This window comes from Macadamia integrifolia, unplaced genomic scaffold (assembly GCF_013358625.1).
Source record: "Macadamia integrifolia cultivar HAES 741 unplaced genomic scaffold, SCU_Mint_v3 scaffold1081, whole genome shotgun sequence".
NCBI classification, from domain to species: domain Eukaryota; kingdom Viridiplantae; phylum Streptophyta; class Magnoliopsida; order Proteales; family Proteaceae; genus Macadamia; species Macadamia integrifolia.
Window position 1 is genome coordinate 236,953 of NW_024868079.1, and position 72,089 is coordinate 309,041.

The following is a 72,089-nucleotide window of genomic DNA, read 5'->3' on the forward strand; positions in this document are numbered from 1 at the left end:
CTAGTATAGGAGGATTAAACTTAGCCTAAAGTTTAATTAAATTAATCATGAAATCTAATTGCACTAATTATGTTTACCTTAAGCTAACCTAAGATGAGTTAAACATTTTTCAACACCCTAGTTAAGCTAATGAGAAGAGAATCTTTTAACTAAATAAATGCAATGCTAATTATCTTCTAAATTAAATATGTCTAATGATTATTTCATGCTATACCTATATTATGTTAGAGTCTAAAAGTTATATTAATTGAACCCATTAAATAATTAAAACAACTAATTACGATAAAGAAAAACACTAGTAAAAATTTATATATGAGCTTAAGTAATTAAACTAATCAAAGAAGCTAAATGGAATGATTAAAGAAAGCTAAACAAGCTAAAAGAAGGGAAAGTTAGATGAATTGGAATACAAGTATACTAATTGCACTATTTTAAACAAGATCTAATTTTTTTATTGCATTTAAAGAAAGAGGGTGAAAAGCCCTAAAAAATAAGAAATTATAACACAAACCCATTCCCTAAATACATCCTAATGCTACGGGCCGGTTTGAGGGGCCAGCCACGCCCATACTAGTATACTTCCTAAACTATGTCATGAGAGGGAAAAGAAGGAAGATCGAATCAGACCTAACAAAATTAAAAAAATCAAAGAACAAAAGGAATAAGGAAAATACCACACCGTAATAGAAAACAAAATGGGCTGGGGTTGGGGATATAAATTACAAATCTGAACTCTGAATTACATAAAGGAAATAAAAATAAAGAAACAGAACCACAAAGAAAGAAAAAGAAACTAAATATATAACATGACAAACTCCACCACCTAAGACTAAATTTGACCCTAAAAAGAAAGCTTGGATCCACGAGGACGATGATACCCCGTATGAAAACTAATAGGAAGAAAGGTATTGAGGATTACCCGATGATGGAATTAAAGGTAATATGGTGCTGAGAAAGGTTAGAGATTCAGCCAATGAGGGTTTCTGATAGAGAAAAATGGTGGATGCAGGAATCACATGAGCAGAATGAAACCTGAAATACATGCTGCCCTCATAATCTGCGATGAACTCACTTTGACGGGAAATCTGAGAAGAGATGAAATAAGCATCGATGCCAATCCTAGGTTTGGAGAAAAATGGATGTGAGGGTTGGATTTAATTAAAAAAAAGGTAGGTAGGTTTCAGGTTCTCGAAGTGGTAGAGTTGCTGAGTTGAGAGATGGGAAGGAGAAATCGGTGGTTACACGTACTTTGCTGCTGTTGGAGCTAGTTGAGAATGGCTGACTTGTGCGAGGGGAAGAAGATAGCTTGAGAAGCTTGATCAGAATACCCAAGAGAGGAAGAGAATTATGCAACAGAAAGCTTGTCAAGCTTTGAATGAGCTAGGATTTTTATCTCAGGTTTGTGATTTCAGAAACATGGAAAAGGAAAAGAAAAAAAGAAAGAAAAAAAAGGGTGGGTGTTGGTTAGGTTCCATTAATAAGAAGAGACAGAAGAGGGGAAATATGTCTCAGCCACAGGGAAAGGAAGAGGAGAAGGAGAAAGCGTGTTGTTGGATTTAGCTACAGGGAAGGAGAAGAAGTATAAGAAAAAAGAGAAGGGAGGTTCGGTGGCTGCTGGTTAGCAGTTGCAGCAGCAGGAAAAAGGAGGAGGAGGAGTTGCGGGTTCAGTGGCTGCCGGTTAGTGGTTGCAGCAGCAGGGAAGAAAAAGAGAAGAAGAGAAGAAGAAGAAGAAGGGAAGGAGGAGAGAAGTTGCAGGTTCGGTGGCTGCCGGTTAGTGGTTGCAGAAGCAGGGAAGAAAAAGAGAAGAAAAAGAAGAAGAAGAAGGGAAGGAGGAGAGAAGTTGCAGGTTCGGTGGCTGCCGGTTAGTGGTTGCAGAAGCAGGGAAGAAAAAGAGAAGAAGAGAAGAAGAAGAAGAAGGGAAGGAGGAGAGAAGTTGCAGGTTCGGTGGCTGCCAGTTAGTGGTTGCAGCAGCAGGGAAAAAGAAAAGAAAAAGAAGAAGAAGAAGAGAAGGAGGAGAAGTTGCAGGTTCGGTGGCTGCCGGTTGGTGGTTGCAGCAGCAAGGAAGAAAAGAGAAGAAGAGAAGAAGAAGAAGAAGAAGAGAAGGAAAAGGGCTTAGGGCTTGAGATCCTAATCTAAAGGTTCATGTCTAAAGAACAAAAAAAAAGCAAAAATAAATCAAATCAAACCTACTTATTAAGTGGGTATATTAAGCCACAAATAAAACCGATTAATTGAATCAAAATATAATAATAAGAGAAAGGAAAAAAAATTAAAATGAGAAAAACCGAATTAGCAAAAACAATGAATTGGACCCAATGACCCAAATCAAACTATGTTGAACCCTATTAAAATAAAATAAACCCAATTGAACCGGAATCAACTAATTCACATTTAATAAACCATATTAAACCAAATTAAAGCTAATTAAACCTAATTAATCTAATGAACCAATTAAACCTAAATACACCCAATTGAATCGGAATAAGCCAATTTATATCTAATAAACCACATTCAACCAAATTGAAACTAATTAAACCTAATTAATCTAAATGAACCAATTATTAATAAATTAGAACCTAATCTATTAAATCAGATAAACTAGTTCTAAATTGCAATTGGGAGAAGAAAATTACCTTAAACCCGGCTTTAATCAAGAAATAAGGGGAGATAACCCTTGTGCCTCAAGCCCCAAATCGAACCGAACTGGACTAGATTTCCCGGCTCAAGGAATGATTAATATGTTAAACTTTTAGACTTGAGAATATTTGATTTTAGAGGGAAGAAGTTAGCCAAAACCTTGATGGGGCCATCCTCTCTCCCAAATTCTCAATTTTTCTCCTCCCCTTTTTTGGAAGAGAGGAAGGGCTCTATACTTATAGCCTTGGGATTTGAGACAATTCTCTCTTATTTACGATGTGGGACTAAAAAACTAGAGAGAATTGTTCAAAAATGCTTGCTTTTGGACAAAGGGGTTTGGGCGCCATGGGGCACTCTTTGGTTGCTCGGAATGGAATCTGATACCGAACTTTGGAGTCAACTTTCAGGGGTCATATCTTTCAAACCGTTTGTCAGAAGTCGACGTGTAATATGTCGTTAGAAAGCTCAGTTCGAGCACTATCCAATGATGTGAGACACGATTGTGGTATCGACCGAGAACATTTACAAAAATATACATAAAGTAGGGACCCGGATCATATAATGAAAGAGAGAATCGGGAGTCGATTCGCATAGTTCTCACATCAAAGTGTAATGTCCGACTTGAGGGGACAAACAACAATAATCCACAACATCAACTTCTAATTTTTGAAAACATTTTCTCTTAAAAGTTTATAGGAAAAAAATGGTCATTTTCTACTTTAAGCTCAAAAATTCTCCAAGTCTAAAATGTCCAACATATAATTCTTCTTGTGTCATCATCGCCGGGGGATGACAAAATTAGGTGTCTACAGACTGCATCTCGGTGTCCACTCTTGGGAAGGATATTGAGTGAGACAATGTAGTAGATGATCTTGGCAAGTTCAATTAGTTCATTGTTTTTCGTAGCCGCCACTCAAAGTTAGTTTTTCATTATCTTCCCATAGACCTTGTCTTGATCCACGAAGTCCTTGTGATCCTTCTTGGTGATTGGGTATTTGAGATGTCCGGTAAGGAGAACATTGAGTATTTCTCCCAATTCTTCAATCCCAAACTCAATGTCAACATCCTTGACCATACTCTTGATCCTAATGGTATCTTCATAGCCTTCGACCCTTAGGTTGCAGTAGAGGAGGCAAACCAGTCTTTGGTAGCATCAAAATCCACATTGGAGTATGCCAATCCAACCAAAAATACCAAAGTATTCTTCCAGACCAAAAGAGTACAAGGATTGAGTATCAATATCCTTACCGCTCTCAATCTTGCGGTTCTCGAACAAGTCCCACAATTCCATTGCTTCCATGGAGATAAAATCCATCCCAGTAGTAGGTCTCTTCTTGCTAGCATGAACCTTCTTAGTTGCCATGGAGACGGAAGAAGGAAGGAAGAGAGATAAGGTTTTGGAGGAAAGAGGTGAGAGATTTTTGAGTATCTAGGGTTTTAGGCAAAGGTTTTTAGGGTTCTTTTGATTTCGTTTGGAGGAAAGGATGATGGAAGATGAATAGTGCAAAGAAATCCCTTAAAAAGGGCACAAAAATAAACTGTCTGATGGGTTTAAATCGTAAACCCGAGATGAACCAGTAGTTGCCGGTTATAAGTGGCAAGTGCCAGTTGGTACAGAAAAATTGATTTTTGAGCATTTTTCAAGAATTTTTCGGATTTTCAAGTGAGGAAGGATTTTTCAAGTATGAAAGGCAGTGATTTTATCCAAAAGGGTTACATATGCCCAACTCCTACCTTAGGGTGCAAAAAGGGTCTTCACTAAGGGGTTTAGTGAAAATGTCAGCTAACTGTTTTTCAGTTTCAATGTACTCAAGAGTGACATCTCCGTTTTGTATGGTATCTCTTAGGAAGTGATGACGAATGAGTGTTCTTACTCAAGTTTATAGCACTTGTGTTGTCACACATGATTGGGCATGCATCAAACTTAACTCTTAGGTCTTGGAGTGTTTGCTTCATCCAAAGGATCTGAGCACAACATCTTCTAGCTACTACGTACTCAACCTCGGTGGTGGAAAGAGCAATAGAATTTTGTTTCTTACTAAACTAAGAAACGAGGAAAGAGCCAAGGAAATGACAGGCACCACTAGTACTTTTCCTGTCAATGTCATCCTGCAAAGTCAGCATCTGAGAAGCTGATAAGATCAAGAGATTGGTTTTTAGGATACCATAACCCAACATCACACGTGCTCTTTAAATATTTAAAAATCCTTTTTACTACTGTGAGGTGTGATTCTTAGGATCAGATTGAAAATGAGCACATGCACATACGCTGTACATAATGTCTGGTTTGCTAGCCGTTAGATATAGAAGGTTTCCAATCATGCCTCTATATCTAGTAACATCCTCAGATATGCCATCTTCATCCTTGTTTAGTTTCAAGGATGTGCTCATCGGAGTGTCTGAAAACTTTTGACTATTGACGTCAAATTTCTTTACAAGCTCCTTAGTGTATGTACTTTGAATTATAAAAATTTCATTTTTAGATTGTTTTATATGAAGTCCAAGGAAGAAGTTTAATTCTCCCATCATACTCATTTCAAACTCATTGCTCATAATGCTACTAAACTCAATACACATACTCTCATTAGATGAGCCAAAAATGATGTCATCAACATAGATTTGAGCTATGAGTATGTCATCCTCTAAGTTCTTCCCGAACAAGGTAGTGTCAATCATCCCCTTTGAGAAGCCACTTTCTATTAAGAAGGTGTTTAATCTCTCATAACAAGCTCTAGGAGCTTGTTTGAGGCCATAAAGGGCTTTCTAAAGTTTAAAGACATAGTGTGGAAACTTTGGGTTTTCGAAACCAGGGTGTTGAGCTACATATACTTCCTCTTGAATGTAACCATTCAAGAAGGAACTTTTTACATCCATTTGATATAATTTAAAGTTCTTATGGCATGAAAGCTAATAGCATTCTAATGGATTCTAATCTTGCTATAAGAATATAGGTTTCATCATAGTCAATTCCTTCTTGTTGGTTATATCTTTTAGCAACTAGGCTGGCTTTATTTTATACAATATTACCATCTTCATCCAGCTTGTTCCGAAAGACCCACTTGGCACCGATGATGGTGTGGTGGTCAGGTTTTGGAACTAGTTTCCAAACCTCACTTCTTTCAAACTGGTGAAGCTTATCTTGCATTGCAACAATCCAGTCACTATTCTTAAGTGCTTCTTCTATCTTCTTGGGTTCAACATTGGAGATAAATGCAGTGTGGTTGCATATCTCACGGGATTTTGATATGGTTTGCATTCCTTGGTTCAAATCTCCTATTATAGCATCTAAGGCATGGTTTCTATGGGGTATGATGTCCCTAGGTAAGGTTTCTACTTCTTGATTAGGAACATCCTTTTCTTTAGGTTCTTTAAGAGAGATAACATCTACTTTATCCTTTAAGACATCAATACCATCATCATCATTAATAAAAGGTTCATGCATAGTAATAGGTAAAGATTCATCAAATCTGACATTCATAGATTCTTCAACCACTAGTGATCTTTTGTTAAAGACTCTATATACTCTACTACTGAGGGAGTATCCTAAGAATATCACTGCATCAGATTTTGCATCCAACTTTCCATGGCAGTCTTTAGTGTTTAAGATGAAACACTTACAACCAAATACCCTCAAATTATCTACCTTAGGTAGTTTACCAAAGCATAACTCATAGAGAGTTTTGGAAAGTAGCGGTCTAAGAATAATTCTATTAAGCACATAACAAGCAGTATTAACGGATTCAGCCCATAAGGATTTGGGTAAGGAGTACTCATTGAGTATGGTCCTAGGCGTCTCTTGTAGTGACCTATTTTTCCTTTCAACAATCCCATTAGATTGAGGTGTCCTAGGAGTAGAGAAGTTATAGTCAATGCCATGTTTGTTGCAATATACATCAAATTGATATATATTGTCGTACTCTCCTCCATGGCCACTCCCAATATAGGTTACTTTATAGCTTTTCTGATTTTGTAACCTTTTGCATAAGGTTACAAATTCATCAAAGGAGTCATTTTTGTTTCTAAGAAATATAGTCCAAGTAAATCTTGAGAAGACATCCACAATAACAAAAGTAAATGATTTACCATTTAAGCTAGAAATATTGACAGGACCAAACAAGTTTAGGTGAAGGAGTTCCAAAGGCCTTGAGGAAGAAATAATGTTCTTAGCCTTATGGGATACCTTGGTTTGTTTGCCCTTTTGACATGCATCACAGAAGTTTTCTTTATTGAATTTGATCTTAGGAAGATTTCTAATAAGGTCCTTAGATGCAATTGTGTGGATTAACTTGACATTTACATGTCCAATTCTTCTATGCCATAATGAGGACTCACTATGGTTAGAAACCAAGCAAGCATTTAAGGGGCTTGTTTCATCAAGCACACAAACATATATGTTGTTCTTCCTAGATCCTTTTAAGATTAGATCATTATTAGCATCTTTTACATAGCAGTGAGATATAATAAAATCTAACTTATAACCTATTCCATATAATTGACTTACGTTAAGTAGGTTATAGTTCAGGCTTTTGACATAGTATACATTTAAGATAGAAATACCGCTTATCTTGATTTTTCCAATTTCAGCAATTTTTCTTTTGCTATCATCTCCAAATGAGATCCATCCTCCGTCGTAGTCTTGTAGGCTTGAGAATAATTTTTTGTTGGATGTCATGTGCTTGGAGCATCCACTATCAATCACCCATCCGGCTTGTGCTTTATTCTTCAAGCAAATCTACAATAGAAGATCAGTTGTACATTGGTCCCCATAATCTCATGGGTTCGTCATTGTTAGTGTCAAATGTCTCTATGGGAACCAAAGTGGTTTTGTATCTTTTAGGTCTTTGATATGACCTTGGGTTTCTTTGAGACCTCTGAGATTCATATGATCCATAGGACTCTTGAGATGTATAGGACCTTTGAGGTTTGTAATTCTCATAAGGTCTATATGATTCTTGAGAGTAGGTTCTTTGGGGTTTCCTATAGGACCTTTCAATAGAGTATCCCCTTTGAGGTTAGGGTCTATATCTAGGTCTAGGTTTCTCTTGTGGCTTATATTCCCTTCTTTGAGGTGTGTAGTAGTAGGCATGGTTTACCTTGGTCCTAGATCTCTCATTTTGAGAGGTTGTAGGATTTTTCTTCTTGGTATTGCATTATCTTGTTGAATGCCCTGTTCTTTTATAGAGGCCACACTTGACATAGGATGTGGATGCTTGATTACCTTCACTCCTTGGGATTTTCCATTTGCTTTTCTTTTCTCTTTGATGGGTTTGTCTATAACCCAATCCTTCTCTATCATTAGGACTTTTCTTTTGAGATCCAAGAAGGTTATCAAGGTTCTTTTGACCTTGGGTAAAGGTGCAAAGAGTAGAGTTTAACTTTGAGTTCTCTTCCTCAAGTTCACTCACTTTGGAATTCAAGGCATCCACTCTCTTGTTAAGTGTGTTGACTTCTTTTTCTAGTTTATGTTTTTCCATTTCTAACTTAAGACTCTCTTCATACAAATCCTTGAAGGTTTCTTGAAGTCCTTCATTGGAGTCATTTCCTAGAGGTTCAGTTTGAGTATGTTGGCTTACCTCTTGTTCTTCATCTCCAAGAGCCATCAAGGCTAGGTTGGCGACTTCTTTTTCTAAGTCACTCTTTTCTTCATCACTTGAACCCTATGTGGCAGCGTATACTTTCTTCTTTGTCTTATGTGGGCTTTCAGTTCTAAAATGACCAAGTTTCCTACAATCAAAGCATACTACATCCTTTTTGTCAGATGAGAATTCTTTAGTTTTATTTTTATCCTTACCTTTCTCACCATAGGATTTGTCTCCATAGGTTTTGCCTTTATATGGCATTCTTCCCTTCTTCTAGAGAAACTTGTTGAATTTCCTTGTGATGAGTGATATCTCATTTTCCATGTCGAAGTCATCCTCATCATCACTTACCTCTTCAATGTTTTGAGAGGTTTTAATGCTATGGTCTTCCTCTTTACTTTTGGAATTCGCTTCTCAGCTTGTGACTCAACTTTATGAGCTTGTAGAGAACCCAACAAGTAGTCTAGGGAGATCTTCGTGAGGTCTTTTGCTTCTTCAATTGTGATTTTCTTAGGTCTCCATGAGTTTGGTAAAGATCTTAGTGTTTTTCTTACTTTTTTCGCATTAGTGTAGGTATTTCCTAAACTCTTAAGACTATTTACAATGTTGGTAAAGTGTGTAAACATCTCAGTGATAGTTTCATTTTCATACATCGTAAATGTTTTTTAATTTGAAACTAACTTATCTACTTTTCTTTCTTTTACTTCCTCTGATCCTTTATGACTAACTACGAGCTTATCCCAAACTTGCTTAGCTGATTCACATGCTATGACTCAATTGAATTATACTTCGTTGAGAGCGTATTGGAGGAAGGTAATTGCTTTGAAGTTGTATTAGATGAGGTTGACATCATCGGACGTCCATTCATTTTCTTCCTTAAGTACCGTTTTTCCTTCAACTTCTTTGGTGATGACATATGGTCCTTGTTCTATGGCTCTCCATACGAATATGTTATGATCACATATAAAGTTCTTAAATCTGTACTTCTAGAAAGAGAAATTTGTTCCATTAAAGTAAGGGGGTCTTGAGGCATTCATGCCCTCTAGTGGTCCTTGGAATGTGGCCATGGCCTTTGACTCATGTTAAGACTAAAATAGTCCTAAAACTTTTGAGCTCCCACTCTGATTCCAATTAAAATAAACCTAGAGGGAGGGTGAATAGGTTATCTTAGTGAAATTTAAACCTTTTCGATTTATGGTTCCCAAAATGTGATTACAGAATAAAAATTATGGAATCGTAAAATACTCACAATCACACAACACCAAGGTTTATAGTAGTTCAACTCAACTCGAGTCTAGTCCACTCCCTACAAGTATCACTTGTAAGGAATTCCACTAGCTTTTCCTTTCAATACAGTAGGTAGGGAAGAAAACATGTACAGAATCTTGTTTATGACAAGAGTATCCTTACAATCTCTTTCAAGATAAAGAGGCACCTCTTACAATCCCGTTTTACGGTGGAGAGTCACCTAACTCTTTTTAGGATAAGAGGATCCTTACACAATCCTAATTACAGTCTAAGAGAATGTAAAAAAATAATAAAATAAATAAGTGGAATATAATGGTTCAAGTTTACCTCGTGCGGTGCTTGCAAAAATAAATATGTAAATGTAAGCTTGAATGCACCTTTTGTAGTCTCTCCTAAGAATGAACTGATGAGAGAGACTTTTACTGAAGTCTTTGAGTTCTTGGAAAACGTGTTTGATTTCAAGAATAACCCCAATAATGATAGTAGTTGATTCTCACAAATGACTTAGATATGATTATTTAATGCTCTCTTAATTGTTAATTATTAAAGTCATTAGTGGGGTATTTATATAGGCAGAGGCTAGGCTTAATTAGGGTAATAATATCACCCAATTTGGAAGGAGAATAATTTCTAATGGATAGAAATTTTCTCAATTGGCAGTTGTCGCTTCCTAGTCCAACTGTGTGAAACTAGCTGTTAGATTCATAAATATAGCCTTCATATAGCCGTTGGAGTCTTTAGAGGTCAAATGGTAGTTGCCGCTTCCAATCGGAAGTTACCAATGGCTCTCTATGGGCTAAGCTATATACAAGCATATGATCCGAAATTGATCCGGTTAGTCGGTTCAATTTTTTATTAAATCCGACAGTTGCTAGTTGGCCACTGTTTGCATTTTCTGATGAAAAACTCATCACAAAGGCAAAGCGACAGTTGTTGTTTCCCATCCAACAGTTGCTGGTTGACCTCTATTTTGTGTTTTGACTGTTTGGCAGTCACACAAGAAGTAAAAGTGTCTTAGGGTGTTTTCCATGATTAAGATGCATGAGTGTAGTGCATGTGGGAGTGTGTGAATTACAACCTAATCTAGAAGTATCAAACTCTTCAATTTCTTCAATTTCTTCAATTTGAGATCTTCTACTTCTTCAATGCCTCTTAGAGCTCTTCAATGGTTCTTCAGATTCTCCATCTTGAGTTCTTCTAATTTGGCAATCCCCCTAGCATCTTGGGCTTCATTAAAGTGGTCCTCTACATGGTGCTTCCTCAATGTGATCCTTTACATGACGCTTAGAGAGATAGTTGTTAGATCCCTACTTGTTTATTATCATCAAAACCTTTATGGAGAAGGATATTCCCAATAAGAACACCATGGTATGCACCAGATCCAGTGGTCGTGCCTGTGGTACCTCTCATGGTTGACCACCCATTTCCCGTGGTTCATGACCCGTGGGGCAAACCTCACATCCACCACCACAAGTGGATCATGATCCGGAGGAGGTTCAAGGTGACCCACCAATGAACGAAATCTTGGGTCCCCCACATGTCATCACTCCTGGTGATGTGGTGACCCTTATACAACAATCGCAAGGGGCTTTCTAGCAACAGTTGCTTCAGCAGCAACAAACATTCATGGCTACATGTAGTAATATTTGAACCCTACTCTACAGGGCCAGCCACCTAAGGTGGTTACTCCACAGGACCCTCTAGTGGGGTTAGGAATGGGAGTACAGTATGGAGAAACACCACCCAGTGTTGGACCTAAAGATCAACCAAGAGCTACCCCATCGGTTCCACCATATTGCACTCCGCCTTCATGATGCCTCCACCATATCCGTACTATCCACCTTATCATCCACTAGCCACTACTACGGCAAAGGTGGTGGAATCATTTAAGAAGTACATACCACCCATCTTCACTAAGGTGGGTAATGACCCGTTGGAGCAGGACCTGTGGATCTAAGGGTCAAAGAAAGTATTTGACATAATGGAGTGCACTGAGGCACAAAAGCTTCTATGTGCAAGGTTGCAACTTAGAAATAAAGCTGATTTTTGGTGGAAAGCTTCTAAGCCTATACTGATGGCAACTCACCCAGATCCTACTTGGGAACAATTCAAGGAATTGTTCTTATCAAATTACTATCCCAAAAACTTTAAAGACCGCAAAGAGTCAGAGTTTATGCCATTGACTCAAGGGAGCAAGATTGTTCTGGAGTATCAGCAACAGTTTGAAAGCTTATTCTATTTTGCTCCTCGTCATATAAGGACAGCTGAGGAAAATTCCTAGAAATTTTTAAAGGGGCTGAAGACATCTATTGGTACAGTGTTGGAGGTATTGGACTTAACAGAATATGCACAGATTATTTAAAAATCCAAGATAATTGAAGATAGGTAGAAGGGAGAGTCATCCCTTGCATCGGGATTGTGGAAGAGGACAAACCCATATACTGATTCGGGTGGCCCGAGTAAGAGTTTTCATGGATCATACTCCTATGGTCCCACCTATAGGCAGCCCTATAGGCCATCGGGTTATCCTTGTAGACCAACTAGTGAATGGGGCACCACATCTTTCTGCCCTAACACTAGTGTGGTGCCTATAGCTCCAAGACCTCCTCATCCTATGGTTGCACCAGGAACAGTACAGAGAGCTTCTACTCTGATTCAGCCATTGCCAAATCAATGTTTTAATTGTCAATCATACTAGCACTTCGCCAAGGATTGCCAGTACCTAGTAGCGGCCCCATCTGATCGGCCTCCTGTTCATAGACCTGCATTGACTCAGAGAAACTAGCCTCAGGGTAGGATGTATGCCCTAACAGCTGAGGAGGCTGAAGCTAGTACAGAAGTAGTAGCAAGTACACTTTAATTTAAAAGACCTTATGATTAAAATTTGAGCAACCTATTATACTTATATGTAATGCAATACTAGGTATCTTATCTATGTTGGGCATACCTGCATATGTCTTATTCGAATTCAGGGTGTCACATTCATTTGTGTCTAAGTGATTTTCTAGAAAGCTTGATGTGCCATCGAGAACCTTAGAATGCAAGTTAGTGGTTAGCACACCTACTTGCACAGTGGAACAGTTGAAAGAGGTTTGTGGGCCATGTTCAGTTGAGATTAATGGGAAGAAACTGGATGCCCAGCTTATCAAATTCAACATGCAGAATTTTAATGTCATTCTGGGTATGGATTGGTTGTCGGCTCATCGAGAAAATGTGATGTATGCTGAGAAATAAGTTAAGGTGAAAGATGATGAAGGAGTGGAGCTTGTTTATCAAGTGGAAAGATCAAAGAGACCTAGAAAGAGTATCATCTCTGCAATTCATGCAGTGAAATTACTTGAAGATGGATGTCAAGGCTACCTTGCATCAGTACTAGATGTGGATGCGAAGGTTACGCCACTGGAAGAATTAGAGGTAGTCAAGTAATTCCCTGATGTTTTTCTAGATGATCTAACTTAGCGTCCGCTTGACAGAGAGCTGGAGTTTGCCATTGACCTAGTTCTTGGAGTTGTCCCAATGTCTAAAGCTCCGTACAGAATGGCACCATCCGAATTAAAAGAGCTATAGACACAATTGTAGGATTTGTTGAAAAAGGGGTTTATACACCCAAGTGTCTCACCATGGGGTGCACCGGTCCAATTTGTTAAGAAGAAGGATGATAGTCTGCGTATGTGCATCGATTACCGAGAACTGAACAAGTTAACCATTAAGAACCGGTATCCATTATCGTGCATCAATGACCTATTTGATCAACTACAAGGTGCTAGGGTGTTTTCAAAGATTGATCTTAGATTGGGTTATTACCAACTCAAGATAAAGGCAATGATATACCAAAGACAGCCTTCAGAACCAAATATGGTCATTATGAATTCTTAGTGTTGTCTTTCAGACTAACCAAAGCACCGACTGCTTTTATAAATTTAATGACTCAGGTATTTCATGACGTCCTCGATAAGTGGGTTATCATTTTTATAGATGACATCTTAATTTACTCGAAGTCGGAAGAAGAACATGCAAAACATCTGAGAATGGTGTTATAAAGATTAAAGGAACAACAATTGTATGCCAAATTCAGAAAGTACGAATTTTGGCTCAAGAAAGTTGGATTCCTAGGACACGTGGTGTCTAAGAATGGGTTCGAGGTGGATCCAAACAAACTAAAATTTGTAGTTGAGTGGGAAGCACCCAAGAATGTAACAGAGATCAGAAGCTTCTTAGGCTTAGTAGGCTACTACCGGCGCTTTATCGAAAAATTTTCTCAAATTTCGGTGCCAATGACTAAGTTGACCGGGAAAGGTGTAAAGTTTGAATGGTTAGAAGAATGTGAGAATAGCTTTAAACAATTGAAGAAACGGTTAGTGTCAGCTCCTATATTAACCATTCCAAATGGTATAGGTGGGATGACAGTCTATATTAATGCATCCAAGATAGGGTTGGGTTGTGTTCTCATGCAACACAGCAAGGTGGTAGCATATACATTCAAACAACTCAATGAGTATGAGAAGAACTACTCCACTCATGATTTAGAACTAGCAGCAGTCATCTTTGCCTTAAAAATTTGGCGTCATTACTAGTATGGGGAGAAATGCGAGATCTACAGTGATCACAAAAGCCTTATTAAATACTTCTTCACCCAACGAGATTTAAATATGAGGTAGAGAAGATGGCTTAAGCTTATAAAGAACTATGATTGTGATATTCAGTATCACCCAGGTAAGGCTAATGCGGTGGCTGATGCTCTAAGTCGAATTAGCTGTCAATCCACAACTGATTCAAGAAGCAATGCTAATGGATGAAATTCTTTTATATGAGGGTGTAACCTTAGAGCTTGAACATCAACCAAATGATGTTAAGCTGTTGAATATATCTCTATTAACCTTATAGGTACATCCATCTATTAGATAAGAGGTGATAGCGAAGCAATCATTGGATCCTGAGCTATAGAGGATCGGGCTAAAAATTTAAGAGCAGACAATGAATGACCTTGACTTCACAATAGCTAATGATGGGGTATTACTATTTAGGGACAGGCTATGTGTGTCTGATGACATGGAGATATAGGGTAAGATTGTGAATGAGGCACACGGTTCCGAATACTCACTTCATCCTGGAAGTACAAAAATGTATAAGGATCTTAAACAAAGCTATTAGTGGCTAGCAATGAATACCACTATTGCTTTATATGTATCAAAATGTCTCGTGTGTCAGAAGGTCAAGGTAGAAAGGCATCGACCATATGGCACTCTTCAGCCACTCCCCGTACTGGAGTGGAAGTGGGATAGGATCACCATGGATTTTGTCACGGGACTACCCTGTACACCCAAGGGAATGGATGCAATTTTGGTGGTAGTTGACAGGCTTACCAAGACTGCCCATTTTATTCTGATCAAGACCGATTTCTCTATGGATAAGTTAGCCCAACTTTATATGAAAAACATAGTCTGTTTACATGGGGTACCAGTAAGCATTATGTCAGATAGAGACCCGAGATTTACATCTAGATTTTGAAAGAGTCTCCATCAAGCTTTGGGGACATAGGTGTAATTGAGTACTACTTTTCATCCATAGACCGATGGGCAGTCAGAGCGAACTATACAAATACTAGAAGATATGCTCAGGGCCTGTGCAATGGAAATGAGTGGCATTTGGGAAGAATACATACCTCTTATGGAGTTTTCTTATCATAATAGCTATCAAGCCACAATTAGAATGGCTCCATATGAGGCATTGTATGGTAGAAAGTTAAGAATGGCCTTTTATTAGGATGAAGTAAGTGAGCGACGAATGCTTAGACTAGAGATGATACAGATGACGTGTGACAAGGTCGACGTCATTCGAGAAAGAATTAGAGCAGCCCAATCACGCCAAAAAAGCTATGCAGATAACAGTAGGAAAGATATTGAATTTCAAGAGGGGGAAAAGGTATTCCTCAAAATCTCTCTGACCAAAGTGTTGCATAGATTCCACAGGAAGGGCAAGCTAAGTCCAAGGTATATTGGCCTATTTGAAATCTTAGCACGAGTTGGCTCCATAGCTTATATATTGGCTCTTCCATCTTAACTCAGAAATGTTCACAATGTGTTCCACATGTCTATGCTGAAGCAGTACGTCCATGATCCATCATATGTGCTGCCCATGGAACCTGAATATTTAGAAGCTGATATGACCTATGAAGCGCAGCCCGCTAAAATTCTAGACCGTAAGATAAAGACTCTTCGCAATCGCTCCATCGCCTTTGTGAAAGTTCGGTGCGTAAATCATTTGCTTGTAGAAGCATCTTAGGAAAAAAAGGATGACATTCAAGCCAAGTATCTTCATCTTTTCGAACAACAAGGTACCTCAATTTCAAGGACAAAATTTTTAAAAAGGGGGGTAAATGTGATACCTACTTTCTAAACCCGATCTAATTTTCTAGTTGGTTTGGTTTGGTCTTGCTGGACCTGAACCCGAGCGGGCCACGACGGGTACCTTATGGAGCATGGTGGCAAAAGTGACTGAACTCGGGTTAGCCAAATGAGTTGGAGTCAGTGCCTAATGAAGTTCGCGTACCCAAATTATGTACTTACACGTATCACGAGGCCATGTATGCATAATAAAGGTACGTGCTCATATTTTATACCAAGTACGTGTATTAATCAATTATCGGGAGTGAAATACGTGACGAGGCCGAGGCCCATCAAAAATCCCAATGTTTGGGCTAAGTTTGGCCGACTAGTGGGTGGTCATAGGTGGGTCGGACCCACCAGTGTGACCTACCAATATGGTCACTAGATGTTTTTACCCCACTATAAATAGCATTTATTACCTTTCATTCACCTTATTTATTGTTCTACACAGTAGTTGAGAAAAGTAAAGAAGAGAGAGGAAGGAAGAAGAAAAGGGGGAAGGAAGGCGATCGTGGTGCGTCGCCGAGGTCAGATCTCTTGAATCTGTTGTCAGATTTATGATCCTCATCTCAAGATCTATGATTTAAGGTGAGTAAAGTCCATATTCCTTATGTCATTATGAAACCCTAAGTGAAACCCTTCGATTTGGGTAAAAATCCTTTTGGTCTTGCTACTATCTTTGAGAATATGAATCTAAGGTTTAATAGAGGTTCTATATGTTGTTTATAAAGGATTTAGAGGAAGACTTGCAAGAGTTGTGAAGCTTTTGTTGATCTCTTGAGCTAAAGAGAATGATTTGAGGGTTTGAGGTGTTCTTAAGCAAAGAGGTAAGATCCACACTTAAGACCTTAGATCGACCTTAGATCTAAGTTAAAATCATGATTTGGAGCCTTAGATTTATGAAAAATATGGTCGAATCAACCCTTGATGGGTTCCCCAAGATGGAATGAAGAATGAGAGAGAGCAGGAAAACCTTGGTCACGAGTGGTGGGTGCCTGAAAAATGGACAAGATCCACCAATCCAACGCCCACCTATCCTGGGTGGACTATTGGCTTAACCGGTGAGCAAGGACTAGTGCATGCCTTCCCCACTGTTGGTCCAACAGACATGCAAAGACTGGTGGGTGCCTTACCCAACGATCTGGCCCACCGGTCCAAGCAATATTCCTAGATCGACAAGCAAACAAGGACTGGTGGGTTCCCTGCCCGTCGGTCGACCTATCATTTTGATTAGACCTAAATTTATCGGGTAACCTACTCTTGTGATTCTAAACACATTGGAACCATCAAACCTCACTGGTTATAACCTTAAAGCAGAGGTATACTAAACCTAACTCTTTTATGATAGGTTGTACTAGAACTCACGTCATTGCATGTCGGATCTACCTCATACTAAAGATGATCATTGTACACAAATAGGTAAGTGGGAAGAGGATATTGCATCATGTCATTTTGGTTGTAGACTAGTCATGCCATCATTTATTATTGTGTAGACTAGTCATCCTTGAATGCCATTGCATACATTGATGTGTGCATTATGAAATTCAATTAAGATTTAACATGTTTATATCTTTAATAGTTAAATGCCTATTCATGTTTCGTGATGGGAGATGGGTGATTTTAACTATTGATTATGATGATTTCTAGACTAGATGCCATAGTCAGCTTGGACACGAATGCATTGGTGGCCCGTGGTATGGGATGCGGTGGTACTATGCAGTCGTACTATCTCATATAGGAGCATATGGTTAGGATTGACATATCCCTATGCTACGACCCTTCCCAACAGGGGTTTAGGTATTGGGTATATCCTATCTACAATTTCAGTGATATAACAGAGGGTCAATCGTACTGTTTTTAAATTTAATGTCGCTCAGGGTGAGCTTTTTACTTTAAATGGCTCTGGGAGAACAATTTACTTTAATGTCGCTTTGGTAGAGCAATTTACTTTCATGTCACTCTTGGTGAGCATTTTACTTTCTGGTATGAACGGCTAGCCTTCTCAGACAACCTGATGGGCGTATTACGAGATGGGATTCATAACTCAGACCCAGGGCATACGCGCACTGTAGTTGTGAGTAGCACATAACATATGATTTAGAATTGTTGTCTAGGTGGACTAAGATAATAAAATGAACTGGACGCATATAGGTTCATTTGTATTGTGCATACTTGTGTGGTCTTTCTTTTCACTTACTGGGCTAGTGAGTTCATCTCACGTGCATACCATTTTTAGTTGATCTTGCAAGTTATCCGACCAGAGAGCTAGAGCACGGACCCACCGTGAAATTTTTAGTCGAGGACTGGTGGGTCCTTGAAGATCATGGGCACGGGGCCGAGTGCCCCTGCGAAAGCTATGTTGCAAGTCACCAACACTAATACCATATAGGGATACTTTTTTATTATCTTGGAGATGTTGCCCCTTTTATATTCTAGATACTTAAATTGTATTTTTTGTGTATATATCACGCCTGCGAGCCCACATGTAATTATGTTATGTTATACAATTTGGGTATCAAGAATATTGGGGTATTTACAGATATGTATAGGTAAGACTTCCACTGAAATACAAATTTTGTTTGACTTAGTGTGTGTATGCTATACTATGGTTACTATGTCATGTGATCCTGGTAGGTTTTGGGTTAACAAGGGTTAACTTGGTCACCAATCCGATTCTGTGTGAAACAGGGTTTGACACACTCTCTCTCTCCTCTCTCTCTCTCTCTCTCTCTCTCTCTCTCTCTCTCACACACACACACACATACAATTAACTCTCTCTAGTTTACCATCTCAAATTTCAGAATAAACCCCTGAAAGAGTATGGATGAATAGTATTCTGACCATAGTTATTACCTTTTATTTTCATGGGGAAGTGTTTCCTATGGGGAATGTGGCCCTTGCATGTGGGCAACATTTAATGAGAAAGCATTTGGAAGCATTAATAAAAGAGTTATTTACATTTCATAAAAACGGGTCGATCATTTCGCCCCCATGTGTCTAGACACATGGACCACACTTCGCCACAAAAACCATTTTCCCTATTTTCATTTAATAATATATGTATTTATTTAGTTATATACTAATTAGACTATATATGTCACATATTAGTAGATAGTATTCAATACGCAGACTCAACATCAATGGTTCACAACTATTGATGCTTATCTAGCGGTTCATTTAAAAGTGACTAAATATATTTACTCGTTCACCAACTGTCGAAGGGAAACTTTGTCCTTAAGCTAATATCCTAATACACAAACAAAGGTTTCTTTATCAAATCTTCTGGCTCAACTATTTTCTATTACCTATTGGTAGGATTGATATTACACCTGCCAATGAAGGGTCTATTTGATTTTGTTTTCAGAAACGTGTTTTTTTGTTTTTCTTTGCTTAGAAAAGGGGAAAAAAAACTAAAAAACTGTTTAATTTTTCTGCTTCATTTCACTTGTTTTTTTCAAAATAGAAATAGAAATTTATGCCTATTTCTATGTCTAGAAACAAGAATGGAGAAATAAGTCAGACTTAGAGGCCATTTGATTTTGTTTCTGCTGTTTCTTTATCTAAAAATAGCATAAATATATTTTTTTCTGTTTCTGTGCTAAGAAACGATTTTTGGAATTGTAAAAAGGTGTTTGATTTTTCTGTTTCTCGAAACATTTTGATCAGTGTAATCGGGTCTAAGACATGAGTGAAAGCATGACGTTGTAGGCATGGAGCTCACAAGTGAAGGCATGATGTTGGAGTTGTAGGAATGTTGCGTGGAGATGAGCTTTAAAAGAATGAAGGCAATCTGAAACTGTGACCTTCGCACATCCAGGTTGAAATCACCGCATCTGGATAGTGAGATGTTTCAACAATAGGTTGGGGTTGGAATAGGTTGAGTGAAGTATCAGGTTTTTCATAATTTTTGTCCCTTCCACTTGTTTTTAGAAACAAAAAATAAATTTGACTTGTTTCTCCATTCTTGTTTCTAGACACAAAAATAGACATAAATTTCTATTTCTATTTCCAAAAACAAGTGAAACGAAACAAAAAAATCAAATGGTTTTTGATGTGTTTTTCCATTTCTAGAAACAAATCAAACAGGCCCTTATATTTTTGTTTATAGAAAAAAGTGGGAGGGATAAAAATTGTAAAAAAAACCCAATACTTTACTTGACCTACCCCAACCCCAACCCATTGTTGAAAATTCTCGCTACCCAGAAGCGGCGACTCCAATCTGGTTGTATGAAGTTCACAATTCTAGACTGCCTTCATCCTTCTGAAGCTCATCTCCACGAATCATACCCGCAACTCCAACATCGTGACTTCACTCATGAGTTGCATACCTACAACATCGTGCCTTCACTCGTATCTTGAACCCTAAAGCACCTCCTATCACACTATTGAAAACGTTTCTAGAAATAGAAAAATCAAACACCTTTTGTAATTCCAAAATCGTTTCTTAACACAGAATTAAGTTTTCCCATTTCTGCTATTACCAAACACAGAAACAATAGAAACAAAATAAAACAAGCCCAAAGATTATTTATAACTTATTTATCTTGCACATTCCTTAAAACACTTGTTTTGCATAGGAATACAAAATCCTTGCTTTCTTCCCAAATAAGAGCTAACATTGATCACTATTTTATATCATTGAGTTCATTAACTATATGTGAAAAAACAGATGAAAGCCAACCCATCGTAAATATTGATGCAGTGATATCTATGAGACCTATATGTCACGGCCTTAGACTTTTCTAAGCAACTGCGTTGGCACTTTGCACTCCCACTAGCACTAAGTTTCCTACGGAATATCTAGAGTTCTACTCTTTGGTAGAAAACTCTAGAAACTAGACCTTACATGGGCTGATGAGCTAGGCCCATGGGACTATGTTGGGCGAGTCGTGACATATAGCTCTGTTTGATTTCAAGGGGAATTAAAGGGAAGGGAAGTAAAATTTTCAAATTAAAATATATATATATATATATATTTTTTTTTTTTTTTTTTTTGTAATCATTACACATGTGACTATCATTACCCCAAATTATACTATATTTATTTATTAAATTCCACTTAATTATTAACCAAGAAAAAAAATTTATCTTAACTTTACATCCAAAATCCTTCATTATAAAGTGTAAAATAAAAATTTAAGTATAAATGTATCATTACTAAATATGATAAAAAAAAAATTCTAATAATTCATACAATCACATGGGATAATGATTAAAAAATTTATTTTTAAGTTTTAAAATTTTATTTTCTTTCCATTTAAATTTCTGTTGCAGCCAAACATGTGTATGGATCTTAAAACTGGTCAAACAAGATTACCGAAAAAAAAAAATCGTAAAAAAATATAAATCAATATTTAAGTTAAAAAAAGAAGAAGGAAGGAATCAGAAAGGAATAAACGCTTTAAACAATGAATCGTTTACGTACAAGTAACTCATTCATCAATCAATATGGAAGCTTCTGTGCTGGTATTCTTATCCGCCAGCGTCCTCTTCCTCATCATTCATACGCTTGCATTGTCTCTATTAACCCTGAGGCCGAAGTGGGTCCCATTTTGTCTGGAATCCATATTGTCGATAAGACGAGCACAGCTGCTGAGCTGGCAGACCCAATGCATCATCTACCATCCGCACGTGCCAGCCTTCCCTCAAGGCTTGGTTCAACCGGCCAATGAACCCATGCCTATGTCCTTCACAATAACTCAAGAACTGTGCCACAGCCATACTGTCCCTATCATCCCAGCAATTTTGACCGCCAGAATTTTCTGGTGACCACCGTATATTGCCAGACTCCGATGATGCAGTGACCACTGCCGCCGCCGCCGTCGCCGCCGCAGAAACACTGACATACTCCACTAGGCCATCCAAAAGGGACGTTGGTGCCCTCATCTCCCCATCCCAAAGCCATACACGAGCCATCCCTCTTTGCACTGCTGAGACCATAGCGTTCTCTACATTAGTCTCCAACATCACACATGGGCTAATGTGAAGAACAAACTCATGCCTGTTACTTGTGTTGACTACCACCGCGTGTGTCAGATTCTGGCCTGTGAACCGAATGGTGACACGGTCAACTCGCTTCTTAGGATTGCCGGCGTCCGGGTATAGAATATTTTCAGCAAATTGGCTTGTTTTTAGAACTATTCGGGTTGCCTTGTCGTTGGAGACGAACAAGAGTGAGAATCGATGACCCACCGGAGTATCACCGGCGTCGTTTATTATGGTTACTGCAAACCCTTTGGAGGCTTCATAATTGGCCCATATAGAGACAATTGCAATGAAGATGACCAAAGCTATACGGTATATGATTTGTGAGATTGATGCCGTGACATTAGCGGTTTCCGGGATGGAGGAACCGGCGGCAATAGTAGCGGTGGTGGTGGGGATTAAGGTTTGGAGGAGGGGGTGCTCCTCCATGTAGACTTTTGTAGAGAGAAATTTGAGGTCGGAGATGTGGTCCTATCAAATAATATTGAGGCAACGAGGAGACCAACATGGAACAGCACTAGTCCTAATTTTCTAATATTTAAAATAGGGACCCACCATTGAAAGGTCTTAATTCAACTAAAGAGATCTATTATTTCGTGATGAAGATATCTCAACCATTTGATCTTATTTCTGATTGGATTGGTTTCAAACGAGTCTGTGCCATGATAAATCTACACCATTGGGATGTCGTATAATTTAGAGAGGGGATCAAGTTTTCATACAAGAATCATTTTAGTGCGAACTGATCCATACAGATAGAATCTATCACAAATTGTTAGGTGGATTACATCTGTATGAATCAGCCTCATAAGAGAATGGTTCTGATACGATGACTTGATCTCCCCTCTTCAATTTGCATCACATACTGGATGGTGTAGATATCCTTAAGATGAATATATAAAAAAATTAAGAAATCAATTAAAGAAAATGTTATTCACTTATGTTGTTTTATTTTTTTGGTCAAATTGTTGATGATAGGAAGTAAAGTAGTACCACCTTGGACTACAACTTGAGGATCCATCCGAAGAAGAATAGTCTATTCTTCAGATTGATACGCATTCTAAGGGGTTCTCAATTGTTGAATGTACATTGGACATTCTCCACCAAAGACGAGCTAAATCCCTTCGCCAATATATGGATTTAGATTGTGTTGCAACTGCATAGTAGAGTGATCTAAGAAAACTTCTTGGTGCATGCACCAGAACTCAAACATTAACCCTCTTGCAAGCCACCCAAGCAGGGGGTTGTTGATGATTTATGTTGTTTTCTTAATTATACGTGTCATGTAATTAAAATCACGTGTCAATTTTTAAATTTTTTTTTTTTCGTCAACATGAAAATGGCCTTGTATTTATGTCTTACCTGAATAATAATAATAATAAATAATATGTGGTTATGATCAATGATTATCTAAGGATTATTATAGATTGCCGGGGTAAACGACACAAACCATCATGCAGGATGGCGTCTTCCACCTGTTAATGAAAATCTCAAGTTCAAGATGTATGCTTAGCTCTTAATTATATTCCTTTTTCGATAACAAGCTCTTAATCAATTGCTCATGAGAATCCACAAACCCTAAATGATTCGTCCACCTCTTATGAAATAAAAAAAGGGTAATTTACAGTGTCATCCCTTAGAGAATGCCACAATTAGAGAGACACACCCTGCATAATACCAAATTATGCTTGCACCCCTTGCCGCCAATCGTTGTTAAGTAAGGAGTTGAAATGACAGTTGTACCCTTTTGACTAAAACACATGTTCAATTCATATTTTACCCAGCTCCCTCATTACCCCTAACCTCCACTCACCTTCACTGTGGAGTTCAAGGAGGGTTTCTTGCGCACAAGAAGATGCGGTGCATACTTCCACCGCTGCTCTTCACGGAGAATAAAGGCTTTGGAATGAATAGCACAATTTCGATTTGAGGATGGAGGTCTTTTTTTATTTAGGGTTATAGGGTTAAGTGAGGGTATATTAGATACTTCACTTTTTAGAAAGGTATTTTGGTATTTATAAAAAAATATACTAGCTAATATCAGCATTTGAGGTATGTTCGACAACAACGATTGACGGTAGGGAGTACAAGCATAATTTGGTATTATGGAAAGGGTGTCTCTAATTGTGGCATTCTCTAGGGGTGGCACTGTAAATTATCCAAAAAAAAATTACGCTTCTATAAATTCTTCTTTGTGCATTCTCAACTTTTCCACAAGAAACACTTCCCCTTCGAAATTATATTTTCGTAATGCCAAGAAACCTCATACATGTATGATGTTAATACATTTACATAACCATCCAAATGGGTGTGCATGGTAGGCAAGCTCACTAGCCAACACGTGGGGAGGATACAGGAGATTAGGGGGCCGTATGACCCTACACGCCTTGCAATGGTATTTTAATCTCAACTACTTCATAATGATTTTCGGCTAACAATGTGGAGTTCATTTGGGTCCTTGATTAAGATTGTGATACTTCAAGGAATCTAACTCCAGTTGAGACTTAAAGATTATTGCAACCTGGCTTTAAAAAAGATTGTATCGGAAATATTCAATAATTTTGTGTGGTATTTGTTGTTTGAGGTAAGAACTTACGATCGTATGATTAATTACTTGTCTTTGTGAAGCTTAAATACAACAAGCAACTCCTTACCCCCCAAAAAAAAAATATTATTCTTTCCTTGGTAAATAATTTGATTCATCATACCAAATATACGATAGATGCATCAGCCCCAATTGTAGACTCTTCGTATGCCTTTCATATACATCTTTAATCGTCACAGACTTTCCTAATCAAGTTGTTCAGAAAGATGTAACTTCTCTAACTCTAGAGGTACATCCTGACCAAGTCTGAACTGTTGGCATAGTTGGTTAGTCAAATTGAAAAAAAAAAAAAAGCGTACCTAATGAAATGGTTTCCAATATGTTATTCACTAATGACATAGGATCAAGATTGGACTCCAATTAAATAAGTTCAATTATACTGTGAGTGATTAATGTATGGAGGTATATCTCTAACATCAGAAGCATGAGGTTCTTACATATGTGAGGTTCTGAGAGGTAAGAATTATTCAGTCTTATCCCGAGAATATCGAGATCGCTTGACCATCAAATCACAACATTCATACCTTATAAAATATTATGATTGAGCCATCAGTACGCTACCTAGAACACCCCCACTAAATGTGCTTAGTAGTATAATCCTTGAGTGTGTTGATCCAACAGCCAACTGTCATCCATCAACATGGTGCAAACTCAATAGTTGGGTATTTTGAAATGGTCACTCTTTAAGTACTTGACAAGTTGATACTGTTCAAGGAGCCACACCAGGGGAAAAGAAGATAGAGCAAACAAAAAGATCAAGAATGAGCAGAAAGGAAATAAGGGAACATACTTGAAGCAAGATTGGGCTACCGGAAAAATCCTCTCAATGATGTATACATCCCTTTTCAATATGTCAAGGCCCTTCAGGGTTTCAGCAAGCACAATAGGCACGATGTCGCAGTTGTTTCACCATGTCCATGATGACAGGATAGGTGTCTCGAGTGCCCGACCATAAAAGAAAGTGGGAAACCACACAAAACAAGAAATCTATGTTACGACACTGAATTTGCTTGTGAGCTCCCTCGTGAGACTCCAAATAGCTAGATTAAGGCAAGATAATCTAGGGGTGAAATAGGGTGGGTTGGGTTGTGTCGGGTTTCTTAAAACCCTAACTTAATCCTAGTGTTGGTGTACGATGTCTTGTATTTCGTCAGAGTTTAATCCAGGGAGTACTGGTACAGCACCACGACAGGCAGGACGGCAGTCCAGCTAACAGGTTAGCAGGCCGTGGGGGTTGCAAGGGGGGTAGGAGGCCCCCTGCATAGCAACGGGTGTAGGGGGGCGTAGCCTCCCGCTCGAATTCTTTATTTGAGGGCAATTGTGTACTTTTCGAATTAGGGTTTTTTCGCTATATATTTGTAACGAGGGTTTTTTCTCTGTAATGCAAACAATACTGAAAGGTGTGAGAGGCGAACGTTGTAACCCTTTTCTCCATTGATAGTGAAGTAAGATCTCATCTCACCTAGGACGTAGGCAATCTAACCGAATCTCGTAAATCTGTGTGCATTGCTTGTTTTGTTTTTTCATTATCTTCTGCATCGTTTTAAGGTTGTGTTTCTACATCCTAGATCCTCAAAATTCAACTCAAGCCCAACCCAACCTTGTTCGGTTCATGTTTAGGCCCAACCCTATCAAGTTCATACTGACCCAACCCAGGCCTAACTGACCCTATCAGGGCCGAGTTGGGCTGGTTTGGGTTGATCCTAGTTTCTGCAATGGTTGGATTGACCTTGATTGACCTGTTTTTTCCATTCATATCCTATACATTAAAAAATTATAGAAAAATAAAATACCAATAGGAGCCCTAAATTCTAATATAAAAATTTAGTGTTAAATTTTGGGCCCGGTTAGGTTGGGTTGGGCCAAGCTGAGTCCTCAACCCGAGCCTGACCCAATCCTAACCCAGGATTGGGGTTTTTCAACCCTAACTTGCCCTCATGATCAGCAAGCTTGACCCAATTAAGCTCTATTCGGGTTCAAGCCGGGCCAAGGAGGGTTGAAATTGTCAGGCCAAACTTTCAGCAATCCAGAATATCAATATAAGAGCTGAACAAGTATATAAGTCGTCACAAACCATGTGCCTATCGCCCACTAGGTGTTGTCGGAAGCAAGGTAGTCCAAACTCTTCATCAAATAGGCATAGACGGCCACGCCCTAGTTATACATATTCCGCCACCTGAGACTAGTCTCTCCAGTATTCCATCATAAACAAGGGGATCTTAAGGCCTTTGTTGCGGAACAACGTATTGCCTAGCATATACATGATTGAGTGTCTTTAAACCTTTGTAACGTATTGTTGTTTTAATTCATAAGGTATTATTTTTCTTTCATTTATATATGGTTCTTCTTAAGCATGTATGATGATTTATTTTCTTTTCTTACATTCATGATTTTGTTTTGCATCTTATGTTAGCATTAGCTAGGATTATTGTAACATTTTTTTTTTATGAGTTCATGCATCATTTGTTTGGCATAATGGTTTTCTTCACCAGTGTAACTGCTAGATTAGGTTTACTTTATTCCATGCATCGTTTATCCTCTTTGCCATATGTTTTCAATTGATTTCCTTCTTTCATATTTTTTTGTTATTTTTAAATAATTTTATGTATTATTTAGAATATTTAGGCTTCATTTATCCTTGGAGCATTCTTAGTTTATTTATTATGCACAAATTTCTCTTAATATTTTATGCAATCTTAACTATAATTTATTTTTATTTTATAGTATTTTTATAATTTATTTTAATGATTTCATGCATTTATGTGCATTAACTTAGGTTTGGCATCGATCTTATGGACATATTCTAGAAATATACTTTGTTTTGTTTTCATATATTTTTCTTTGTATTTTATTTACTTTCAGTATAATAACCTTTGTTCAGTAGCCAAACACATTATGTGGTCTACCTTATGATTTGTTTTATTTCATTTTTATCAAGCAAATAGGAAGATCAGTTTTATCGGGTAGACCAAGGTTCCTAAAACCTTCCCTGACAATTTGACTCATACCCTTGTATTTTAGTTTGATCGGTCTGATTAGAGTTGTATTTTCCTAGCCCTGATCTCTCTCTCTCTCTTGCTCAACGAAAATGGTTTTCTACAAACATATCGGTGGATAAACAAAAATGCACCCATCTCCTATAAGAGGGAGTGGATGCAAAAATGTTTGTATGAATTCTATCCAGGGTTAGCCTCCACTCTTAATTCCAGTAGGAAGGGAAGACAGAGTGGGAGTGGGTTCTTTTTTTATCTTGCATGGGGCTGTGCTTCTTTAGGTATTTGTTTTGGAGTCACCAAAAAGATCAAGGTCTAGACCATAATGTCTGCCCCTTTGGAGGGCAAAGGGTTGGATAAAGCACAAAACTCGAGCTCAAGTAAGCCCAAATTTACGTGATGGGAAGGTTTTAAGCACCCAACAACTACTTAACTGAAGGGCCCATCTTATTCTATGTAGGCCAAGCTTTTAGGTTAATTAGTACTACTAACCAGGCCTAGATACTAACTTCCATGTAATATACTGCTTGAATGTAAATGAAAGCTGTTAAGTATGTATGTAATATATACACTATACGCAAAGGGTATAATAACTATGCATCAGAGGGGGGGCAGGTGCAGGGGAATAACTAGATCTAACTGCGTTGGACTGGTTACGGACTTTTGATAGGGATCAAGTCATTCATAGTTCCGCATGCAAATATAAATGACATGCAAAGGATGGAGGTTATGGTATAAATGCATGTATGTATGTGTGTGCATGGTTATGACCGAATTTGACTGAGTCAAGTCAGACTACCTATGTATCCGTAATATGGATCAAGTCAATCGAAGCTTTCCAGTCCATAATTGGGAAGAGTCTCAGAGTTTTGACTACATGGTTTAGCCACAAGCTTTGCTAGCTAAACTTTGCCTAGTTAAACTTGTGGCATCCCTTAGATATCTATCCGATCAATTATCAAATGTTTGGCAACCTAACGATGTACCGCATGCATGTTTTTTAAAAAGACAGGCATCATAACGACGTGCAAAATGGATATGCAGGTATATATGATGTTATATCATGATAATGGCATACAAGGTAATTAACTCAACATATCTCGAAATGTGACCGGGTTTACAAATATATAAAGCAACTACATATTATTGATCTATGTTTAGAATTAAGTAATTATATCTGAAAATGAAGGGAGATCAAAATGTGTGAAGGATAAAATCATTTTTGAGGGCTATTCTAGGTATTTTCATTGCATTCTAGCACTTCTACAATGAATTGGAAGCTATCCAGAGCCTCGAGGGCAGCTTAGAAATTTTAAGAGATTTTCTCTTTGCTGTTGGCTTTTGTGAAATTTCACTAGGTCTTTTCCAGGAGTTCTGAATATACAGAGATTTTCAAGGAACAAATTTAAGCAGAAAAGAGAGAACAAATCACCAGAGCTCAAAAAATCAAAAGAGAGAGGTCAAAGCACTCTCTAAGGTGTCAAAAAAGTTTTAAAAAAATGGGAGGGGATATTTATAAGTTTGGAATGGAGAATTAATTTTTTTTTTTTTTGTTTAAAAAAAAAAAGGTGCTCCATGGTAGTGATCATAGCCCCAGGACAAGCCCCCGTATAGCAAGTAGCACTTCCGCAGGACCAATAGGTGATAGTAGGCACGCCAAGACTCGAACCCACAACTAGCTGACTCGAGCGGTGATGGGTTGATCCTCCAAATGGAGGGGAAATCCTCCAAAAGTGGTTGAGTGGCGCTCCTAACCACTCTAGGATTTTTCCACGTGGTAAATCCTATAGACCCAAAAAAAAAAAAAAAAAAAAGCGGGCCCCATGGGCCTAGTGCTTCGATCACCTTTTCGAAGAGGTTATAGGACTTACGCTGGGAGATCCATCCATTTGATTTCAGTTATACATATATCATTGGAAATAATTTTGAATCTACTCTCCAATGATGTGAAGATCAACAATAAATTCTACCAGGAAAACAGAAATCTCTGTCTAAAACTAGTAGGTCTGTAGTGCAATCACCTTTTCAGTAGATTTCCTAGAGGTCAAACCATTAGATTTTATGATCCACACATCCACGGAAATAATTTCAAATTATATGATCATTTATGCAAAGATCTATCATAGTTTTGGCTAGACACATAATCAGATATGTGTCCCAAAGCAGGTAGGCTAATAAAATTAGGGTTTAATGGATGGATGGTCACAGTGTCAGATATGTATCAAATTTTAAGACATGCCTTAATATAATGAAAGTAGACTAGTCGAAAAATTTCAATCCCATTATGATAATGTTTGGGTTTCCCAAACCCTCCAAATTAGCATTTGATCGATGAATGGCCAAATAGTATTAGATTTGCACCAAATGTTAGGAAATACCTTAATATCATGAAAATATGCTATTCTATTAATTTTAGCCCATTTTGAAAAGAAAAAAAAATTGGGCTTCCAGTCCCTCTAAGGGCAAATTGGAAATTCTACACACTACAAGACCGTGGGGTTGTTTTCAGTTCGAAGTACTGGCAATAAAGGGGGAACCATTTTGGGGTGACAAAATCCAGTGTCCACAATATCAGAAATGGATCTCTCCGGATTTCCATTCTAATTATCCATATCCGTATCTAATTAGCTTTCAAACATATTCGAATAGTTTATGGAAGCTGATTTTTTTAATATGGATTTCCCAAAAAAAGACATAAAACACAAATCAATTATGGAATTTCGATTATCCATTTACATCCCTAATGGAGACTAAACAGTGGAGATGTGAGTTTGGAGAGAGCGGTGTTATAGTCTCATTGTCTATATTGAGCGATAGAGAACTAAAGAAAACAAATATTCAAGAAGATGAGAAGGTGGAGGGCTGAATCCACTAACCCTACTAGAGTTGACATTGAAATGTCATATTTTAAATTACTTATATGCTTGCATGAATCTCTTTATTTTTTCATTGAATCTTTTGTATAATTACTTGTAATATGTTGTGAATTGAAGGGTATTTTAGTATTATAAAATATAGAAAAAAACTCATTTTATAGAATAATTATTAAATCGTGTTTTTATAATTGGACCTATATCGATCGAACAATATCTTATCTAAAATTGAAATATCCTTATCCATTCAAAATAATGGATTTGGACTATTTCTGGAAACAGATTTTTCAGATATCACTTTATGAAAACTAATCAATTAGTATGTTCAGCTAGCTGATCTAGGGCCTTCCATGGTGGCTGGCACTTCTCCCTTAGAAAAGTGCTTCAGGGACTTGGGTAGTGGATCAAGTCCCCTTGATTGCCTTTAAAGTTACTGAAGTATTAGTTTCCTACTTTCCAAGAAGATCGTGGCCCTCTTGGGAAGTTGGGCGATTTGCTTGACTCTGTGCGTCCCTTGTATAGCTCCTAATGGCAGATTTGCTTGGGAAGGGGGATGTTTGGCTACGCATTTGCATTCCTATGTACATGTCATCCTTAGAAGCAAGGAACAAGTTGACTAGCCGATTTGGATTGACTCGAGCTTCCACATCAACACCCTTTTTCATCCTTGCATGCCATCACTCTTAAGAGGATTTAGGTGCCACTTAAGGTCTTTAAAAGTCCAGATTGGATAAGTGTTTTTCTTAAGAAAATTATAAGATTACTCAAATTTGGGTTTCACTTTAAAAATCAACTACTCAATCTTTATTTAACAAATCTATCCAAAGCAAATATGAGTATGATATAGGCCTGAAAAAACTCAACCCTATAAACTAGCTTACAAGGTGAGAGGACCCAAGACCATATCAACCCACATCAATTCCTTTTGGGAAACCGATGTGGGATTAGCCCCCATATGGCTAATATGGGACCATAACATACCACCATGCTTCTGAACCCAACGTCCACTGCTGCCACTTCAGTCAGGTAGCCCTTTCTAAACGGCTCTCACTCTGCTTCGGGGATTATACCTAGAAACAAGTAGCCCTTTCCTAGAGGCTCTGACTCTAGCACCAGGTCAAACCTTTCCCGTGCAATTTGGGTCAAGGACCGACTGCTTTGATGCCACTGATACGGGCCTAGAAGAACTCAACCCCATAAACCAGCTTATAATATTAGGGGACCCAAGCCCATATCAACTCACATCAATTCCTTTTGAAAACCGATATGAGATCAGCCCACATATGTGTGACACCTAAGAACATGACAAGTCCAGACCCACCTGGGAGATTAGTGAGGTGTCTCCACTAAGAATGCGACAAGTACCAGAGGGTTTGGGAGATCAGTGAGGGTGTATAAACTTTAATCCAACATCGCCTAAGGAGAGATTGTTGGGCTAGTTAATAATCTTTAATCTCTTTAACATGGTACAACACATTTTAAAGCATTGAGGCCCATGGGTCAAGACAATATTGTACCAATGTTAATGGGACTGGGGCGTTATAATATGGCTGTTATGGGACCATAACATAGTATTTGAAAATTACCCAAAATGCTGCCACTCCTTCACCCTTGTGCATTTTCTTACGATGTTGCCCTTGATTTTCATCTTGCAAACTCTATCATCTCGTCTCTTTCCTCCGTACCTAATAACCCCCTTCCCACAGGATGTGTAGCTTGTTCAAAATCTGGTCAACAGAAGAGTTAACCCCAGCAATCGAACATCTGAAATACAAATGTCGAAAAATTGATATTAATCGAGATCTAAGTCTACAAAGATGAGGATAAGTTTACGAGAAACAATGAAACAAAGTTCTATTATTGTCTGCCTTCACCATATTCTTCTCTTTTCAAGTCTTCGGTAATTTTCTTATTTTTATTCATTTTCTTAATTCAACTCCAAGTATCTAACTAGTGTTCATATTCACCTTTGTTTGATTCAAGTTTATAGAACAAAATGTAAAGTATGTTTATATCATAACCATTCCCGTCATGTTCCATTTTATTTCCCTAATGATTTGTGTGCTGTCAATTGAAACCATAGTTGACCAGACCTTAATTCTGGACCACATTTGTTCAAAGAGGAGTTTGGGGTGGGCATGTTTGACTACTGGGTCTCACATGTTGGTGGGGTTAAAGACAAGGAAAGTAAAGTTGGACTTTCCCACCCCAACCTTGTTTGGTGAGCACATAGTTGTGGGAGAAAGAGAACAAAGGAATGAAGAAAGAGAGTCATTAATTGCAATGACTTCCCACCCCACAAAGTCCCACCAATTTGGTAGGACTTTGGAAGGGGATGGAGTGAAAGCTAGTGAAAGCCACATCAGCAGATAGGAAAGCTCATCTCCCAACCCATTATATCCAAACACATGACTTTACCATGCTTTTGGAAAAATAAGTACAACTCTCCCACCCCTTAAATCCTATCCCATCAAAATCCCCCTAAACAAACAGGCTCTAATGGTCCGGAAGAAGACCCAAGTGATAAAATCCGAAGGAGTTCAACCTTACAATGTATTGAATTTGAGTTTTACTTTCCGGGAAGTGGTTGTAAAAGAGATTAAAGAGAATGAGCAATGATTAAACGTATCAGGTAGACCTTGGGTTCCCACCATCATTTGATTCCAATATGCCTATAATGGAAAAGAAAGAGAGATTGAAAAGAGTAAGGTTAGTCAAATCCCAAAGGAGAAGGTTTGCACGGGGAGGATTATGGTTCATATAGAGAGCTTGGATTTGGGTGCACTTGATGGTTTCCAAAGGGAAAGGATCCTTAATGGAGTTATTGGAGAGAGCAGGGAAATGAAGAGGTGGGGGAGGTCGTGGTGCCACTTAAACCAGATGGAGCAGTCACAAAGGTCCTCTTACTAGGGGTACGAGCTTGTGTTGATCTTGAGGGAGCCATTGGTGGTACCAGTGCAGGATGGAGTTGGGAGTCCCTGTGGGGATGTGGCGGTGGTCAAGGAGGAAAGAGAGGATCTAGGAGAGAACTAGAGATGGAAATCAAGGGAGAAACCATTTTCCCAATTGTGAAATACCCGTCTTTAGCTTGGGTAGATTTATTAAAATAAAGATTTTTTAGTTAATTTTATGGAAAAAAGAACTGTCCAAGAACAAGTTTGGATCTACTACACTTACATTCACCTAGTTATAAATTTGATGATCCAATACCTATCCCTTTTGCTTTCATATATACCTCTCTTCATCCCTTGTAATATCTATAGTGCAATCACCTTTTCAGTAGATTTCCCAGAGATCAAACCATTAGATTTTTATGATCCACATATCAGTGGAAACAATTTGAAATTATATAATCATTGATGCAAAGATCCATCATAAATTTGGCTAGAGACATAATCAGATACATGTCCCAAAGTAGGTAGGGCCAATAAAATTAGGGTTTAATGGATGGATGGTCACAGTGTCAGGTTTACATCAAATTTTAAGACATGCTTTAATATAATGAAAGTAGACTAATCAAAAAATTTCAATCCCATTCTGATAATGTTTGGGCTTCCCAGACCCTCCAAATTAGCGTTTGATCAATGAATGGCCAAATAGTGTTAGATTTGCACCAAATGTTAGGAAATACTTCAATATCATGAAAATATGCTATTCTATTAGTTTTAGCCCATTTTGAAAAAAAAATCGGGCTTCCTAGTCCCTCTAAGGGAAAATTGGAAATTCTACACACTACAAGACCCTGGGGTTGTTTTCTGTTCCGAGTACTGGCAATAGAGGGAGAACCATTTTGGGGTGACAAAATCAAGTGTCCACAATATCAGAAATGGATCTCTCCGGATTTCCATTTTAATAATAATATTATCCATATCCGTATCTAATTAGCTTTCAAACATATTCGAATAGTTTTTGGAAGCTGATTTTTTTAATATGGATTTCCCAAAAAAAGATATAAAACACAAATCAATTATGGATTTTCGATTATCCATTTACATCCCCAGTGGAGACTAGAGAGTGGAGATGTAAGTTTGAAGAGAGCGGTGTTACAGTCTCACTGTCTATATTAAGCGACAGAGAACTAAAGAAGACGAAAATTCGAGAAGATGAGAAGGTGGAGGGCTGAATCCACTAACCCCACTAGAGTTGATATTGAAATGTCATATTTTAAATTACTTATATGCTTGCATGAATCTCTTTATTTTTTCATTGAATATTTTGTATAATTATTTGTAATATGTTGTGAATTGATAAGGGTATTTTAGTATTATAAAATATGGAAAAAATCTCATTCTATAAAATTATTATTAAATCATGTTTTTATACTTGGACCTATATCGATGAACAATATCTTATCTAAAATTGAAATATCCTTATCCATTTAAAATAACGGATTTGGACTATTTCTAAAAACTGATTTTTCAGATATCACTTTATGAATACTATAATCAATTAGGGATGTTCAGCTAGCCGATCTAGGGCCTTCTATGGTGGCTGGTACTTCTCCCTTAGGAGAGTGGTTAAGGGACTTGTGCAATGGATCAAGTCCCCTTGATTGCCTTTATTAGTAGTTTCCTACTTTTCAAGAAGATCATGGTCCCCTTGGGAAGTTGGGCCATATGCTTGACTCCTCTGTGTGTCTCTTGTATAACTCTTAATAAGCCCTTGTATTAGAAAAAAAAAATAAGATGTTTTGCTATGCATTTGCATTCCTAAGTACATGTCATCCGTAGAAGCAAGGAACAAGTTGACTAGGCGATTTGGATTGACCCAGCTACTTGAAGCCTCTGAAAGCCCAGATTGGATCAGTGTTTTTCTTAAGCAAATTACAAGATTACTCAAATTTGGGTTTCACTTTAAAAAATTAACTATTCAATCTTTGTTTTAACAAATCTATCCAAAGCAAATATGGGTATAATACGGGTTTGAAAAAAACTCAACCCTATAAACTGGATTACAAGGTGAGAAGACTCAAGACCATATCAACCCACATCAATTCCTTTTGGAAAATCAATGTGAGATTAGCCCCCATATGGTTGATATGGGACTGTAACATACCACCATGCTTCTGAGCCTAATGTCCATTGTTGCCACTCTAAATCAAGTAGCTCTTTCTAAGCGGCTCTCACTCTGCTCCAAGGATTATACCTAGAGGTAGGTAGCCCTTTCCTAGTGGATCTAACTCTAGCACCAGGTCAACCCTTTCCCGCGCGGGTTGGGTTGAGGATCGACTGCTCTGATGCCACTAATACGAGCTTGGAAGAACTCAACCCCATAAACCAGCTTACAAGGTTAAGGGATCCAAAGACCATATCAACCCACATCAATTCCTTTTGAAAACCGATATGGGATCAACCCCCATATGTGTGACACCCAAGAATACGACAAGTATCAGACCCGCTTGGGAGATTGGTAGAGGTGTCCCCACCAAGAATACGACAAGTACCAGGGGGTTTGGGAGAACGTTGTGAGTGTACAAACTTAAGTCTCACATCGCCTATGGAGAGGTTGTTGGACTAGTTAATAATCTTTAATCTCTTTAACATGGTACAACGCATTTTAAAGCCTTGAGACCCATGAGTCAAGACAATATTGTACCAATGTTAATGGGGATGAGCGCCATAATATGGTTATTTATAACAGACAGGGTATTTTAAAATTACCCAAAATACTGCCACTCCTTCACCCTTGTGCATTTTCTTACAATGTTGCCCTTATAACTCGCCTCCCACAGGATGTGTGGCTTGTTCAAAATCTGGTTGGCAGAAGAGTTAGCCCCAGCAATCGATCATCAGAAATACAAATATCGAAAAATTGATGTTAATCGAGATTTAAGTCTGCAGAGATGAAGATAAGAATAAGAGAAATAATGAAACAGAGTTAACCATTCTGTTATTGTCTACCTTCACCATATTCTTCTCTTTTCAAGTCTTCAGTAATTTTTCTATTTCTTAATTCAACTCCTAGTATCCAATTAGTGTTCATATTCACCTTTGTTTGATTCAAGTTCATAGAACAAAATATAAAGTCTGTTTATATCATAACCATTCCCTTCCTGTTCCATTTTATTTCAATGTCCAAACGACCAAATTGGTACAGAAACAAGCAGCAGAACAGTGGCGGGCACCAGAAAACAAAGAACATCTCAAGATGGTGCAGAAGATTGTTGTTTTTCCAATTTTAACTGGCCAAGTAGAAAAGAGTCATAAAATGCTTCTTTTTCGTAGAGAACGGAGCAGAATACCGGAATCAAAACTTGTTAAAATTAAATCAGAAGCATATCGACCCAGCAATGAAGAAACAGTGAAATGTACAACAAAGAAAGAAGAATCAAACCCACCTGAGACAAATTGCTGAAATTGAATTTCTTGAAGAAGCAACAAAACGATCTCATTTTCTCCAAAGCAATAAGGAAAGCATGACAGAACAAAAATTATGCAAAGAAATAGCAACAATGGGGTTCTAAGAAACAATTCATCATTTACCCACCAAAAAAAAACCGTCAATTCTCAAGTCAAAAGCGTCAAAACATCAATTATGCAATTAATAATGTTGGAGAGAGAGAGAGTTATGACAATGGCCAATCAAACAAAGATTACAGAACTATCTTATCCACAAGATAAGGATGTAAAGATATTGGCAAATAAATCAAAGCAAAAAAAAAAAAAAAAAAGATATTTTCTCTTACCTGCAACAAGGGTTTCCAGGGGATAAAGCTTGGGAAATCAGAGAGTTTCAGTTCAGAGACAAAAAGGGTTTAAATGGGACCCCAAGAACATTGGGGGAACAAGCGAGCCAGATAAGAATACGGGTTTCGTAGACAGAGTGAGGGTGGTCACATGTTCAAAACTTGCAAACAGCCTCTTGTGTGAAGCAGGGTGTATGGTTGCGTACGCTCTTATCCTTCCTAAACCTTACAATAGCAGGAGTCTCGTGCATTGGGTTCTTTTCTTTTTTTTATTTTCTTTTTCTTTTTAATTTCCCTAATGACCCGTGTACTGTCAATTGAAATCATAGTTGACCACGACCTTAATTCTGAATCACTAATGGTCCAGAAGCAGACCCAAGTGATAAAATCCATAGGAGTTGAACCTTGCAGTGTATTGAATTTGAGTTTTAATTTCCAAGAAGTGATTGTAAAAGAGATTAAAGAGAGTGAGTAGTGATTAAACATATTAGGTGGACCTTGGGTTCCCACCATCATTTGATTCCAATATTCATATAATGGAAAAGGAAGAGAGATTGAAAAGAGTAAGCAAGTTAGTCAAATCCCAAAGGAGAAGGTTTGCACGGGGAGGATTATGATTCATATAAAGAGCTTGGATTTGGGTGCATTTGATGGTTTCCAAAGGGAAATGATCTTTAATAGAGTTATTGGAGAGAGCATGGAAATGAAGAGGTGGGGGAGGTCATGGTGCCTCTTAAACCAAATGGAGCAGTGCCAGAGGTCCTCTCACTAGGGGTTCAAGCCTGTGTTGATCTTGAGGGGGCCATTGGTGGTACCAGTGCAGGATGGAGTCGGGAGTCCCTGTGGGGATGTGGTGGTGGTCAAGGAGGAAAGAGATGATCTAGGAGAGAACTAGAGATGGAAATCAAGGGAGAAACCATTTTCCCAATTTTGAATTACCCATCTTTAGTTTGGATAGATATATTAAAATAAAGAATTTTTAGTTAATTTGAAGGAAAAAAGAATTGTCCAAGAACGAGTTTGGATCTACTACACTTACGTTCACTTGGGCATACATCTAATGATCCAACACTTGTCCCTTTTGTTTTCATATATACCTCTCTTCATCTTTGTAATGGTACAAAGTGGGACAATTTTTTAGATCCTAACATGTAGATCCAAGTGAACATACATGCAACGGATTCTAATTTTCCAAGAGTAAAGCTCCTACGCAAAGACATAGCCTCACCTCCATGTAAATGTATCAAAATGAAACTGAAACCATTTATCGAAACTGAAATCAATTGTACGATCGAACCAAACCGGACCATGAAGAAACGACACAATGCAAAATCGGAATATCGACAGTTGCACCGATTAGAAACCAGGTATGAAACTAGATATAAAACTTGAAAATTCAACAACTAACATATATAGGAAATAAGAAATCCTGACTAAAATAAGGTGGTCAATCACTTTGTAACTTGGAACAAAGACCATGTGCCATAAGTACCTTAACAACCAACATATATAGGTTTCAGAACCTAGATTCATAAAATTCTACCTTAATTATTAAAAAAAAAAAATAATTGATAAACAACCATTCTTTTGCAATCACCATGCAATGTTTAATGGAAAGCATTTTAAGTGGGTCTAAGTAGCTCTTTATTAAGAAGGCAAGCATCGGGTTTAGTGTACCCAATTTTGTTGTTTTCTAGTTGTCATTGTTGTCAATCTCGGTCACATGACAGTGATGACGTAGACAAATATGATGATATGGCATGTTTGGTCTCTCCGATGAGATGGCAGTAGTATATGATGTATTTGAGTGGTTTAGTTCATCTATAGTAGGTGGTGCGAATTTCTGGATCAAAACTGATAAATTTAGCCTATTTACACTCAGAGTCATTTTTTACATTGAAAATATATATTTTTTTTAAAACGGATCCTCCATGTAACAATACGAGCATAATTTATTCTTTCCAACACACCTAGTTTCATCCCGTTTCAATATTAGATAAGAAGTTATGGCATCAGCAATGTTCAGGGGAATTTTGGTCTTTTTGTATGGCTAAGTCTAATGATCAGGTCTTTTGAAAAATCGTAGAGCTTCAAGTCGTGGTCCATACCCACTTTCTTTCAATTCAATCTGAATGCATATGAGAGAGTTATGGTGGTTTTCATGAAATCGGTTCGAAAAAACCAAAATTAGATTTTTTTTTTTTTTTTTTTTTAAATATCTATTCATTAGAATGTGTTTGACACATAGGAGAATGATTACAAGACTCCCTCAACCACGGAGTGGAAAGCATCCAAACTGTCCTACAAAAATTAGACAGGGTCTCCGAGCTAAGGAATTGGCCATAGAGTTCGCCTCCCTAAAAATATAACAGAACTTACAATTTGAAAATCGCAAAGCTAAGTACAAAATATCTTCAATAATGCCTTGGATGGATATAGGAGCCACTCTTGCTCGATTTGAGAGGTAGGATATCAACTCCTTATAGTTAGATTCATCTATGAAGCACAGAACATCTTCCGAAATATATTCTAGCAGCCTGGACACATTGCCAACACTTCCCCTTCAAGAACATTATTGTATTTCATTGTGTCAGATACCGCTACCATAGGCTTCCCTTCATGATTGCAAATGATCACAGCCAACCCTCTTATGTACAAATGATCTTTCCACGCTAACAACAACTGCCCAGTGCAGTTTGGTGAGCTGTTGTGTGCAAAAATCTCATGCTCACCAGGAGGTCTTGAGTTCAAATCCCCTAGCTATTACTTACTTCCCTCCCTAAATATCAAAAAAAAAAAAAAATCTTTTCATTCTACATCATAATTTAGTTTCACATACAGTGAAGGACAGATCCACTTATGCTTGTTGGGTAGAGGAGAATTCAGGAGAGGAGGGATCTGCTAGATTTTATCCCAAGCAGCACTAAACTCAATGACTACCACCGATGCCACTTGAATCACTTCAGATAGAGACTAACCTCTATTGCCAAACATAATATCATTTCTCGCACACCAAAGGGACCAAATGATAAAGTTTCTTAATGTCACCAACTTGCATTCTTTTTTCTTCTCCAGATTTTTTTTTAATGAAGTCCAATGGGAGATCAATTGTTGAACCGAGAATTCTTCACATTCAAGTTATTTCAAAGCAATCAAGGAACCAAACCAGATGGCTTTGGCAAAAGGGCATAGGAGAAAAATGTGCTCGACCGCTCCATCACGTCAAGGGTATTTTGTTTCGATCTTCATTTTCCTTCTCCCAAAACCTTCACCGGTTGCAAGGCCATCAGCACACATACGCCACATTAGAGTTTTGATTTTAGGGAGAGGCTGGCACTTCCATATTGGCTTTGGAGTGGATTCCCATCTTCAAATCGTAGACAGCGAAGGTTGGTTATCTTTGGCTCGTTTTTGCATCTCACAAAGTAGGAAATAGGCAATTTTCACCGAGAATGTCCTATCCTTGTATGCGCCCTATACTATGCAGTCGTTGTTTAGGAAATAAGGGAACTAGGATTCTTTGGATTGCAACTTTGTCTTGGGGATGGAACCAGCTGTTCACAAGGTCACTTCCAACATCTCAACTCTCGGTCAATAAGCTCAGCCACAAATTCCATGGGGCAATCTTGGGGCTTTTGATGCAAGATGCTCAGGCCTGGGACTGAAGTGAGCCATTTATTGTTCCAAATTTGAATTTTTTTCACCTCCGCTAAGTTTCCATATTAATCCCTCTTAACACTTTGTGTCCCTCTATCACAGTAAGTCATGCCCAGGAAGGGTTATTGCCCACTGTAGCATCAAGAAACTCACAGTTGGGGAAGTAAAGGGATTTTATAAAACAAGCCCATTCCAAGTCCGGTGAAGAGAAAAGGCACCATGCTAACTTTGCCAGTAGAGCTCTATTGTGAAGAGCAAGGTCCCAAAGGCCAATCCCTCTATTCTCTTTTGCTTGGGATATCTTATGCCAAGATAGGCTATGGAATCTATTGAACCCCTCCGATCCACTCTAAAAGAAATTTGTTGTGGCACTCCTGATATTGTTGTGAAAAGATGCCAAAAGTTTAAAGTGGCTAATAACGAAATTTTATATTGGCAAGAGAACAGATTTCGAAAGCACTTCTTACATGCAAGTGAAAGGTAAGAGGAAGTCCAACCATGCATCTTGGCAATGGCTCGATCACTAATCTCGTGGAGGATATCAATCTTACAAGCTCCAATCTCTATTAGCAGACCCAAGTATTGGGTCTGGCCATCTTTATATCGGATTTTAAAGATCCAGGAAAACCATCTTTTCAATCCTGGGGTAGTGTTGAGATTAAAAAAAAAAACTTGATTTACCAACGTTGATGCTCTGCCCACTCACCTTACAGTACAACTCTATACAATCCTTAAAGTTATGGAGTTCCCTTAAATTGACCTCCACAAATAGCAGGCAATCATCAGTAAATAGGAGATGTGAGATAGACTTCGATCTAATCCTAACCTTAATACCCCCAATGGATATGTCACTTTTCGCTTTAGAACATTACAAAGAGCTTGCGAACACAAGAAGAAGAGTAGGAGACAGCAGGTCACCTTGGTGAATTCCTTGGGTCAGCTTGATTTGACCCCACACATGCTAATAGGGCAGTAATGCTAATAGGGCGGTAATGCTCAACAGATTCAGGGTTCACCGTCTTCGGAATCAAGCAAATAAGGGTGTCGTTTGTATTGGCCAAAAAGTGACCTAACGAGAAGAAGCTAGCTACAAACTTAAAAATATCTAAATGAGTCAATTCCCAAAAATTTTGAAAGAAAATAGGGGGAAACCATCCACGCCTGGAGACTTTAGTTGGTCCATCAAGAAGATTTCTAGCTTGCATTCCTTAATAGTTTTTTAGCAATGAGTATAAAGTTGTCTTTAGCTGCAATAGATGCCTTTGTGAACTTCAAGACCTCATCCATGTCTTCCTCCGCCGTTCCCTTAGACGATAAAAGATATTTGTAGTACTTAGAGATATCTTGATAGATATCTTCTTCAGAGCTGATCCATTCCCCATATGGTCTTTTGAGCTTGAGGATTTTGTTTTGGCTTCTCCTTTGGAGAGTGGATGCATGGAAAAAATATGTATTCTGGGGCCCTCCCTTAAGCCAGGAAATGTGCAATTTTTTAAACCAAAACTCTTTTTCACAAGCTAGAAGCAGCTCAAGTTCTTGTAGGATATCATTCTCCTTTTGTTGAGACTGCATAAAGGGTTTAAGGCCTTGAAGTTCAGCTAAATCTTTCTTTAGCATAGAAATCTAGGTCTGAAGATGACCAAAGGTCTTAGAATTCCATTTTGGAGCTCCTCCTTACCCATCTCAAGCTTCTTTGGCAGATTTGAAGTTTCGTGACCTACTTGGGGCATATTCCATGTTGCAGAGACCACCATACTACGTTAGGGGTGTTGAAGCCACATTGACTTGAACATAAAAGGACGATCCTCTCTGCTGATTTCAGGCTCCATATTTACAACTAAAAGGGTTATGGTCTGACCCATTGCTACACGGATAAATACTAAGGCATCAAGGAATTTGATTTTCCAATCCACGTTTGAGAAAGCTCTATTGGGTCTTATCCATTTATTAGCTGAACCTGCCCAGATGTTGGACCAAGTGAATACGGGCCCATGAGCACCCAAGTTAAGTAATGCACATGCATTGATCATGTTTCTAAAGTTTGCAACATCTCTCCCCCATACAGTTTCCACAAGCTTTCTCTTTCATAAGAAGGAAGAGTTGAAGTCACCCATGTAGAGCCACCCCTCCCTTATATCAAGGCTCAAGTCAATTAGTTTGTCCCATACCTGCTGAGGAAGAGATCAGACTGGGTGCTTTTACAGACAGAAAAGCTTGAATTTCATCCCACTGTTGGAAGTGATACTACAGTCAATTATATGATGGTCATGAGATCCAACATCAACTACATAAGGGATCTCCAAAGAATCGAAAGACCACCTGCCTTATTAATAGGATTCATCAAAAATGAGTCCGTCATGTGAATCTACTTTCTTAACTTTAGAATCCTGTCACTGCTGCATTTAGTCTCCATAAAAAATATAAAAGTTTGGGTTCTCATATTTAGAAAGGTTTTACAAGGCATGAACTATCAAGGGCCTTCCCATTCCCCTAAAGTTCCAATATATGAGTTTCATGACTACCCGTGAGCTGTGTACCAATAGTATCCATGGGGTTAAGGGGTAAAAAAAATGCTCTACATCCATATCATTAACTGAAACAACGTTTTTGGAAAGTTTTATTGATTTCCTCTCCCTTTTCTACTTGCCCTTCATTTGAGTCAACCCAATTGCTAAGGTTTTTCTTAGTCCTTGTGATTTTCTTCTAGGTCAGCCCCCACTCAGCTCTTGTGTCATGCCCTCATCAGTAGTGGTCAATGGTTCTTGAGTTTAGTTATCTAAGAAAATAGACAAGTTATTTAGCCCAAGAGTAACGGTAAGTGGTGTTAAGAATGTATCAAGCTCAGTATGGTCTATGTCTAGATTCCATTTAGGGCCAAGGGTAGGTTTGAGTGGTTTGGAGTGGTTGGGTTTGGTCTAATATGAGGTGTAGTGTTGAGTTCTGGAGCATGGGTCTCACTAGAAGGAGGCAAGAGGGGATGTGGGTTATTTGTTGTTTGGTTCGGATCTTGGATGGTTATTTGGGAGTGGTGAGGTAATGTGGTTTGAATAAGCTGAGAGATGTTAGGTGATTGGGATAGGTGTGGTATTAAGGCTACCAGGTGGAAATGGATGTCATTAGGTTGAGGTGTATTAGGGGTAGAATGGGAAATAAGTGGGTTTGATTGATTCAGCGTGGTCGAGGAAGTCGTTGAGGAGCCAGTTGTGAGACTTGTCGATGGGTGGCATGTTATAGGTGTGTACAATAAGGGGACAAAAGGTGAAGTATAGTTGAGATGTACCAACCTGGTTTGGTATGTGTTGTGGGGAAGGCACACTAGGAACAAGGACCATATGACGACTGTTAAAGATACCTGCAGCTACATCTTATCCAGAACTGGCGGATGAATTAAGAAGGAGGTGGTCCTATTCTCCGATGTTGGCCGTAGTGAAACCTTTTTCTCTTACGCACTCACGGTTGTAGCAGGATGATTCCATGAAGGGGCTGATCAATGCTCTTTCGATCATTCTAGTGTCAGATGAGTATCCACGAAGACTAGAACCAAACTGCCATAATGTTGGGTCTCTATCTTCAAATGGCTAAGTATTTGATTCTTCATACAAAAGCTCACACTGGAAAATGCCATTCCTGATTATCCCATAGTTATAATAGTATAGTGGAAGACGTTCGTATCAGACTACTATGATATCTCTTGCTCCTGATTTCTAATGGGTGGTGATGACATTCTTGAGCGACTTCGTAATATCCAAAGAAACATGACATCTAAGATACTAAACCCGTGACCCATATGAGTTCCTTGGATATGTATGGCCATCATAGGGGATTTAATAATAGTCGCAAGTTGTGTGCGAATGTTTATGTGAATAGATCTTCAAGTACTTCATGGAATTGGATCCGAAACTCTGTATATGTGAACGACCGGAGACCATCGTCACACCACTTCTCTAGTAGTATGAGGTATTTTTAGAATTGGAATTAGCTCTCAAAGTTCAAAGGTATTTTCAGCAATTTTTTAAACTGAGGTGCTTATGTACAATTTTAGAAAGTTTTGGTCAAATAAGTCAAGGGGACTTTCAGTGTGGTATTTTTAGAGATGAGGGACTTATATTTAATGTATATGGGGTCTTTTAGAAAGAAACTCAGAAGTCAATCTACCACCAATGGGAGCTGAACAACAATTCTATAATGACGTCAGCCGCTTATGTCATCGTGTCAGTTCCTATTCTGATCCTATAGTTAAGATTAAATGATCGTTGGATAAATCCAATGGTCAAGATCTAAGGAACCTTTTGAGGCCTGATCCAACGGCTGAGATGCGCCTTGCGCCCCCACAGTTGCTAGCGTTGCCTACACTACCCGTAAAATTTCTAATGGACATATCTCAGTGGTTGAACTTCAAATGGCCATAACTTTTGATCTACAAAGCCATATTAGTCCATTCAAGTCGTTACCTTGTTTTTTCATGCTCTATCCATTGGAAGCCTTAGATCAGAGGTTTGAGAAGAGAAAACACACGATATTAGAGAGAGAATCCCCCCTTGATTGTTGAGTTTTGAATGAGTTTTGTGGTCTAATGGTAGTTTAATTTACTCCAATAACAGGGGTTTGAGAAGGTAGTTGAGAATGGTTGATGGTTTACTGGTGGTAGACAAGAGAGAGAGAGAGAGAGAGAGAGAGAGAGAGAAGAGAAGAGAAGAGAAGAGAAGGAGTTAGGGTTATGTCTCTTTGTGCATTGAAGAAGAAGAGAAAGGGTTTTATGTTTCCCCCCATTCCATTGAAGAAGAAAAAAGGTCCACCCTTTTTGTGTGTGCTTGCTTTAACTTCAAGAGATGAGTTTCTAAAGACCATTAATGGAAAATGATGTTGGTGACCTGGTGACCTCGCTTGGGCCTATATTTAAGACATTGAAAGTAAGAGAAGAAAGAGGGAAATGGAGTCATTGGTCGTGTGCTCCATGTTATGTGAGCAATGTACTGAGCTTATAGAAATGCTTATGTGCCATTGTTGAAATTATTGATGGTTTCTACAAAAAGATAAAAAGAAAGGAAAGAAAGAAAAATAAAATAAATGAAAGGAAAAGAAAAGAAAAGAGTGGAAAGGAAAGAGAAGGAAAGAGAGGGAAGGAAGAGAGAGAGAGTGACTGAGAAAACCACTACCACAAGGGGGTTCCAGTCCATTGTCAGTTTGTGGTTGCAGTCATTTTTGGAAGTTCCAGTGAACCTGAGGCATCTCTGAAACATCTCCAAGACAACTCCAGATATCTCCTGATATCTTCATGTATCTCAAACAAGGATTGTAAAAATCTCCAACCCCTGCATTTACTTTCAAATGTATGTCTAAGTATTTACATGTATGCTAGGTATAGGAGTTTGATACTGTAGACCTATGCTAGCATGTGCATCATTGTAGGGCATTGATATAAGCCCAATCTCAATTTTGTATTTGTTGTCCAGTGGATGCTGGACATAGGGATAGTGTATTCCTTGGCAGTTACCACTACCTATCTGCCATGGGTGTGGTTTCTCATATTATTCTGGGATAACTGGGGTGAAGATCCAGCCTATGTATGTCAAGGGTGAAAACTGAGAATGTATTCCCTATCTGTGGATGTAGTTATAAATGGTATTGAGTAGATGCTGAGTCCGACAGTGGGCATTACCCCATGCATATAGGCAGGTTAAAGCACATACATCTTGTGTTGTGATTGTGTATGCTTGCTTTGCATATTGGAGTGTTTCTCTGTAGGATGTGTGTGCACATTTGGCAGTGTGGATGTGCATATGATTGTGTATGTGTGAAGCAGTGGTTGTAGTGTAGGGGCTGCAAAATAGCTCTAGACAACAATACAGATTATGTGAATAAGCTCTGTGCAGCAGTGAGAGTTTTCAGTTGTCTACATAACAATTCTAAGTAGCATCAATAGACTATGACTGAGAGTGAACCATATCAGTTGGTGACTTGACAAAGAACCTACTGAGGGGAAGTTTTTAAATACACTGATTCAGCCCCTCCCCTCAGTGTCATACTGGACCTAGCAAATTTGTCATCCAAAATAATCACATGTATAGTTACTTAACTACATAAATTAAAAGCCACAAAGTTGAAAGTTATTATTGCATATAGTAATTAGATAACAAGGCTTTGTGTTATAGAGTATTTTAGAAATTCTTTTAGCTTAACAAATGTTAGATTTTTCTTCATTTGAATGATTTAATATGTTGATGCACACACACACAAAGGTCAAACTGAATGTGAACCAGTACTACAAATCGCATATAAATCAATTGTAAACCAAATAACAAAAATCAAATAAAAATCGATAAAACCCCAATCGTATGTAAAACAATTCTGATTTTACCTTATTTTTTCAGTATGATTTTAATTTCTTCCTTGTACACCAAATTAGAACCAAATCGAATGATCAAAATCATACCGTTTGACACCCCTACCCCATGGAATCCCAAAATTGTGCCTTATCTTCTGCCTCATGGAATCCATAGATTATGCCTATTTTCGTGGCAGAAGAACATAACTCACGTATCCATGGATCGAAATTCGCTCACAGTAGCACACGTTACCGACAGTCGAGACTCGATCTGGACGGCTTCGAAAAATCTTGGGTTCTACTGCTCTTGGAGTTTTCCTGCGGTCAAATCCCTCAAAGCTCTGCTGCACACGTGGTATATTACAAATCTCGAGGGGTCCACCACTACGTGTCAATTTCAATTTTAAGTTAACTCCATATAAGCTCCACACTTGGCCTCACTCTGTGTATTCTCCACTCTCTTTCTCTTCGACCATCGCCAACTCTGCAACTTCAGAAGAGACGAAGATAGTAATCAGAACAAAAAGGAGTAGTGATGTTATCTCTTACTCTTTCTCTCCCTCAGATTTCCTCTTCTCTTCGCAGGGATTCGTTTCCCTCTCGCTCTCCCTACTTGATTTCATCTCGTTCTCAGAGTAATAAACTCTGCTCTCCCTTCAACACCAATCTTCAATCAAATAACCTAATTTTTCATCCCCTCAGGTAAGATTTGTTTTCGTTTTAATTCTATCTATCTATCAAATCAGACATCTGAATCTCGTAATTCTTGTAGATTCTCACCCAAACATCAACAATTGAAGAGGAACAAGCGTGGATCTGGTGCCGTTTGTTATGCTGCTCCTCTCGCCCCTCGAACCCTTCAATGGGTCTGCGCCGTCGCCTCCGCGTAAGTATCTTGTCTCTCTAATCTTCTCCTGTTTTTTCATTCTGAATTTCTGATGATCCTGAGATGTTTAATGGAAGTAGTGATGATGGATGGCCAGATTCCCTTTTTCAATTTTTTTAAATAAATTATATTGTGTTTGTAATTCCATTAAAATTTCAAACAGAAATTCCCCCAAGAGGACCAGCTGTTGTGACTCTACTACTGCATCAACACTGATACTGTGACTGGTTGATTCAGGAAGAATTGATTTGTAAAATAAGTCAAATTACAGGATTTTTAAGCATAGTAAGACTACATGGTATAGTAATAAACTGAAAAAAATGGCATTCATGTACAACATAGACCAAATTGATAAATATAGCCAAGTTTCTTGTGGACCTAGTGAAACTGAGGTTCCTAACTCAACAAATCAATTTTCTTGAAATGCAAGAGTTTATGCTTTAATAGAATCACAAACTATAGATACAGTGACCCAGCAATTGTATACCATCCCCCACCCCCACACCCCCCACCCACCCCACAAAAAAAAAAAAAAAAAAAAAACCTCTTTTTCTTATGCCATTGTAAATCAACACAAACAGCACAAAGAGATTCTGACTGCCCTACCGTTGGAAAATTCTTGAAATAAAATCAAAGAAAATTTTCCCACCTTTATGTTTTGTGGAAGAACACTTACTACTATGATGATCCAGAGATCATTTTTTCATGTTTTTAGATTCCTTCTGCACTTAGATGAATAAGACTCGGTGTCCTTTTAAAGAGAACTTAATTAGTGAATGAAATAGGAGAGGACAAAATGCTCGAATCTTATAGTAAGAAGTTTAAGCCTTGCTGTCCTTGATAGTTGACCAGAAGTTTTGCTTCTTCTGTTACCATCAGAAATTTCTAATGGAATGTGGACCACTAGAATGAGAGACGTTTGTTTCAAGAGTTCATATTGTCTTCTTAATGTTGTAGGAAATTGAAATTATCTAACATATAATTGGACTTTTCTCTAGGATTCTGGTAGTTTCCAGGGGCACTGCAGTTCAAAAGTCATTTCTTGTTCCTTTGTTTGCTCTACAAGCACCTTCAAGCATTGTTTCATGGATCAAGTAAGTGATGCTAGTATCATCTTGATCTTTTTTTTTTTCCTTTTTTCTTCAGCAAGAAATTTATTATATATACTTTTCTATTTAATTTTATTTCACAGGAGTGAGTATGGTATATGGACTGCATTCTTGGCTCTTCTTGTTCGTCTCTTCTTCTCTATCCCTGGTGTGTATTACTTCTGAACCTGTCTTTCTTAGTTATGTTGGCCTAGCCTATAAGCCTCTTTGCAACACCTCTTTGCAACAACTAACAGCTAAAATGTTCACAACTGAATTAACAAGCATATTGTTTTTAGTCCTTCACCATATTTACTAGCATAACAGTTGCAATAACCATTATAATTTATTTTCTATTTGTTTACAACTTTTATATTCATCAACAAATATGAGAAAAAGGTCCCCATGATGCCGGAGTGGGGATTCCTTCCCATGCCCTCTCACATAATGGCCAGGGGCCCTCGCTGACATTTCTGTTCTCAGACAAAATGTGCAACCCTACTGAACGAGTCCATCTCCCGCCCTCTCATTGGTGTGGTTTGGTTTCACACTCTAGCATTGTAGGAAACCTCTCCCAATAAATATAATGTTGGTGTTTTTTTTTTTTTTTTTTTTTTCCTTTTATTTGGTCAAGTGTTACTCTGTTCAGAGTTAAACGTGAGAGAGGGTACAGAAAATAAAGTCATTCTGTTGAGAGAATGAGTTGGCAATCAAACTGCATGAGTTTTAGTGATTAACTGAAACCAGCTAGTATTATAGCGGTTCTCAGCACAAGTCACTTACAAACATTTTATTTTCCACCACCTTGAAAGGGCTGTCCTGGCCAGTCCAATTGTCCTTGGACGTAGGGTCCTCTGGATTGTTTACCATTGGCAGTTCCCTCATGGCTGCAGTGTACCATGCTGATGCAGGATCAAATAAAATCCCATAAGAAATGGGCTCAGTACACTCAAAGGGATTTCTAAGAAGCAAGGAGTTACAGAGTTTCCTGCTAGGAAAAGAAAATTCATAAATTGTGGTTCTTCAGAAACAGAGATCTTAGTATTTTTGTTCTATTTTTTTCAATATCATAAATTATCAGATGCTCATATATGCCAGTATATCCAATTTATAAACTTTAAATGTTTATCATATTTTCTTGCACGAGAATAAACTAGATTATTTTAGAAAAAATTTTCATAACATATGGTATGAACTGCACAGACATGTTGGATTATCTGGGTTCTTAAGGTCAGTATGGTGAAATTCCACAACCGTGTCTGAAACCAATACACCTCTGTCTATAAAAATTAGCTAAGCCACAATATCTAAAGGCTAAAGCAAAGTGAAAAAGAAAAATATAAAATATAAAAAATAAATAAAAATGATGGAAAAGGAAGGATGTTCAATCATATTTTGGTTTTGCCATAATTGCTTCCTCTATGATCTGTTGCAATAAATATATTAATGGAACATAATGAATGCACAATTCTTGGTTTTTAGGTGAACTTGAACTTCCTTTCATGGCATTGCTACTTGTGATTGTGGCTCCTTACCAAGTAATGAACCTAAGGTGAGTAAGTTTGTGAGAGATTATTTACTGGATTCTTCCCCTTCACTTAATCTTGTTCATGTTTCCTGGCTTTTTTTATGTGCAGAGGAACACAAGGAGGTGTAATTGCTTCTTTACTGATTGCGGCATACTTGGCTTACCAGCATTTCTCACGGGCAGGTAGCTTGCAAATTGCGTTTGACCAAGGATCAATCATTCCCACCTTAGCCGTCATCTGCATCACTGCTGTCCCAAGTTTGCTTTTAATTGGATTTTAATCTGATATTGTGATGTGAAATGTGGTACCTTGTGTAGCAGGTATGAATATAATCTAACTCATATCAAGAGAGAGAGAGAAAACATAAGGCCATTTTCTGTATCTTGGTTAGTTAAATATCGGTGTTGGCCTCAAAACTCTACGACATCATAATGGTGGCTTTTTTTTCCATTTGAAGTTAATATCTTTGCTTCTCATCTACCAGTAATCCATGCAACAAGAACTCCTCAGTCTCTGAAAATATTGCATTATGGGACATCAATATTGACACATTTACATAACCCTATATTATTTTCAGAAGTTTAGCACTGGGTGCTCTGTATCCATGTTAGACACCGGATACTCTTACGAGTTTCTTTCCTAGCATGTTAAAATCTGCCTCTATGGTATTATGGTTGTCTTGCAGTTTTAACTTTTTGCAATATGTAGGAGTATATCCTTTCCAGTTTTCATTATTTCTGCTTGGTTGTATCATGTATGTGTTTTGATCCAAAACTGTGCATAATAGTGGGAAGTTTTGTCTATCTGACACTATTAAGGCTCAACTTGTGACCAGAACAAACCATGATAAAAGGCAAAAAGCTGAAGGAAATGTAACTTCCTCTGGAGTATTCTTCAAAGTCATATATGTGTAGTTTTGGGTGAAATTTTATAGGGTTCTCTGAAAATGAAATGTGATCCATGTCCTTTTCAGGCCTTCCCATAATCATAAAAAATAATATTTTTTTTTCCTTTGTTTTGAGGGAATCTGTTTTTTCGTCGATGTAGATATTTAATGTTTTGCATATGTATAGGACCCATCTTCTAGTTGGTTCCAGTAGTAAAGTTTGTTCTCGGTCATTTCTTAGACCTGAGATTGAGTCCTCTCACCCCTTCACCTTGCACTGTGTGTACCTTTTCCCCACTCTCTTGTACACTGGACTTGGTTGGTTGTACATACCAGCTATGTGGCCAAGCTGGAGATGATGTAGCATAAACTGAAATTGTTGCCATCATATGATAATTATTAATATACAAAAATTTGATGACTTGTGTAGAATAACACTGATCTTCAAATTTTTGTATTTTAATAATTTTGGTAGATAACACTGATTCCTGCAAACATCAGTTGTCAAAGACCAACACCTCAAAATGAAGAGGTCATGAGTTCAACTCTCCTTGGGTCTAATTATTAATTAATTAATTAAATTAAAAAAAAAAAATCACCTAATACATTTTAAATGGGATTCGCCAGGGCTTCCTCTGGCTGGGACTAAATTTGTGCCTTCATGATCCCTACTTTATTGACTGCTGAAGAATGAGAAAGGATAGTAATTTCTCAGGCAGGCATGTGGTGCTTGGGCCCTCTGTAGAGTGGGAATTATGGTCATGGATTCATTGCTATTGGTGCAAGGCATGGAGGGCTTTATACGGCAACACATTAGAGAGGGGGGGGGGGGTCACCCTTCTTGGCCTTGTGGGGATCAATGTGTTAGCATACCTGCATACCTAAACATGTTTTATCAATCATTAATCAAGCCATGAAATAAAAATTGCAAAAGCAAGGCACATAAGAGGCATATTATCAAACAGTTGGCATGAAAGTCTTTCTATAGATGATATAAGTTTTAAACGTTTAGATTTGAAAATTTTAGTCATTGGAAATAGGAAATAACACGTCTTTTATCTAATCTTGGTGGGCTTGTAAGTAATGGAATTGCATTAATAAAAATTATTATATGTAGGTTAGTCATTTCATAATAAAAAGAGCAACCCAGTCTACGATGCTCCCACTACTGCAGTCTGCAAGGTCTGGGAGGGACAAATGTACGTTACCTCTCCTGCAAAAATCTTTGCTTTTCAGGAGAGGTTATTTCCAAGTTGTGGCCATATGTTACAATAGTGCAGCTTAGTCATTTCATAGTATTCCTCCTATTTTCATTGAACTATGAAGACAATGAGTTTCAGTGTTTCATTATAGAAGTGAATGGATTTAAACCATCATTTACTTGATTTAGACCAGTGACGCTCTCATGGTCTGTTTGGTTACTGGAATAAGGAAGAATTTACATGCTTATATTATCCTTGATTTTATCTCCCACCACCCCCCCAAAAAAAAAAAAAAAAACAGAAATGCATTGTTGAAATTATAACCATTGGAGTCCGTTGTTAGGCTTTAGTTATTTATTACAGGTTTATGTCATAATTTATAAGGCGTAACCAGTGCACAAAGATCTTGCCACTCTGGGGCATAGTTAGCAAATTCGGATTTGGGAATTATTCAGACGGAGAATTATCGGAATAATTCGATTGGTCAATTTAAGGGTTCGGTCAAAAAAGCAGACAAAATAAAAATCGGATTTAGATTCGGATTCGAGAATTATTTGATTACAAAAATAAAAGTCGGGCAAAAAATTTGGACTTTTTTTTTTTAAATTTATTGTATCTTTTTTATTTATCAAGTAATAAACTTGATATGTACACCTAGAAAGAGCAAATTACTGTAGTTCAAATATATAATACAATAAAAAACTAGGAAAAAGTTGTCATTGGGTGATGGAAACAATAGTTACAGTAATCCAATTTCTAAAGAAATTGTCGTGTAGGAATATAAAAGTTCAAAATCACATCATTCAATCCATGACTCACCTAGGTCCATGATTCCATCATCCATGCTTAAAAGGAAAAACTATTCTAAATAAAGCAAAACAACCACAAAAGCGTAAATATACAATTTTAAATGACAAGTAATTTTTACATAAGAAAGAATAAACTAAAATTTTTAAAAAGAAAGTAATTAACACAGAGAGGGCAGTTAGATACAATCAGAGAAAAACTCCTATGATAGATGATCTATGGTGATTTGTCATAGGAGTTTATCAAATGCAAATTATTTGAGATAATCCACACGTGCTGTAAAGATCCTTCTTTGTGATCTAGTAAGAATCTCTTAATTGCAGACAACCATGAGTTCCAACATCCAACACTTACTGTTTTCTCCTTTAAACAATCAAATTATTTTGGATTTTGCTGCCACTGGTCAGGAGGATGATTACTAACCCGTAGCCACAAGAGTCCGCAGGAAGGAAGTGGATCAAAAGTTCGGAACTCAGAAGGACTGAAGGAGTGAGGTCGCCGGTAGCCCATAGCCACAAGACGGCAAGAGTTCTTAGAACCAAAAGATGCCGTAACCGTAAGTGGAAAGTGGAAACCCAAAAGGCCAAACCGTGAGATGGGTCTACAAGCTGAGAAGCCTGAAATGTGTTAGTTTTTTCAGAGAGGGCGAGCCGGCAAGGCAGCGATGCTGTGAGCGGCGAGGCAGCAAGGTGGCAAGGTAGCGAGGCGACGATCGGTGAGGCAACGAGGCGGCGATCGGCGAGGCAACGAGGTGGCGAGCGGTGAGCCGACGAGGTGAAGACATTGGTTTTCAGAGAGGGTAAGAGATGGGAGAGATTTGGTTTCCAGAGAAAATCACGCGGACTTCAAAGTTCGGTTTTGGTTTTTTCTGTTTTTTTTTTTTTTTTTTTTTTTTTTTTTTTTTAAGTGGGTTAATGGTAACCGAATAATTCGGTTTAATCCGGTTCGTCATGATTTATTCGTGTTTTATATTCACTTTTGACCGTGAATTTTACCGATTCTTATTTGTTATTTGGATTCGATCAGAATTTTTCATTTAATACGGAAAAATTTGATTCGGCCGAATAATTTGCGAATTATTAGGCCAAATTGCTAACTAGGCTATCGGGTGGAGACCTAGAGAAAGTCATAATGTATGTAACTTTTATTCCTACTTCACGGAAGACTGTTTTCCAACTCTCAACACATTAAGCATAAATATTGTGTCACGAAGTGTACATATCTTAATTGCAGTAACGACACATTATGTTTATCAAAAAACTTCATATAATGAAACCAAAGTCGAATTGTTTATTGAACGATTATATAGTTCCTAAATAATTCCTTAGAAAATGCAGCATCGATAACACTATTCTCTAAAAAAAAAACAATAATAATAATAATAAGCAATTATTTAATATAAACTTACTCAGTATAAAAAAAATATTAATATTAACATATTCTATGTTTTTGAATTATGAATGATTGTTTTTAGAAAAGCACAAACAATTTCAACAATGTGGGATGAGGCCATTAGGATGTTAAAGATTTAGGAAGGTGTTATTTATTTATTTATTTGGATGAATAAATGTGTTATTTTTTTAATAGGAGAGGATTCCCTAAAAGGCAATGTAACCTTTGTGGATCAATGGGGGTACACACGAAAGCATCAACAGCTATGGGATTTATGTTTTTATAGGGGTGAGCAGTTACTTCACCCCTCCCTATGTTTGGGTGTAGGAGCCACGTTATCTTCTAGGTTTTTTTTCTTTTTTCTATGTTTTAAATATAAAATAAAACTTAATCGATTCAAATGCTTAAAACTAAACGAACCGTTTGTTAAATGGTCTAATTTTTAAATCAAAATCGAACCATTTATTAAATGATTTTTATAACTCCAATCTAAATAACTTGGTTCAGTTTTCAATCAACAGTTTGAATTTGATTTTCACACCCTAACACCCAACCCCAAACTAAAACAGTAAGAATTAGGATCTATCACTACCGATTATGATTTCACTGGTTCAATTTCGATTCTTTAAACCAGGATCTCGATTAATCCTTGCACGCCACACCCGAAAGGATTCACTGACCTTAACTACTGAAATGGTGGCGATGGTCGACACTGTTAAGGCTATGTTTGGTTATCTGAAAATGAAAAAAAAATTATATATATATATATATATATTTCAGTTTAAATAAAATAAAAATGGATGTATAAATCAATCATTGCATCATAACGAAAAATCATTCCTTATCATTCTAGCTACACACATTTGCGTCCACAAATCACAAGGGAATCCCACACCATGGATTTAAGAGACGGTATCAGTATGCCAAAACTGATTTGATCCCACCGATTCAAATTGGATCGGATTGGCATGTATCGATCAGTTTTTCCGTTATTTTATTTTAAGTATTATTTTTTTACTCTTTTACCCCTGAAACGATATGAATAATCGATCCGGATTAGTCAGGGTCGAGGATCAGTCTCTATTGATACCAATATGATACGGCCAATAGAATACCGATACTTGAAGCAATGCCCCCCCACTCCATATCAGTTTCTGTTATCTAGTTAGTCACTGGTCTCCTTCTATCGTATCCACTCCCTTTCCCTTCCGTCGGCCACTCTGCAACTGCAAAAGAGACTGAAGAGAGTAAATAAAACAAAAAGGAGCGGTGATGTTATCTCTTGCTCTCTCCCTCCCTCAGCTTTCCTCTTCTCTTCTCCGGGGTTCGTTCTCCTCTAGCTCTCCCCACCTGACTTCATCCCGTTATCAGAGGAATAAACTCTGCTCTCTCTTCAACTCCACTCACCAATGAAATAACCTAATTTTTCATCCCCTCTGGTAAGATTGATGTTAGCTTAATTCTATTGATCAAATCGGTCATCTGAATCTCGAAATGCTTGCAGATTCTCACCCAAGCATCAACAATTGAAGAGTAACAAGCGTGGATTCGGCCCCGTTTGCTACTCTGCTCCTCTCACCGCTCAAACCCTTCAATGGGTCTGCACCGTTGCGTTGGCGTAAGTATCTCGTCTCTCTTTCTCCTGTTTATCATTCTGATGATCCTGAGATGTTTATTCTTCTTGGCAGTAGATACCCTTTACTTATTTTCCAAACTTATATATATATATATTTACAGTGATTGTAATTTCCATTAAAATTTCAAACAGAAACTCCCTCAGGAGGACCGGATTTTCTAACTCTGCTGTATCCACACTGATACTCTTGTGGATTCACGAAGAATTTATTTGTAAAATGAGTCGAATCACACAAATTTAGCATAGTAAGTCTACATGCTCTAGTTCTACCCAAAAAAAAAGTCTACATGCTATGGTAATAACGGAGAAAATGGCATTCATGTATACCATAGACCAATGTGGACCTAGTGAATTGAGCTTCCAACCTCAAGTAATCATTTTCATGAACTGCAAGAGTTTATGTTTAGTCACACATAGGACTTGGATTGATAAGCCAATAAGAGAATCACAAACTATCATTTAGTGACCCAGTAATTTTAAACCATCACCCCCCCCCCCCACCCCCAAAACACACAGATAGATTCTGAACTACTCTACAGTTGGAAAAACACCATTATGTTACCTATCCCAAAAAAGTAATAAATAATAATAATAATAATTAAAAAAAAAAAAAAAAAAACCGCCTTTGTTTTGTGGAAGCAATTTTCAACTATGAGCAAATTCAAGAGATCATTTTTTTTTTTTTTAGATTCTTTCTGCACTTAGATGACTAAGCCCCAGTCCTTTTAAAGATAACTTTTATGTTGAATGAGAGAATGAAATTGGAGCGGAGAAAACACTCGAGTCTGAGTAAAAGGTCTAAGCCTTAGTGTCCTTGCTAGTTGACAAAATTTTGAATCCTCTGTTACCATCAGAAATTTCTAATGGAATGTTGACCACTGGAATAATAGAAATCCATTGTTTCAAGAATTCCTAGTATCTTCTAAATGCTTTAAAATATTGAAATTATCTAACAGATACTGACTTTTTCTTCTAGGGTTCTGGCAGTTTCCAGTGGCACTGCAGTTCAAAAGTCATTTATAGTTCCTTTATTTGCTCTACAAGCACCTTCAAGCATCTTCTCATGGATCAAGTAGGTGATACTAGCATCATCTTATCTTGATCTTTTTGTATTCCTTATTTCTTCGGCAAGAAACTTATTATATGAACATTTCTATGTTTAATTGACAGGAGCAACTATGGTAGTTGGACTGCATTCTTGGCTCTTCTTGTTCATCTTTTCTTCTTTATCCCTGGTGAGTATGTTGTTAAACCAGGTTGACCTCCTAAAATATTAGCTAATTTCTTCTGAACCTTTCTTACTTAGTTATGTTGACCTACAGCCTCTTTGCAAAAAAGCTAAAATTGTCACAACTGAAATAACAGGCATACTGTTTTCAGACCTTCCTTGTCATTCACTAACATACTCACCATGATAATGGTTATTCTTTTCTATTATTTTGCAACTTTTGTATTCATTAATAAATATATTAATTTGGGCAAGAGTTGCTTTTTTCAAAGTTTACCTAGAAAGAGAGGTTTTAAAGAAAAAAAGTCAATTCTGTTGGGGAGAATGAGTTAGCAATTTTCATCACAAGTCACTTAAAATTTTTTATCCCAAGCATCCAGGAAAAACAAAATATTTGATGGAAGAATGGGATATTGTTTTGAACAACCCATTCTAATAGGAATGTCCTATATCCTGAAATCAATTCATCAAGATGATAAAGATGCGGGCGTTCTAGTGGACATTATGTAGTTACCCAACAACCCCTTTAGAGGAAGGGCCAAGTAGGAGGTGTGTTGATGGAAAATAAATTGCATGCGTCGAATGTATCAGAGAAGGTAGGGTTCCCCTATAAACAATTCAAGCTAAAATTGGTTATTGTTACAAATAGTTCAAAGGCGAAAATTGAGTTATTCAGGTCCTAGTCACTATGAACGTATTTTCCCAATTGACGCGTCCCACAATGAAAGAAAAGATAGGCTATCTCTCTTTTAGAGTTATCGACCTACTAAAAAAATATTCTTGTGATAGGTCCCGTTCCTAGTCAAAAATATAGTGAAATTACTTTTCTTATTCTTTCACCAGATCCCACTACAAAGAAATTTATTTTATTTTATTTTTTTACTTCATGGTTTTGCACCACCTTGAAAGGGCTGTCCTGGCCAATCCAAAATGTCCTTGGACAGAGGGTCCATCAGATTGGTACCCTTGGCAGTTCCCTCATGGCCTGGAATGCACCATGCTGATGCAGGATCAAATAAAATCCCATAAGCAATGGGGTCAGTAGACTCAAAGGGACTTTCAAAGAAGCAAGGAATTACAAAGTTTCCCGCTAGGAAAAGACAATTCACAATTTGTGGTCCTTCTGGAACTGAGATCTTGTTAAGATTGTTCTTTTATTTCCATATTATAGAATTTTCATGGTAAGTACATTCCATTTATTGTCAGATGCTCATATATGCCAGTATACTTCTTGCACTAGCATGAACTAACTTTTTTAAAAAATATTTCTGATATGGAATAAACTGCATATACATGATGACAGCAATTGAGTGCCAATCCTCGGGCTTTATTTGTAAAGTCTCTATTCCTTGGTAATCGAAGCCCAAAGATCTATCAACTTGGCCTGCTTAGCCAGGCAGACAAAGGACAGTTCATCTTTTTTATTTCTCCTGCATTTTTTTTATTAAGTTTTTCACATTTACGATGAAATTTATGAGGATTGACCGGATTATCTGGGTTTTTAAGGTCAGTGTGTCGATATTCCACTGTTGTGCCTGAAACTGTCTGTGGACAAATTTAGTTTTGCCAGAAGACCTGAAGGCTAAAGCAATTTGAAAATAATAATAATATTAATGAAATAGATGGAAACGAAGGGAAGATATGCACAATGCATGTCTAATGTTCGATCATATTTTTGTCTTGCCATAATTTTCTATCATCCATTGCAATAATTAGGTTGATGGAACATATTGAATGAGCAATTCTTGGTTTCTAGGTGGACTCGTACTTCCTCTCACAGCATTGCTACTTGTGATTGTGGCTCCTTACCAAGTAATGAACCTAAGGTGAGTTTGAAGTGTGCGGGAGATTATTTACAGGATCCTTGCTTTTCAGTTAATCTTGTTCAAACTTCCTGTTTTGATGGGCAGAGGTACACAAGGAGGTGCAGTTGTTTCTTTAGTTATTGCAGCATACTTGGCTTACCAACATTTCTCACGGGCAGGTAGCTTGCAAAGTGCATTTGACCAAGGATCAATTATTGCCACCTTAGCCATCAAATGCATCACTGCTGTCCCATGTTTGCTTTTGATCTGTTCTTAATATCACTTTGTGGTGTCAGATGTGGTACCTAGTGTAACTGGCACATATATGAGCAAATACATATCAAGAGAGAGAAAAAGTAAGGCCATTTTCTGTATTTTGGTTGGTTTATGTATGTAATACCTCAATAATTAGGTACAGTTGAAGAAAGGGATGTAGCATGTGTTTTGTAATATGTGCATCGCGATGTTAGTAAAATATCGTTTTTGAGCCTCAAACATTACACCATCATAATTTTGGCTTTGCTTCTGCTTGTAGTTTGTCTCTCTTCTTCTCATCTATCTGTAAGCTATATCCAGCAGAACTGTTCAGTTCCTAAAAATAAAGCTTTATGTGACACCGGAATTGAAAATTATATTTTCTTCATAAGCCTATATAGAATACTCATGCGAGTTTATTGCCTAGTCTGTTATATATGCTTATATAGTTGGCTTGCAGTTTTTAACCATTTGCAATATTTAAGGAATATATACTTCCAATATGCACGATTTCTGCTTGGTTGTAGTGTTTTGATCCAAAAACTTTGCATAATTGTGAGAAGTTTTATCTGTCTTACACTATTAAAAGCTCAGATTGTAATTAGAACAAATCCTGATAAAAGCGAAAAAGTTGAAGGCAATTTAACTTGCTCTGGAGTATTCTTAAAAGTCCTAGCAGATTTGAAAGAAAAATAATAAACAGCCTGCTAGTAACAAAAATCTGGGCTTTGACATCTTGTCCATTGCTGAAATTAGGATGAGAGATCTGGACAATTTCATCCATCCAAATCTTTGATTTAACCAGGTTGACCAGTAAATATACTCAAGTTGCATTACTCAATTAAACTAAGGCTGTGTTTGGTATGCATTCTCTCCTACCAAAAAAAAAAATTTGTTATGCATTCTCAGAATAGATTCTAGGTCTAGAATGCATTCTGAAACAAGAAAATACAGAACAATTGGGTTTCAGAATACATTCTGAACCCAGAATATATTCCGAGAATGCATACCAAACACATCCTAAGTGCAGTTTTGGGTGAAATTTTACTAGGATTCTTCCTGACTTGCTGTAACATGAAATGAGATCCATGTTCTCTTCAAGATTTCCTAAAATCATACGAAAAATAAGACTCTTTTGTTCAGAGGGAATCTGTATTTTGTAGGTGTAGGACCCATCTTCTAGTTGGCTCCACTTGTAAAGTCGTGCCCTGTCATTTCTCAGACTTGAGACTGAGTCTTGCCTTCACCTTGCACTGTATGCGCCTCTCCCCACTCCTTCCCATCCCCCAAATCCCCCCCCCCCCCACCCCACCCACCCACCCCACCCCACCCCAAAAAAAAAGAAAGAAAAAAACTCTTGTATCCTGGATGCTGTGCTTTTATTAAGGTGAACACTGTTGGTTGTACATAGCAGCTCATGGGCCATGCTGGAGATGAACATAAACTGAAAATTTTTCCATTGAATAACAAATACTCCAGTATGAAAATTTGGTTTTTTGTGTAGAATAACATTGATACTTTCATTTGTAGTTTCGACAGACTTTGAGTTTGTTTTTGTGAACTTAGAAGGTCAAGGTTTGGCTGGTTATGGACTTGTTGGGTACATTAAAACCTGAACAGGTCTTGGTTTGGTTCACCTATGACATTATGTTTCCAATGAACATAGGCTGCATTTTAAATGGGATTTGGCGCCGGAGCTTCCTATTTGTCCCTTCATGAACCCCTACTTAATCCCCGATTATCAAACCGTTTGTTAACGTCCTTGTATGGTTATACCTTATTGAGAAAATCTAAGCTTGTTTCACCTGGAACAATTATTCGTAACCATGATTTATTTTCAGAGATCACCACAATTTCACACTAATCTTCCTTGTTGAATGTTGGGCCTACTGCTTTTGTTGACTTCTGAGGAATGAATAGGAAATAATCTGTCAGGCATGTGGTGCATGGACCCTCTGTTGAATAGGGAAGAACACCCCCCCCCCCTTTCCTCTTTCCTTTGGCTAGGATTTACTACGGAAATGGGGAACATATGTTTCTCCCTGAAGATATCTCTACTGTACTTATTAACTTTTCCTCCTCATTCGTAGTGAGGAATTCTTATCTGGTTTGAAAGATGGCCCAGTGACTCGTTCAGGCTGCAAAAACACCATGACTCAGCCCAGCCCAATTTCATGCATGACTTGAGATGCCAATGCAAGTCAAAAGTATCCTGATGAAGTGATGGGATTAATTGTAAAAATTCCTGTCATGGGCATTCTGGCTGTTGGAAAGATGAATTCCCCAGATATGGTACATGTGAAATGTAGTTTGGCTGACCATTTATGGTGTTTTTGCTTTTCTCTTGTTTTTTCAGTGGTTCTTATTGTTTAGACAAATCTGACTGTTTCAAATTATTTGAAAAACATCATTTTTATTTTTCTATGTTGAACTGGACTAAAAATATTCCATGATTAGATGATATGGATATTTTCACAAATTTGGTTGCCAACAGGCCACATGACAGAAAATCCTAGACAGTCAAGACTAACTGCTAGGTCTACACTTGAGTTTTTTTGCTCTTCTTTTCTTTCTGGAGAAACAATACGTACGGTCTTAAAATATACAGCTGTGCTTTGACAACAAGCATGGTGGGTTTTGCGAGGTTAAACAGAGGGATCTACAGTGTTTTGAATTCATGTCATGGCTGAGGTGCGCCCGTAAATTAGCATGTTCTCGGGTAGCATTTTCTCTTTCTTTTCTATGTGACTGACGAATGGGGGGGGGGGGGGTGTTGGTATTTTGAGAAGACTCCTGTGCACAAAACCTTTTGCCTTAACTAATAATGTGGAAGGCAATGCTTTATAAATTGTACTAAGCTGGTAAGTTGAAAACTCACTTTGGTTTCTTTTGACACTGCACCTAACACTCTTTAAATCAGCCTAACCACAACAAAAGCAGTCCAAATACAGATGGACTTTTTCTGAAAGAATTTTATTGTTTTAACACTACAAAGAAGGGAGCTAGCTTAACTATCTATGGTGTGTACCACTAGGAGGGAGAACTCATCATTTACATTGCTCTTATGTACTTGTGAGACTCATCAGGCAGAAGTCATCATCTGTAGTAGTAGCTTGATTTCTTGGTGAAGGCCTCGCCTGATGTATAATAAATCCTTAATTCAATCTTCAATGCCTCCCCCCTCCATTTCCCCTTTACTATATGTATGCTCATAGAAAAAAGTAGCTTGACGTGGCAATTGAGAGAATTGCCTCGTTGTGGAGTGAAGTTGCTGTCATATCCATCTTACTGCTAGAACTGAAACCAAGATGCTTGACATGGTGAAGAACTTCAGTAAACCATGTGAGACACAGGAAGCTGCTGAATTGTTGGATCCATTAGGTTCTGCTCCGTATACTGTTGATCCAATGGGGTTGGTAGTGTTCAAAACTGAAGCACTTGTACTGCAATTGCAAAATAAAATGAGGAATCTTTACTTTGTTAACATGCAGAAAAGCACTGGAATTAAAGATGGTGTGGACAGATTACATTACCTGGTTGATGGATAGGCACATGATCCGTTACCTGCAAATATTTGGGAATGGAAAGAACAAATGAAATTATTAATCAAAATTAGCCCAGGGAAACACAACTGACAAGGACAGAAGCAAAAGAGAGCCCAAGAAGCATGATTAAATGAGTATTCCCTGGAGATGTGGGGAAAGGTAAACATTTATATGTTTGGACATGGACCCAGATGTGACTAGTCTATCAAAAAATTATTGAGCCAAAAGAAAGAAAGGCTGCACATGAATGTTCTGCAAAAAGCAAGTTTGAAGACCAGGAAAAAGCACCAGAGGATCATCAGATGAGACCCACATTAATCCTGCTTAGCTTTTAACATATTGCCTTCCCATGCCATCTTCATTTGATCATTCAAGTAAAGAGTCTTTGGAGCATAATAAATAGCTTACTTGGATCAACATTTGTTATAACAGCAGTTCCTCCAAAGTTGCAGCTATTCGGATTTGGGTTCTTCTGGAAGTAGTTATTGAATGCATAAGATGCGTGATCACGAACTGTATTTGGATTGTAACAAGGTCCACTGGATTGAATTGCAGAACAATCTGCACCGCCGAACCCACAGGCATAATCAAGAGCCACCTGCAAAGCAGTTTCTGAAGCACTTTGGGTTGCAAGACACCAGCTTCCTCCTGTTGATGCAGGGATTCCTCCTCCTGTGGTTGCCGGAGTGGTAGTAGTTGGGCTTGTAATTGTCGGTGTCAGTGTCGTCGGTGGAGTGACTGGATTTGTCATAGCAGGAGGAGATGCTATTGTTGTTGATGGGATTGGAGTAGGATTGGCCATTGGAACAGTAGTTATTGGTGTGATGACATCCCTTTTGGTTGCTACTTCATGATGTTCTAATTCTTTGATGTGCCAAGTTGATCCAATATTCAAAGGTGTCTCTGTAACAGTTGAACCTAGATTTGAAATTTGAAATGAAACAAATCCAAAACAGTGAGTATCATTAGCTGTGAACCAAAATGGAAGAATCAATAATTCAAAATTTGAAATTAGAGCCTAAAAGGTGTTAAAGCTCCAAAGAACTCACAAGCCAAAAGAGAACTATAGAACTAAATATATGGATAACAGATATAACCCAGCTCAAGTTTAGTGGCTTTTCTATAGTTTTTTAAATAACAAATTCCAATTGGTTCATGATTGCAGAAAGTCCCAAGTTTTGCTGCCTAAATAGAACAAAAATGAATACGACAAAACACAAAATTTGAAATCAACAAATACCATAATGGTACAAAATCAAAGAGAGAAACTACATGGAAAAGTCAATAAAAACAGTAAGGAGGAAGTCAAGAAACACCTCAATTAAGAGCGAGCGAGAGAGAGAGAGAGAGGGGCCATGGTGAAAAATGGAAACAGGAACCCAGAAACCCACTTGGGAAAAACATTCAAAATTCAAGCCAGAACTCAGAAGGGATGAGATGAAGTAAGTAGCCCATTTGAAACCACAACTCACCTGCACAAAGGAAAAACCCCAAAAGGAAGAACATGAGAAACTGAAGAACCCTTGTGCCCATCCTTTCAAGGATTTTCTTCTTCTTCCTCTCCTAGTTCTCCTCTAAACTTCCTTTGTTTATCTTCTCCTCAGTTTGAAACAAAGAGCAGAAATTTTTTCTGAAATAAGAGAGGTATCGATGGAATCGACAAAGAAACAGGGTAATTCCCTGTTCCCTTTATCAATTAAGTACATATATTTTGAAGAATCAGAGGTTCCTTGGATGGAAGAAAAATGGAGAAGAAGAGAGAGAGAGAGAGGGAAGGATGGAATAAAAGAAAACTTGAGAAAGGAGAGATGTGTGTTGGAAGGTGCAAAAAGAAGAAAAAAGGTGAATGGAAGGAGAAAAGAGATCCAGGTAGAGACTTGTTTGGAATTTAAGTTCTGTTTTGTGGGTTGATGAAGCAATGATAATAACGGTAATGATGATGGGAAGCCTTTACTTTTCTCTCTTTTCTCTTTCTCTCTCTCTTTTACTGTTTTATGGGACTAAATCAAAACTTTAAAAGCCAAAGGTGGGGAATGAAGAAAGAAAGTACTAGAGTAGTATAGGGTAGGCAGGTGGGGTGTGCTTCCTGGTCTCCCTTTCTTTATTCTTCCATCTCATATGATCATCCATTTGAAGAAGAAGCTCAAGAAACAGAAGAAGAGGCAGAAGAAGTCTCTATAAAACAAACTTCTTAATGAAGAAAATCAAAAGATTATTTATATATATTTCCATCTTGGTTTCATTCAGGTGTGGGCCAGTCAGAATCAGTTAGCATCAAACATTATGTGGGTCCTACTTTAAGATCTAAGTTTATAGAACTTCCCTTTCTTCACTGCAGGTGAGTACTGATCAGGTTGAGGATTTCATATATGTAAGAGCAATGCATACAACTTGGGGAGTTTCCCTTTTTTATTTTCTCCTTTTTAAGTTCACAGTCAACACTGATGCCATTAGAAATACATGGCTAATCATATTGTGCTAACAAAACCATTTTCAATCATCCAGACCACGACCACTCCATGGCAAAAAGATATTAGTGATCAAGGTGGGCCCTCCAAAACCCTCTCCCAAGCACTTTTGGTTCCTATTTTATTTTGGAAAAATAATAAAATTTTAAAAACCCATCTCAATCTGGTTAGAGTACTTTTGAATATTTTGGATCCCTAGAGTCCAGATGAAGATGATTTAATTCTTCTTGGCTGTTTCCCATTGCACCATCCAAATCCAAAAGTGAGAATATGTTTGTTACTTTGTAGTTTGTAGCATTTTATATAAGGTAGTTGGGCATTATTTAATGTTAATTTGATCTGTATAGTGTATACTTACAAGTGAGACATCATTTCTCCTTTTGATCAAACTATTCAAAAAAGTTCAAAGCATCCATTACTCCTAGTGTACGTGCAGTTTATATTATCATGTATGATGATATGGGAGGACAACATGAATTTAATAGGTACAGGGGAGGGGGGCATAGCTTCCCACGTGTCTCATGTTCAGTGGATAAGGATGCATCTTTTAATGAGTCCCAGCTACTAGATTTGCTTTCAAAATATTAGAGGGGGGAAATTGAAGTGACTTTTTTGGCACTTACTTTTGTCTATAGGGAATTAGGGATGAAGAATTTTAATTTGGATGTCAACATCTCTTGTGATGATATATGTACAATCAGGGATTTAGCTGCTTTTCCCATTTGTTTTTTTCCTCTCCTTATGGGGTGGAAATAGCTACCGCACCCCTGGTAGCTTATAAATTTTAATTTACTAAATACCCACTTTAAATATTGTCACATGGACAGATGATGTGATGTGGCTGTTCTAACCACTGGATTGAGAGGTCAATTTTGGATTATTCTCATGTTAAATTTCATATCCTAATTCAATTAAATATCTTTCTTATCACCTCGTCATATAGGATTGCATCTTCATGTATGTGCATGCAAATCTACATATCTCTAATCACTATCATGCACTCTTTAATAGCCATTGAATTTTCAAAGCTCTTTTCGACATGTGGAAAACTTTCATAAGATTGCAACTTCACATGTGAGCAAGAGACCTAGAGGTCTACCGGTCAGTAAAATTTGGGATCCATTTGTTTTATCACATGGCAATAATTGACAATTAAAATAGGAATGTAGAAACTACAATATATATATATATATATGAAAATCTTGTTGTAACCAAGGTTTAGGGGAAAATTACCTTACTTTTTTACCCTTTTAGTATAATGTACTTATTGTTTCAATGAGGGTGAATTTTATCATTTTCACATTAGTTTTCCTTTAAAGTTTTTTTAATAGTTTGAATGCATGTTGTGAAATTAAGTACTAAAAAAATAATAATAATAAACCCTACAAGGATTAAAAAGATTAATGTAAGATGAATGTTTTTTAAGTTGATCTCTGAATCTTATTTGGGTGGATATGGTCATGGAATGTATCTTAAAAACCCTCCAAACTACATTTGATTGAATGGGAAATTTGCGTAGTATGGTTTTTGCAAAAAAATTTGTTATCTATCTCATAGTTAAATTTTTTTATTTTTTTTATTTTCTATGTAAATGGGAAATATATTAAAACAAAAGAGGAAAGTATATCATGGCCAACAAAGGCAAGTATAAGGGGGAGACCCCAACATATATATATATATATATATATATATCAAAGATACTACATCAAAAGCCAGGTATGGGATCAAGCAACCATAAAATAATGATACATAAAAAAGGAGGGGGGGAGAGAGACAGAGAGAGAGAGAAGAAACATCCATTAAATGATGATACATCAAGAAGTCAAGGTGGGGGAGAGAAAGATAAGAGGGAGTCCCAGCTTGTGGCCAGTTGCCTATTTCTCAAAATGTTTGGACTTAGTGAACGAATTGGGAGAAGCCTATCTCTGATTTCAAAAGTAATAGTTTAGAGATCTGCTCTACAGTGTGGGACGAGAAGATTCATCTTCTTTTATTTCTTTTCCACTAAACATGATAAATCACAAATTAAATGCAAGCTCCACAATATAATCACTAAATAACTTACCGCTGGATTGATTTTTTTTTTTTTTTTTTTTTTTTTTTTTTTTTAAGTCCACTTCCATTCTCTATAAAAGGGAAAGATTGTTATTTGATGATGCTAGTATTTACTAGACCCCTTCCTAACAAATTTAGAAAAAGAACAAGAAAGAAGAGGTGGTCTACATTTTTAAGAGAGTTCCAACATAAATAACAAGTAAGGATTAATAAGGATTAATAAATTTCTCTTAAGAAGGAACTCTTAAGTAAAGAGAGACCAAGTTAGAGTACGCCAAGTAGTCTAACTTAGAGATTTGAATTGATCCAAACAATTCTATGTTAAGTAAACTTTGGAGATTTTAACCTAATCAAATTTTAGGCAAAGATGAAGCTAAATTACTTTTGAAAAATTTTGAAGTCATAAGACTAAATCCCCACTACCCTTACGTCTCAACATTCGAAGAGAGAAGACCAAGCCTCAATCAGATTACTAGAAGTACTTGCCCCTAGACACCAATGCCATCTTCAATAATGGATGAAACTTTGGCCATTCTACAATAACCAGTATCATATTTCATACGATGACCATATCTGAAAATGAACACATTAATTGGATATTTGTTATTAAACCAAAGATATGTGTCACAACTATCGTCTATGCTTGATCGTTTAACATCAATAACAAGATGTCTACTTAAAGAATTATCCTCCAAGCCCAATGTGCATCATTAGGGCAAGTAGGGCTTCGTATGGTAATGTTTTTGTTTTAAAAAACCAATTCTAGGTTTGGCACTGTTTTTTTGTGTTTCTGTGTGTGTGTGTGTTTTTTTTTTTAAGTGATTCTGTTCTTAAATGTTGTATGGTAACGATGAAAGAAAATATGTAACTAGGAAGAAATAGAAACATGTATGGCTCACATTGCACAAAATCATTTCTGTTGTGAAACCAATAATTATACACTTTGTCATCTACACCATGATCTGGAACTCTTTAATCGCAGGTCATATCTGAGGGGTGATCGGGTTATGCAGGTTTGCATATACCAGACAACAACAGAGGAGCAGAAGACCGAACCAGCAAAGGTTTTTAGAGAAGATGCAAATATGAGAGCATTAAAATTTTATTGACAAAACATGGAAGAACCTAGAAAATAAGGAAGTTGGAGATGAAGGGGAAGAGACAAAGATCTCCCAAAGGAATTCATAAGATTAATCGATGCAACATTTAATAGAAAGTACAACTACAAGAAATCCCTAGAAAATGTATCACATTGGGCAAATGAAAGGATTTCCAAAACCCTAATTTGTGAAATCCATCCTAATTCTTGTAAATAAAAGTTTCAAGCTCATGAACTGTATCACAAGGAACGATTATGCAAAAATCTATAGAACAAATAAGGTAAATGAGGACATCACGAGCTTTTACAACTTCGTGCACAAGGTTGAGTTCACTGCAAGCTTCTGCAACTTTGTATGCGAGGTCTGTGTCACCTTCTGCAACTTTGTGTGCGAGGTCAATGTCACCGTGAGCTTCCACAATTTCGTGGGCGAGGTTGAGGTCACTGCGAGCTCCCCTTTGAGAGCAAATCAGGTTCTCATATGCGAACCATTCTCGTACGGAACTGATCCACACAGATGAAATTCATCCAAGGAAAAACCATGTGGTGGATTTCATCTGTGTGAATCAGGCCATAAGAGAATGGTTCTTGCACAAAAACCTTATCCGCTATCGTTGAAATTTTGGCAGTGTTTCAAGCCCTTTATATTGATTTTACGATGGATTATAGGTGTATTATTAATGTGGGAAACAATCTTCTGTAATTAGTATTCTAAAAGAACAAAGTATTTTGAACAACATATCCTCATTTTCCTTTATATTTCAGAAAATCAAGCTTATCATAAAATATGATAAAAGTTATATGGTTTTATAAATATTCATTTTATTTCACATAATTACGGAAAATGCCATCATCAATTGCTATCTTTGTTCCACACGTTCTCTATATAAGAGTGCCCCTACATGCAAGAAAAAGCAAAGAAGCTTAAAAGCTTTTCCCTCTTACACTCTCTCTTCACAACGCGACCTATTCCAAACAAGTCTCTAGACTCTTTCTTGGTGGCATGTTCCAACATTCAGAAGATCCTCACGCGAGATGAGGAGGCTTCATTTCCTTTGCATGATATTAAGGTCTGAAATCCACCTTTCGATTTTTTTATTTCAGGGTTTTTGGTTTCTTAACTGTTTGTTTCTTGTGTTTTCTTCTCCAGAAGCAAAAGGCAAAAGGCAAAAGGCAAAAGGCAAAAGGCAAAACGTAGAAGGCAAAAATTCATTTCCTCTCTCTCTCTCTCTCTCTCTCAGAGACGAGAAAAATCTGAAACCATGGTCTCTGTTGGCGAATCTTCAATTATTAACGTGATTTGTTGGTTTCCTGTTTGGTGTTCGAGGTTTCTTGTTTTTGTAGCTTTCATTTTTTTTTAATTCATTAAATGGGGGGGGGGGGGGGGGGGGGGGTTCTTGTTTTGTCTTAGAGGTTTAGATTGGTGGCGGTTTTTTTCTAGGAGTAAGCTTTGATGTCTTTACTTCTTTTAGCTTTTTCTTCAATCTCTATGGTTTGTTTCCTATTGCTTTGCTTTAAGTCGGGAGAAGTTGTTGTTGTGGTTATTGTTGTAATGTGTCTGAGATTCTTACTTTGCCTGAAAAGAATGTGAGAGGGTTTTTATTATAACCTTACTTTTTTAGCCTTTTAGTATAATACACTTATTGTTTCAGTGAGGATAAATGTTATCACTTTCACATAAGTATTGCATTAATTAAGTCCGAATGCATATTGTGAAATTAAGTATTAAAAAAAAAATCCTAAAAGGATTAAAAAAATTAATGTAAGATGAATGTTTTTGAAGTTGACCTTTGAATCTTATTTGGGTATATATAGTTGTGGAATGTGTCTTAAAAACCCTCCAAGTTATGTTTGGTTGAATGGGAAATTTGCATAGTATAGGTTTTGCATAACAATTTGTTATCTATCTCATTTTTTTATTTTTATGTGAATGGAAAATATATATATATATATATATATAGAAAACTTGCATGTGCAAATGCACGTGTTGTATTTTGTTATGTGGCAGAAGTAGTAATATATGGTATAAATTAATTTTATAAATAAAGTAAAATTATATGATTTTTATGGATTACACTTTTAAGATAATGCTTGAGACTGCTGTTTTTTAGTATTTCTTAATAGGCTTTGACCTAAACTTGATTAAATCATATGAAGCCTTGAAAAGCCTTTTTTTTTTTTTGTCATTAATTCCACCACTAATGCACTTGTAGTCATGAATTTTTTTTTTTTTTTTTTTTGGTATAAATAAATATATTTTAAGTTAACTTTTTCATTAGTATTGCATTGTTTTAATCCGAAAGCATCCTCTATTTTGCTTAATGGTATACATTAAGGGTAGTCATCCTATTCCCTTTTCTTTTCTTTTTTTTTTTCGTTGAGCAATTGTTAATAATACCCCCAATCCCTTTGATTTTCAAAGCATAATAATTTGAGAAAAAACAATGACTTTGAATACTGTTGAATGGTGAAATGGGATTTGTGTAGCTATCCTCGTATAGTTGTTGGGTAAAGGTTACATAACAACACCTTCTTTCCAACAAAAACCATGTCAGAGGTTTGTAATGTTGCGAGGCCAATCAATATAAACTAACTTGATATGGATGCCCCCTCTATCAGGTCAGCACCAGAATTCATTCAACTAAAATGCAAAATTCATTCAGTTTTGCTTCTCACCGGAAATCATCAGTCATAGCTTCAATAAAAGTTTCTGTTCACGCCCATGACCTCAAGGTTTCATGGAAGAATAGATCGGAGAAGCCATCATTTAGTATTGCTATTATTAGGACCATGAAAGGTAAGAAATTGTACTCCCAAATCAAAGCCAACAACATAAAACTAAGCTGTAACATGAGCAAATCCAGTCAGTTGCCACAATCCTTTTGCCTATTGGTACAACATAAATCTGCAAACCCATGTAGAGTGAATAGAATCAATTTAAAAAATCCATGGAATAAAAATTATACTTTTGATATATTATTGTAGCACTACACATGCCATATAATGGCTTCTACCAAATGCAAAGTGCACTCTCATATCCTTAATATGGGAATCAAATCAATGGGACTGGCCAATAAATTTTTCAGGCCTAAATCATCTGAGAAAAGCCTCAACCATCTAGCAAAGTGCACTCTCATTTCCTTTGGGCAATGGTCTATGAGAGAGGTCATATGTCTGATTGGTAAAGTATTCAATAAGGTTATATGGTGGAAAACATGACCAATAGCGCTAGAAG

At 37.5% G+C, this 72,089-nt stretch overlaps 4 protein-coding genes and 1 long non-coding RNA gene across 5 annotated transcripts; 2 read left to right on the forward strand and 3 right to left on the reverse strand.

The window, feature by feature from the left end:
- Positions 1-21,373: 21,373 nt before the first annotated feature.
- LOC122062665 lies at positions 21,374-22,264 on the reverse strand. Its single transcript, XM_042626309.1, has one exon. It carries the CDS (start codon positions 22,262-22,264, stop codon positions 21,374-21,376), a length of 891 nt encoding a protein of 296 aa, XP_042482243.1.
- Positions 22,265-31,701: 9,437 nt separating this feature from the next.
- LOC122062653 lies at positions 31,702-37,379 on the reverse strand. Its single transcript, XR_006135046.1, has 2 exons — positions 36,644-37,379; positions 31,702-32,070 (listed from the first exon to the last, which is right to left on the reverse strand). It is a non-coding gene; the product is annotated as an uncharacterized LOC122062653 (long non-coding RNA).
- A 10,026-nt stretch (positions 37,380-47,405) lies between these two features.
- LOC122062657 (cold-regulated 413 inner membrane protein 1, chloroplastic-like) lies at positions 47,406-50,956 on the forward strand. The gene is made up of 6 exons (XM_042626302.1): positions 47,406-47,675; positions 47,746-47,859; positions 48,858-48,953; positions 49,052-49,116; positions 50,430-50,499; positions 50,585-50,956. The coding sequence occupies exons 1-6, from the start codon at positions 47,509-47,511 to the stop codon at positions 50,754-50,756; spliced, it is 684 nt and encodes a 227-aa protein (XP_042482236.1). The 5' UTR covers positions 47,406-47,508; the 3' UTR covers positions 50,757-50,956.
- A 3,079-nt stretch (positions 50,957-54,035) lies between these two features.
- On the forward strand, positions 54,036-59,927 carry LOC122062666 (cold-regulated 413 inner membrane protein 1, chloroplastic-like). Its single transcript, XM_042626310.1, has 6 exons — positions 54,036-54,040; positions 56,268-56,381; positions 57,376-57,471; positions 57,570-57,634; positions 59,384-59,453; positions 59,538-59,927. The coding sequence occupies exons 1-6, from the start codon at positions 54,036-54,038 to the stop codon at positions 59,707-59,709; spliced, it is 522 nt and encodes a 173-aa protein (XP_042482244.1). The 3' UTR covers positions 59,710-59,927.
- A 2,556-nt stretch (positions 59,928-62,483) lies between these two features.
- LOC122062659 (PLASMODESMATA CALLOSE-BINDING PROTEIN 5-like) lies at positions 62,484-65,400 on the reverse strand. Its single transcript, XM_042626303.1, has 4 exons — positions 64,705-65,400; positions 63,641-64,150; positions 63,221-63,251; positions 62,484-63,130 (listed from the first exon to the last, which is right to left on the reverse strand). Exons 1-4 carry the CDS (start codon positions 64,763-64,765, stop codon positions 62,962-62,964), a joined length of 771 nt encoding a protein of 256 aa, XP_042482237.1. The 5' UTR covers positions 64,766-65,400; the 3' UTR covers positions 62,484-62,961.
- Positions 65,401-72,089: the final 6,689 nt, after the last annotated feature.

Bases quoted from the DNA above. Each gene is read 5' to 3' on its own strand.
- LOC122062665 (XM_042626309.1), bottom strand. From the start codon at position 22,264: ATGGAGGAGCACCCCCTCCTCCAAACCTTAATCCCCACCACCACCGCT.
- LOC122062657 (XM_042626302.1), top strand. From the start codon at position 47,509: ATGTTATCTCTTACTCTTTCTCTCCCTCAGATTTCCTCTTCTCTTCGC. The intron at 47,676-47,745 runs GTAAGATTTGTT...TAATTCTTGTAG, and splicing joins CTAATTTTTCATCCCCTCAG to ATTCTCACCCAAACATCAAC. The intron at 50,500-50,584 runs GTGAGTAAGTTT...TTTTATGTGCAG, and splicing joins TACCAAGTAATGAACCTAAG to AGGAACACAAGGAGGTGTAA.
- LOC122062666 (XM_042626310.1), top strand. The intron at 57,472-57,569 runs GTAGGTGATACT...TTTAATTGACAG, and splicing joins AGCATCTTCTCATGGATCAA to GAGCAACTATGGTAGTTGGA. The intron at 57,635-59,383 runs GTGAGTATGTTG...CTTGGTTTCTAG, and splicing joins TCTTTTCTTCTTTATCCCTG to GTGGACTCGTACTTCCTCTC.
- LOC122062659 (XM_042626303.1), bottom strand. From the start codon at position 64,765: ATGGGCACAAGGGTTCTTCAGTTTCTCATGTTCTTCCTTTTGGGGTTT. The intron at 64,151-64,704 runs GTGAGTTGTGGT...TTTCAAATCTAG, and splicing joins GGGGTTTTTCCTTTGTGCAG to GTTCAACTGTTACAGAGACA. The intron at 63,131-63,220 runs GTAATGTAATCT...TTGCAATTGCAG, and splicing joins TGTGCCTATCCATCAACCAG to TACAAGTGCTTCAGTTTTGA.